The sequence below is a fragment of the Balaenoptera borealis genome (genome assembly GCF_965194805.1).
Source record: "Balaenoptera borealis genome assembly, chromosome: 17".
Classification (NCBI taxonomy): Eukaryota; Metazoa; Chordata; class Mammalia; order Artiodactyla; family Balaenopteridae; genus Balaenoptera; species Balaenoptera borealis.
In genome coordinates, this window is record NC_138876.1 from 55,042,732 (window position 1) to 55,096,733 (window position 54,002).

The 54,002-nt window shown below is 38.6% G+C and overlaps 2 protein-coding genes and 1 long non-coding RNA gene across 13 annotated transcripts; 1 reads left to right on the plus strand and 2 right to left on the minus strand.

Moving 5' to 3' along the window:
* Window positions 1-1,650: 1,650 nt before the first annotated feature.
* RBIS (ribosomal biogenesis factor) lies at window positions 1,651-6,794 on the plus strand. Of its 10 annotated transcripts, none has more exons than XM_082363671.1 (5): window positions 1,651-1,787; window positions 2,409-2,520; window positions 3,966-4,082; window positions 6,260-6,376; window positions 6,665-6,794. In XM_082363671.1, the coding sequence occupies exons 2-5, from the start codon at window positions 2,512-2,514 to the stop codon at window positions 6,734-6,736; spliced, it is 315 nt and encodes a 104-aa protein (XP_082219797.1). In that variant the 5' UTR covers window positions 1,651-1,787; window positions 2,409-2,511; the 3' UTR covers window positions 6,737-6,794. The 10 variants fall into 10 exon arrangements, with proteins under 10 accessions (XP_082219797.1, XP_082219802.1, XP_082219798.1 ...); XM_082363676.1 differs by having other exon boundaries at window positions 2,409-2,487; XM_082363675.1 differs by having other exon boundaries at window positions 1,664-1,787; window positions 2,412-2,520.
* Window positions 6,778-35,603, minus strand: E2F5 (E2F transcription factor 5). 2 transcript variants are annotated; one of them, XM_082363581.1, is made up of 8 exons: window positions 35,086-35,586; window positions 15,557-15,666; window positions 14,503-14,666; window positions 13,156-13,197; window positions 11,837-11,901; window positions 10,483-10,750; window positions 8,565-8,612; window positions 6,778-7,551 (listed from the first exon to the last, which is right to left on the minus strand). In XM_082363581.1, exons 1-8 carry the CDS (start codon window positions 35,317-35,319, stop codon window positions 7,442-7,444), a joined length of 1,041 nt encoding a protein of 346 aa, XP_082219707.1. In that variant the 5' UTR covers window positions 35,320-35,586; the 3' UTR covers window positions 6,778-7,441. The 2 variants fall into 2 exon arrangements, with proteins under 2 accessions (XP_082219707.1, XP_082219708.1); XM_082363582.1 differs by lacking the exons at window positions 6,778-7,551; window positions 8,565-8,612; window positions 10,483-10,750 and adding an exon at window positions 10,757-11,387 and having other exon boundaries at window positions 35,086-35,603.
* Window positions 30,523-35,066, minus strand: LOC309614836. The gene is made up of 2 exons (XR_014236413.1): window positions 34,558-35,066; window positions 30,523-31,730 (listed from the first exon to the last, which is right to left on the minus strand). It is a non-coding gene; the product is annotated as an uncharacterized lncRNA (long non-coding RNA).
* Window positions 35,604-54,002: the final 18,399 nt, after the last annotated feature.

Genomic DNA, 54,002 nt, shown 5'->3' on the forward strand with positions numbered 1-54,002 from the left:
ATTCAAGGAACCATAATTATACTCACCTTATTAGCTTCAGTACTCCTGGATAACTCTGGCCTTGTGAAAGAATCTAATGGTTTTCTGTCGCTTTGATGTTACTTTGGTCTTGCTGCCACACATTATGGGCATTTTATAATGCATTTTTTTTTTTTTTTTTTTTTTTTTTTGCTTTGTTGGGTCTTCATTTCTGTGCGAGGGCTTTCTCTAGTTGCGGCGAGCGGGGGCCACTCTTCATCGCGGTGCGCGGGCCTCTCACTATCACGGCCTCTGTTGTTGCGGAGCACAGGCTCCAGACGCGCAGGCTCAGTAGTTGTGGCTCACGGGCCCAGTTGCTCCGCGGCATGTGGGATCTTCCCAGACCAGGGCTCGAACCCGTGTCCCCTGCATTAGCAGGCAGACTCTCAACCACTGCGCCACCAGGGAAGCCCTATAATGCATTTTAAGGTGCTTTTAAAAGTCACTCTTTAGAAAAAATACAGCGTTTTAATAAAATTACATTGACAAGTAATTATTCCTCATTCCTTAACGTATTCCCTAATTCTTTGTGATAGACATAAACAATAAAATGATTTACTGTAAACGTGGTTCATATTTCTATAAGCAGGCAAGTGGCTGATTTGGCGGGAAGAGGACTTGACCGAGGGCCAGCCCACGTGGATTCTAGTTTGGCTTTGTCAATTACTAGTTGTGTGGATACCGAAAATGGCTTAGACTCTGAGCCTCAGCATTCTCACTTGCAAAAGGGGAATGGTACTTTGGCCTTATTTTGATACTTAGAGCAGAACTCATGTACCGTTACAAAAATGATATAAAAATGCCAGTACTTCTACATTTGTTTAAAAGCTGGCTTTCCCTAAGACCGTAATAAAATAAGGAGGGAACAAGTGAAAACTGTTACCTTAGTGGAAAGATCCTCTTGGAAGAAGTGATTCGATTTTCTAGAAAACTCAACCCAGAACACCTTAACTGGGAAATATACACACACAGACATAAAACTGGAAGGCAAAAATGTTTCTTCTAAGATTTAAGTTCCCTGATTCTTGTTTTACAACTTACTGATATTTTCTTGTGCCTCTGCTGTGCTGTCAGAAATTCTCATTTTGAAGCAAGGAAACTTCAATGAGAAAAGCATTTCAACTTTTGGCTCACTACAAATTTTCCCTTGGGAGATTATAGTTCTAGATCTGTTCCAGACATTAGGTTCTTTGTTCCTCCAACCAAACCTGGGACGCCACTCAGAGGTGCGCAGCGCCACCTCCTGGGAGCGCGGACAGAGCCAGCCAGCAGTAAGCGGCTGAGGGCCGACTACCTGTGTTACGGTCTGTGTGGCTCTGGTGACTCAGACACTTCGGGTGGTTTCTGTACACATACCCCCGCGAGGAACTCGAGACTTTGCCGCGTCTTCGACGCCTCAGTTGAGTAGAGGTTCTTAACCCAGTGAACGGCAAGGGAAGTTAACAGGGAGGGTCCTGTGTTTAGGGAAGGGTGCTCCGCGGCTGACATGGTTCTATGGACAGGACTACGTTAGGTGGGTGGGAACCAGACCGTGGGCGGAACGACGCTCGGTGGGCGGAACGACGCACGGTGGGCGGGGCTTATCTCCGTCAGGACCAAGCTCACGGGGCAGCACTCCGCCCTGTGGGCGGAGTTTCGCTCGGTGGGCGGAACTACGGCCTGAGAGAGGACCCTTGACTGGCTCCTTCAACCCGGAACTTCCTGGATCCTGCGCGTGCAGATGGCGTTACCTGGAGCTTAAACCCCTGCAAGAGGGTATCGGAGGACTGGTGAGAGGTTAATAGAAAAATTTTCCGGCGCGCTGGCGTGAAGTTTCCGAGGGTTGAGACAGGATTGGCCGTCCGCGGGCTGCTGCCGTCTGGCGGCTCCGTTCCGTCGTCGCTCGCTGCCTTAGGCAGTCCTACTCGGCCGCAGGCCTGCTGGCTCAGGCCTGAAACCCCCATGCCTGCTGGGCCTTCAGCCCACGGCAGGGTACCAGTTTTGGGTTGTTCTGTTGTCACCAGTTTCCACGTGGTTGTTAGAGAAAATCCCTATCCCCCTAACCCCCCCCCCCCCGCAACTAGGCTATCAGCTTCTCCACGAACCTTCCTTAAGTCCCCAACTCTATTGGATCTTTCCCTTTTGTGACTCCACCCGTATGCTGTCAATTACAGCACCTATCTTTGTTTCTTGTGTTTGTGTATGTTTCATATGTATGTATATAGGTTCTGTACCACACTTGGTACATAGTAATTGATTAATGAATACTAGATGAATGGTTGGATTTTGGTTACTTATTGGAAGGATTTTAGATTATTTAATTTGGGGGTGGTTTATGTGTATTTTCTGCTTTTATAATAGTCATGTATTTTCTACTGTGTTCATTGTTTTTTTTTTTTTTTTTTTTTTAGAAGGAGTTCTGTTGGGGTTCGGAAACATTGCTGTCTCTGTTGTTCCTGAGGCTAGACATTGAAGGAGGAGAGATACAATGTGAGCAAAGGGAGGAAAGGAAGAATGTGCAAGGTGTCTTCAGAGAGTAATTAGTAGACTAGAGTGGGTATAGAGAAATAGCAGGAGATACCTTTGACAGATTTATGCTAGAGTCAGGTTTCCAGCAATATGTCAGGACAAAGAATATTGCTCCTTGTGGGTTGGAGGAGCCACTGAAGGATTTTAACATTGGGACGGTTCATTTTATACCACCATACAGAATAAACTTGAATGCATGTGGCTTAAGCCAGGGGTTGACAGTCTTTCTGTAAAGGGCCAAATAGTAAATATTTTAGGCTTTGCGAGCCACAGTTGTCGCAGGAAAGCAGCCACAGACAAAACATACATAATCGAATGGACATAGCTGCGTTCTAATAAAACGTCATTTACAAAGACAGGTGCCTGACCTGATTGGGTCCATGGGTATAGTTTGTCCCAACCCAGAGTCTAACCAAATAGTCCTAGGGACTAAAGCAGTAACCCAGTCCTGAAGTAGGCAGTACTAAATCATGTTTTTGTACTGCATTTTTATTTATATACGAGAGGCCACATCACATAATGAGAGCTCAGGATCTAGTCTGCTTGGCTTTGAATCTTGGCATTCTCTGACTACTAATAGTGCGACAATGGGCAGATTAACTTCTCTTTGCGTCAGTTTATTTTTTTAATCTATAAAATGATAAAATAGTACCTCCTACAAAGTGTTGTAATGAGTAAATTAGTTAAAACACATAAAATGTTAGCATAGTGCTGTACATGTAGTAAAAGCTTAATAAATCTTAACTATTAATATTTTTTAAATTGTTCCTCATGTGCATTGTTAAAGACAGGTTTGAGAGATGTTTCTCAAGTAGAATTTATAGGCTTAGTGTGTTTAGCTATAAAACAAAGATAATACCTACAGTTTTTAGACAAGAGCCATTCACATAGAGGTGATGTGGAAGTCATGAAAGTAATTTAACGTGGGGGTTAGGAAGTGTAAGATTAAGTACTGGTTTTGAGGAGGTGCACACAGGAGTGAAAATGGGGCAAGTAAAAAGGAATGAAAGAAGGAAGGAGAAGGGAGTCAGTCCTAGAGTATGAAAGGAACCAGAATGGAATAGCAGTATGTAAACTAGCAGAAGGATGGATGGTGATGGTTAGCATTGTCAGATGCTGCAGAGAGCTGAAAAAAAACAATTGCTGTGTTGAGAATATTAATTAATGAATCTAACTGGCAGAAATTAATGCGGAGCCTCTTATGGGCCAGGTGCTGGAGATGCAGAAAAGAATTAGCTACACACTCTGCACTGAAACAGAAAAATCTAGTAGGACCAAAAGGACATAGAGATAATTTTAATACAAGCAGCAATTTTAAAAATAATCAGGAGTAAGGTGGAATTTCTTAGATTTAATTGGTACCTTTACTTCCAAAACTTAAATTGATGTAGTTTATAAACGTGGGCAACTTAATTGAGCTCCTTTTCTTTCTTTCCTAGACAATGGCCAAGAACAAACTAAGAGGACGGAAGTCCAGGAATGTTTTCCACATAGCCAGCCAAAAAAGCTTTAAGGTTAAAAATAAAGCAAAACCAGTTACCACTAATCTGAAGAAGGTTAGTATCACTTAAGCACTCTGACTTTATTGTTTACAAGCAAAGCTACTGAAAAACTGAATGCTAATATTTAAAACAGGTTCTTAGCCTTTCCTACAAAAGCAAGATGATTTTAAACATTTGTTTTAAAAAAGAAAAAAAGATGAAGAGAAATAACCTCCCTTTCTTGAATCCAAATGTGCAAAAAGAAGAAAGCATTTTAACTGCAAATGTATGAGGCTCCAAGTAACAGTTTTAATAGCTTTCTCAGAGCATAGAAATCATAAAAAACCATGGTATGGAAAAGTTATCTCTAAACTAATATATATTCAAGAAGCTTTCAACAGAGCCAAGACATGGAATGTCAGTCAACACCCATTCTTTTTCTCCTCGGTAATTCTTATTTCTCTGAAGATATCTAGAACTCAGATAAAAGCCTAAAAATAGAAGATAAAATATTTTGTTTCTTAAAATACAAAATTTGAAAAGAAAGGAGTTGCTCTATCTTTATTTCAAAATATTTGGGGAATGGGAAATTTCTTCAAGATTAAGTAGGCTCCTTAAGAAGATTATTCAAGAAAATGTTTTCAAGCTTAAGTAGTAGGTGGAGTCACCTCTAGAGGACTTAGTAATTATCATAATGGTCCATAGAAATGTAACATTTTATCTTTCAGTCTTCATGAACTAGCTGAGTTAAACTTTTTGGTGGAGCAATTTCATGACTTTGGAAATGCTAAAAAGGAAATAAAGCTGGGTGATATGACTGGGGTTTGGGGGTGACAGTTTTAGATAGAATTGTCTTCAGGGTTGACATTGAAGCCAAGACCTGACTGATAGGAGCCAGTGATGCAAACTGCTGGGAAGTGTTGGGAGCAGCATGTTCTAGGCAGAAAGAATAGTGAGTGCAAAGACCCCCAGCTGGGTGAAGGCTTGGTGTATTTGAGGAAAATTATTTTGTTTGGATAGGAAGTCTTAGAAGCTTTATGGATGCTAATGGAAAAGATCTGTGGGTAGGCAGCCTGGTTGGAGAAAGTATCGAACACTTTTATGAGAAAGCAGCCTAACTTAGGGGGAGGTCGTACGATTGCCAGGCACTGTATAAATGGTAAATTGAAGTTGGTGGCCATGAACTTAAAGTGAAGCCAGTCAGCCAGTTATGCTTTTCTACAGCTTCAGTTTGGGGCTCAGAAAAGGCTGATACTTGAGTTTAGCTAGGTCGCCAGGCAAGTCTGATTGAGGGAGAGAAGAGAAGGAGAGTTAAGAGGGTGTGAAGGAGTGACTGATTAGTGGTCATGGAATCTGTGCAGGCTAAAGGAAAAAGTGGGGATATGAAAATGTGAACAATAGTGAACTTGGTAGGAAAAGATTTCAGTGAGATTTAAGAATTATTAATAAAATAAGTGAATAGAAGGATAGGAGGTGGTGCGGTAACAGGTAATGATGCAGCCTAAGGTGATGCATGGGAGTGATGGCAAGGTAGGTCATGGAAAAGACCCCTGGAGATGAGGACCTGAAGAGATTAAGAAGCCATAGGATAGGTTTTTGTTGTAGCGACTAAGCAGCGACGCCAGGCGTGAGAGGGGTCAGTGAGCCATGGTTTGAGATCTTTCACAAAGGAGCAAGTAATCATGGTGTTGGTAGGTGACAGTAATGAGGAGAGGGGTGTCAGAATGTCCTGATGCATAAAATGCAAAAGAGCCAAAAGTTTTGAAGGAGAAAGAGTTGGGGAGCAGCTGTGAAGAACAAGAATACCACCCCCACCTTTAAGATTCAAGCGAGGAAGGCTACAGGGGCCGCTGTCCTCAGGAGACTGCCAGGCACTTCCATCAAGGAAGGATTCAGAGACGTACTGTTAGAAGGACCCTGGAAGCATGCCATCCAGGTTCCTCATTTTACAGATGAGAGACGATAGCACCGTAGCTTAGAAAGATCGTGGTCACATATTTTGGCCTGCTTATACCAGGAAAGTCAAGGTATGAGGTATATCCACACAATTCTTATTTTTAAAAAAACAGAACCTTTTGTCTAAAATGTCCCAATAAGACTGTAAGAATTTTAGTGTAAATTGTCTCCACAAATTGGTAGGATTGATAAGAGTTTATAGATTTGGGGGGTAACAAGATTAAATTAAGGTTGCCTGTATTTTTATCCTTAATGGTTGTGAGATCACGGATTAAGGCTCTCTTTTTTTTTTAAAGATAAACATCATGAACGATGAAAAAGTTAACAGAGTGAATAAAGCTTTTGTAAATATACAAAAGGAACTTGCACACTTCTTAAAAGGCCTTTCCCTTGAACCTCTGCAGAAACAGCTGGTGAGTGGAAATCACTTCCTTTTGTTCTGGCTAATAAACTGAAGGCTAATAAATTAAACTCCAAATTTTCAAAGCCTGTATTGATTGTAATTTTTAGTATTTGGCTCTGTATTATGTATAGCTTATTCAGACTTTAAAACATTGAGTCTAAAATATGGGAATTTATTGTTCTATTTCCAAAAGTACAACTAGAAGAAATTATATTGAATAATAGATTATATGTCAGTAGATTATGTCATTTTTGTTTGCTATTGTTATCTGAATTTTTAAATGTAATTTTCTCTCCAGATTCCTCAGCAGTGTCCTGAAAACGAACCAGTTAATGTTGATGAAGCTACAAGATTAATGGCTCAGTTGTAGTACACTGGTGATGCATCAAATTCCCCAAAAAGACCAATAAATTAAATGCTTTATACAATTTTATTTTTAAAAATCTTGTTAATGTACAGGCATTGGCACATTTTAAAAACAAACTACATAAACAGATCTTTCCTATAACCTAGGAAAGTGGAATGTCAGAAGTCAACAAAATGTGATAAACTTAAAGTGCTAAAACAGAAGGCACTTCACAAAATCTGTTCACTGAAACAGTTAATATATCCTAGTTTACACCCTTCACTTTATAAGTGGCAGTGAATGTCTGGATCAGAGGATACACAGAAATATGGACAGTCTCGTGGCAGTAAAAATGTAAGACAAACAAATGATGAGCCCTTGGCCAACTTTTTTGTTTTTGATGACCTTAAGTCTACTTTAACTTTCCTCTCATATAAGGAAAAAAACAGAAGGATTCAGAATGGGAGGAAAAGTTGAAATTCCAGAATGTAATTACTTGAGGGTAGGGAGTTGGTGGATATGAAATCACTTTTTCCCCTGAAGCAATCAGAATCCTTTGTTCTTATGGTTGAAGTTTTGTGAAGTAAAAAAGAAAGTATTAGGGAAGAACATTTCAGAATCAGTGAACTAAAAAGGTGTTACATTCATAATTTTAAATACTTAGGTTATTAAGACGTCTAAAATGTTACACAGTTAGAGGTAGATAACAGTCCCAAGTTTCCATGGAATCTAATAATTTAGTATCTGGACATCAAACAGATCACAAACTCCTTCATTATCATCTAAATTAAAGTTGTAGTCATCTGCCGGGGTTGGAGAAAGCCGTAAAAGCGGAAACACTGCAAGCAAAAAATAAATTCAGTGTTAGAGATGGTTTCTACATACAGGTAATGATGTCTAACATAAAATACTATCAAAAACATCAAGCCAAATTATGTTTCCCATGTTGTACAGCAATTTTTTAAAAATATGTAATAGGAAATGTAATGATCAAATTAATGACTTGTATTTTGTGTATATTTTGAAAGATTCTTCTTTAAAGACACTTTATGCATTGATTATAAGTGTTAGCTTGAGAAACAGAAGTTAATTTTTATTGGTTGAACTTGTCACTAAAATTTATGATTCAGAAACACTGGTCAAAGTATTTTCTCTGATCTGCTAAATAAGCTACCACTTTGAAAACAGAGAAAGGAACTAGACATAAATTAATAAATACGCTGAAATTCTCTGCTTTTACAGAGGTGTTTGATAAATGTCTAAGTGGTTACTGTGCCATTGGCTAATTTAACAGCTGCCACTTCCTAGGTCTCGGCTATACATATTTGTTAGGAACCAGGACTCTGAATCCAAGAACTTTTAGAAAGGTGAGGCCCAGAGAGTAATTGTTAAAGTAACTACTGTATTATAGCTAGTTGATTTTTAAGAATTATTTTAGATTAGACGATGATGTGGCTAATCTTAGTAATACTGACTTCACATTGGCAGCTTGAAATTGGCCATGGTAGGAGTGTTTACAAAACTATGTTTTCAGATTTCCTGTTGACTCAGATACACTGTTTTACTCTTCTTGGCCAAATTCTTCAGGTGTAAAAAGGGCTAGTATGCCAACAATTTAGAAGTTTATTCAGTAAAGGTGATAAGTATCCCCTTATGAATTCTTTTTCTTCAAAATGCAGGCAAAAAATTCTGAAGGATGCCTATAACTTACTATAAATTTCATGAATCATCATAGTACATTAAGCAGTTAAAAAATATAGGTTCTTCATTTCTTTTAAATAATGTGCCACTCATAAATTCTAGAAAAGCATTATTGATGTATAAGGTTATATTAAATTTTTTAACTACTTACCATCAGAAGACATTAACTCATCAATGATATCTCCACTAATAGATCCCGCTGGAAAGAGAATTGTGATAAAGTTTTTTTACACTTCTCTTTATTAACAGCAAAAAGGCAGTTATATTTAAACAGCATATATTTAAACACAGTATATATTAAGCAGTTATATTTAACATCAGCATCTTGATTAAAAGTACGAAATTAAAGTACTAGAACTTTATGGAAACAGAATTTTCATGACACCTAATCTGTACTTGGCATTACTTTTAAACTTCGGAACTCAAGATTTAGCCCCAAAAACTCATCATTGTTTTCCCAAAACTGACTCCTCAGTTTTTAAAGTCAGTGTTACCATAATTCTCCCAATGACCCAACCTTAAAAGTGCAACATCACTTTACAGTCCTCCTGTTAACTTTATCTTCAGATCTCACACATCAAAGGTTACTTATTTTGCCTAAAGAGTATTTCTCAAATCTTCCTTATTTCTCTTTCCAATCCCATTGTCATCACCCCATTTTAGCCTCAGTGTTCTCTCACAGTTGCATAACTGCAAACATCTTATCTTCTGTCTTCATTGCCTCTAATATCTTCTTCCCAGGGCCAAAAGCCTCTTCTTTCCTAATCACGTTACTTCTGTGTTCACCAGTATACAGTTCTAAACGTGCCACTTCCCTGGTCACAAATCTTCATTGGTTTATAGGTCCAAGTCCTAACTCAGTCTGATATTCAAGGCCCTCTCTAATCTGGCCCCAAATTGTTTTCTTTACTATTTCCAAATACAAAATCATGTACAGAAATGAAATGCTCAAAAGTTTCTTTAATGCTTTGTGAAAGCCAATGTACTAATTGTGTCTGAGCTAAACCATAAGCCTGCCTACTTTATTCTTCCCAATTAGATTATAAGCTTTTGAAAGATGACACTTTCTGTTGTGCATCCCTATGGCCTATGGTGTGGAAATACTTATAGGGGAAGGATATGGGCAACAAGAAGCTGAAAAATATTCTGTGTCCAGTTAGATCTTTTTAGTCTCACTCTTACCTATTGTGAACTCAAAGAGTAGACCACATCCCAAAAGGATAAAGGTAAAAATAAACAAATTGGAATATATACAATATAGTTTTTAAATTATCTGCAATACTACGTCTAGATTGCGTGGCAGTCATTCATTCAGCAACCATGGGTCCTTTATTTGGAACCACTAAGGAGTTGGCAAATACCTAGCCATGTAATAACCAAGGGAAAAGGACTGGATGCTGAGGAAATTTTATAAATTTAAGAAATGTGGCCCCTATTCCTGATGCCCAGTTTTTAGCTATTTATCATTTCACAGATCAAACAACTTAGGAAGGCAAAATTTCCTAAATAATTGGAGTTGAGATCACTTATCAACTCTATAAAACTAAGCTTTCCAAATAAAAAGTATAACAATAGAGAATACAGAGAAACAGGAGACATAAGTCACTATAGTCATCCCTAGTATGATTTTTATTAAACGTAGAACAAATTTCAATTATATATACTAGAGTTACTAAGAGATAAAAGAACCTTACAAAATAAATCTCAGATAAAAAGCTGACATGTAAATAGTAAAAGGGGGGTGGGGGAACAAATTTGGTTTAATTCCAAAAATGGAATCCTAAGGAAAACTGCAAATACATATATTTACACAGTCTATGAAACAAGTAGTAGTAGTATAATTATAGACAGGATCTGTTTTTTAAATTTTCCTCATAATACATATTCCAGTGCTGGGCACACAGAAGACACAAAATTAATACTTGTTGATCAGGTTTACTATTTTGCCTCCTATACTAGATAATAGAATAACATCACAATTGAGAAATTCAGAAAAGCTCTCCAACTTGTTCAACACAGTATTCATATTTTCCCCTCTCTACTTTTTAAAACAAAGGCTCTGAACCCACCTGAAGATAACTCTGTGGCTGGAGTCTGCTGAAGATTCTGGCTTCTTTCGGAGACATGTTGCTCAGGCAGGTTCTGAGTTGCCATGTTGGATTTCTGTGGAGGCACTGGAGTTGAGGGCTGAGAGGAAGGCTGTGTGAGGTCATCAGGTGGGGGAACAGGAAAAACCACGGGCTTAGAGGAGCTGGACTCTTTATTTATAAGCAGCACGTGGATAGGTCCTGAATGACTCTTTAGATTGATCTGGTATTTCTTTTGTCCATTCTGACCCTTTGAAGTTATTGGGCATAAACAAATGAATAAAGGTCAACATTTCTAGGTAAGCTGAAACATTAAAAATAAGACAGGCAAAGCTATAGGGACTAACTAAATACGACAAAATTAAGTCGTTAAGTCAAAACAGAGAGACCAAGAGTAGAATGGGATATTGAGTGCTATAAACCACTTGCCCCTAAAAGTAAGCTTTTCTTAAATACTGGGCATCAAAAACTCCCAGTTGTAGAATTCTGGAAACCATCTATTTGTGTGTAATTATACATGTCAGTGTGCAGCAGCGCTCCAAGCATTCTCCACATGTATGGAACTCCATCCCCTGGCACTGGCCGCCATTGATGTGGTCATCTCAATGTGCGGTCTTAAATGGCAGCTATTTCACAGGTCGAAACTTTTTTTCATTCAGCAAAGCACAAAGACAACTGAGTTTTCCTATAGAGATATAAATGTAAAGTCCCTCCATTTCAAAAAGGTAATTTGTATCCCGAGGCTTCAGAAACCAGTAAACGCCTAAATACAAAGTTCTAGAATAGCTGGGAGAAGAGAGGGAGGTGATAACAGTAATTTTTTCTACCTCTTTTTTGATTGTTATAGTTTTCAAATCAGTTTGTTTCAGGAAATTTGAATCTGAAAACTAAAATCATGAAATTTATATTAGCATAGAGTCAATAAATATCTCTGACTCAATAAGCCAGAAAATGTTTTTTTAAAGACCTAATTTAAAGCAATATATTATTGTTGATATTTAAAGTGAACTTTTTCCTCAGGATTGTTATGTTGGTTATAGATATAGTCAAACTGATATTTTAAGATTATTGACTATATCATTACTCATTCCTTGATGTCTTCTAGCTCAAATAAAATCAAATTTTAAAAAAAGTAAAATGTTAAATGATTCATTCAGTCACTTCCATAATTTTACCAAAGTACTGAAGACATCTAAATTCAGATATCAGTACTTTCAAACAGACAACTTAAAAGCAGTAACTTGAAAGTGTTTGCAATTAGCTCATGTTCAGCTAAAGAAAATATATTTGTCCCTCTTGTAGATCCATTTTAACAAAAGTTATCCTACATACATACCATTTCTGGAATAGGTACCTCCAGCTGTGTACCAGAAGGTGCTTGAATGGCCAAAAGTGTATCACCTGGTCAAAAAAATTAAGAAATAAAGATTTTTACATTTTAGAAAATACTACTGATCCTGTAATACAGTGGCCAAGAGTGTGGGGTGGCCAAGAGTGTGGGCTGTGGAGTCAGAATGCTTGGATTTGAATCCCAAGCTAGGTAACCTTGGGCTTTTGTTCTTAATTCTGTAAAATGGAGGCAATATAACTTACTGCATAGGGTTTTTTTGGAGGATTAAATGAGGCAATATATGTGTTAGACCTTAGAACAGGTTAAATGTGTTAGCTCTATTCTCATAAACAAATTGCTTTCACCCAATCTCATGTCAAGTCTGAGATTCTCGAAAACTTTTAGCCTTAGTTAAGTAACACTGTTTAGTTGAAGTATTTATACTACTTAAATGACTGGAGATACTAGAGATTAGGTATGATATAGTGAAATCTTAAGCTTAAGTGAACTTACTTTTGAAGCCAAATTCTACAGCAGTCTCTGCTGAGTTGAAGATTAAAAATACTTCCCCAAACTTTCTTTGAAAACTTGGGAAATACGGTGGCAAAGTAGAGCAATAAGCCCACATATATTACCAGCGTAGTCTTAGATGAAAGTCAGATTCCACTTGGCAAGGTGTTCGGCAGATTATTTTTTGTATGTGCATGATACAAGACTGTCCTTTTTTAATAGGTCATGCACAATTAAATCTGTATGCAAAATTTCATTTTACTTATATAGATTATGGAAATACAGCCCCCACCCCCCATTTTAGTTACTAATACATTGTCATCTTAAGGGGAAAACACGGAGGCTGGGGATGGAATAGGGTGAGGAATAATTTTCCTGATTATAAAATGGATAAACCTTACTCTGCCCTCATGCTTTCTTTGGGTTCCATTTGTGACCAGCACACTTGCTACATATATTTTCATAAACAGTGCCAATGAGAACCGTGTTCTAGTTCAAGTTTAGTCATTGACTCTGTGATTCTGTGACTTTGAGACTGTTGCTTAATCCCTCTCTGTCTTAGGTGCCTCTCCCACACATAGTTTATACCTACCGATGTGGGCAATGAAGTGAAAGCTGGGAAAAGCAGTTATTGGCATGGGAACAGAAATGAAAGCAGCCTATCAATACATGGCACTGTAGAGTGAGACCCAAAAATGTCCACAAGTCCTGAAAATAATGACTTAGGGTGAGTGCATGGAAAATTTTGAATCACGTTACACTAAATAGGTTGATCAAAGGAAGAATGTAAGAAAAAATTTACTAACAGTACTTACCATTAAAGCAATTACAGATGTCTTCATGAGTTACATAGGAAAATGTACTGTCATAGAGTTAAGGAAACAACATTTATATCAAGGTCTAGACATTTAAATTAAGATAATAAATCTGAAGGCCAAAATAAACAAAATGACCAAATGCATGAAGGGACTGTCACATATGGTCAGATGAAAAAGAACACAAGTCTTTAGTCTGAAAAGGCAAAGACAATCACATAAAGGTCCATAAGAGAAGTGTCCATCCTTTGCTCTAAGAAGAAGCCACTTTTGATTTCTCTGTCATTGAGAACTCTTGGGAGAGAGATGGAAAACACATTCCTCATGGAGACAGGAGCTTCAGGGGGAAGGATATTGATGGGAAAAAGGATGCTCTCAGTGGGAGTGAAGAGCAACTATACAAGCCTCTGCATCGAGAATCTTCTTGGGTCATGGTTTGGGGAATTGGGAGTGGCCACAATCTTGGAAAGCAGTGCAGCAAAGTGCATGATCAACTAGTTCAATGCTTTTTGAATCTTGGGGTTCCACAAGGCACAGTTGAAGACCCCCATTATTATCAAACTGTTAAGGAGTTCTGATCATAGAAAGGAAATAACAAATGAGATCATGGACTTGTTCACCAAAGACAAGACAACACGAAAAATAAATTGTATACATTAGTCAAAAGTTCATAAGAGGTGGTACAAGATAAATGTAGTTAAAATGTTCCATATGACTACAGGTAAGTTCACAAATCAAGAGAGTCACGGATATCTAAGAGAACACAATGACTGTAAGAAACACATGGAGTATATCACTAATGATTTTTCCCCCCAATACAACAGATACACCAGCCTTGGAACCCCACCCTCCAGTAAATACTGTCTTTGGGTTAATATTAGGCGGAATGTATCCTGGACTGATTGCAGGCCTGTAATATTTCATTTTCAAACCAAAATTAATTTTTCAAAACTTTGAGAGTTGCTGAATTTTTACTACTTCAGAACACTGAATGATTTAAGTACAGAACAATGATTTAAGTATGTCTATGCACTTAACAATGACTTCCAAATTCGCAGACCCCCTAAGCACACTTTAGCTAGATGTTACATCCTATCAGTGGGTAGACTGAATGTAGGTGAATTTGTTTTTCTCAATGCAACACAGTAATGGTGCTAACTGATGCACTGTAAACTTAAAAAGGTAAAAATTTTTAAATATTAGTATAAATCATTAGAAGGATTATAAAATTAAAATGTTATATTCACTTGCAAAACTGAACTCTAAAAACACTAGAATAAAGTAACTCATCTTCAGACTGAAAGAATATATAGATATTATGTATACGTATAGCTTATTTAAAAGGATATCTATTATTAATGGAGTCGTCCATCACATTTTTGATGCTTTGCTGTAGCCACAACTTCTGCTGATCAAGTTCTCTTTCCTTCAGTTCTAGATCTTCAATTTCGGCTTTAAGATATCTTAATCTATCTATGACTTCTTTAGTATTACAGCCAGCACCTACACCTCTTAAAAACATATGAGAATTAATATCCCCAGTATCAGACCCAGGTAAACATCACTTAATTTTTGTAGTAGTAAAACTCACTGAATATATTCAAGACAAAAATCTTTACACGCTTCTAAAAATCAAGCATTAAAATCCTTAGAAAATTTAAGCACCATATACCTCTGAACATGTTTGCTTAGACAATTTATTGCCAAGAACAACCAAAATACAAAAATTCTCAACATGTTCTAGTGTGCTTTTTGTCTTCTAGAAGGTCAGGCTGGTGACTGAGGCACCAGAGGATGTCAAAGTCAAATCGTCACACTGGAAGTCTCACTATATAGACTGAGATGCTGGTAAAACACATTACAACCTCTTAATATATTTTGGTGGGATTTTGGCTAAGATAAACCAAAAGATTAAGGCTAAAGGGGACAAATTTGTGGAACAGAAAGTGTTTATCACACTCAAACATACAACAGTTAACAAATGACAACATGCATTTCAACTAACCATTATTTACAAAGTACATATTCCTGTGTATAAGACACAGTTCCTGTTTTCAAGGAGTTTATACTAGGTGGGCAGATAAATACTTAGGCAGAGAGGAATTAATAATACAAAGCAGTATGCAGTGTGTACCAAATGAGTAGCTTGAGGGAGAAAGTAAGATTTTAATTTTAAGAGTGTAAATTAAACAGTGGAGTGAGCAAGGGACATCCCAACATAGAATTGACACATACAGAAGCCCAAAGAGGTGTGTCCAGGGACACAGGTGGGCCTGGTGTGACTAGAGTAGATGGCTGAAATAGAGGCCTTCAGAGAGGCAAATGGTAGAAAGGTCAGATCTTACAGAGCACTGAGAAGAAAAACAAAGGTTTTAGAACAGAGCACTGGTTTGTAACTTACTTCCATTGTATACTATTTTTTGACTTTTTTTCAATTAGGTCAATTCCTTCCAAGACATTGGTGATATCATAAATTCTTCTCTTTTGCCTCACTGCCAAAGTATCTGCAGCCTGTTTAAAAAAAAAAAAAAAAGGAAAGAACAATGAAATAAAGTACATTTTGTATTTTAAGGCCAAAAAGGCTTTGGTTATTAACGTCACAGCATGAGAGCCCAATCCTAAATCTGACCCAGTCAGTTGCTTGAGTATGTGCAAATCAACCCTCAAACACTGAAAATACCAAAGAAATTATTCCACTTAAAAGCCAGCAGATGTTGGAATGGAAAAAAAAAATGAAGAGGTCATGACACGAAGCCCACAAAAATTAAAGAACACAATAAAAATACTTTATATCACCTTATGGGCTAATCCTGAAAAGGCACTGCTAATTGTCACTTCCTATCTTACTTCTCCGTTCATAAGCAGTCTTGTCTAAAGACAGCCTTAATTACTTTTTAAAACTTTGAAAAATTATACGTCAGCAGCTTTTAAATAATGAAGTCAAGATACTTGGGGGAAAATTCTGAATTATACACACATTGTAATACCTTGAAATACACAATCTGCATTTTTTAAACTCACAGTGAAAAGAGAGGAATGAATCATGCCATCCCAACACAAAGCATAAAATCTACAAGAAATCAAAATCTATAGCACAAGGTTGTGGTACTAGCAAACACAAAAGCTTGGTAGTTTCACTCACATTAGGTAAGACCAACAAAAATAATTAATGCTATCATGTCATGAATGAATTGAGGAATGCTGGACAGTTCCTCTAACTAGTTCTCACTCACATGTCTGACATTTGTTCCCCAATAGTACAAACAGAACCTCTAAGACGAGGTTACCTTATAGCTTCTTTTTTCAGAATGGATTAGACAACAGACTATCTTGAATGTGGAGTCACATTTTAAGATTCATGGTAGTAATGAAAAAACACATTTCTGTCCTTACTGACAATATTCAGTATATATGTACAAGATTTCGTTTCATATAGTTAGTTACCAACTACCCCAGGGCATCACTACCTTCTTGATTCTGTAAAAAAGCACCTCCTACAAAAACCCAGGACAGCATTTTGTTTCCTTCCACAGGGGGCATGTGCAACCACCAGCAACTGTTCACTTCACAGGCATGCGGAACCTGTAAGTGAAATGTCGGTTCTATCAATCTAGTTGTTGTGTTACCCAAAATACCAGGTTACTGTTGTCCAATCACACAGGTCTTCGGGAAGGGGATTCATGCCTCAAACAGTGGACCTGGAGGGTAAGTAGGAAGTGGAAGAGAGAAGGAAGAACCAGAGCGTGAGGCTGTTTGAATCCCCAAATCTGACTAGAGTTTGGCTCCATCTCTTCTAGAAAACGAGGAAATGAAAAAGAGGACTAGGCACTGTTTCATCGATATCCTCTTCCTTGTACTTAGCAATTTCCTCTCTGTTTCACCTACCATCGTAGAGTTTCTGTCCTTGAGTGTGAGGCTGTCTTTCTGAAGAGCAGTCATCTACTGCAAAGCTAACTGTAAAATCTTAAGTTGTGAATTCATGTCTCACTTCCCTCTTGAGAAGTAGCCCGCAGCACTCCAAGCCAGCTCCGTAGCTACGGACTCACACACAAAAGCCGTCACAACCACAGCAATAGCTCACCAGGTAGGGTATTAAAATATGTTTGTATGAACCAGATCGCAGAGCTATTCCAGGTCACTGGGCAAAGAGCCATGAGATCTCACTTTTAGCTCAAAATTTGTAAAAAAGTATCTCATTTATAATTTATTATTGCTTAACAATTATAAAATTAAATACTTTATTTCCAAAACTAAGCATTATTTCTTAAATATCTTCCTATTTAAATATATAAACATATACATGACCAACATTAAAAAGGATCTCCAGGAAGCTTTTATTTTAGCAGCTGCATAATCCTTCTGAAGTCAGGTTCTGGAGCTAGGCACACCACGATCCAACCTCAGCCCTGCCACTTCCTGTCTTCAGTTGGCTTCAAACTCATTAAACCTCACTTCCTTTTTGGAAAATGGGATGACAACACATGCTGAATTGTGGGGATTAAACTGGATCATCTTAGCACAGTGTCTACTGCATAATTTAAATATTGGTAAGTAACTGCCTCATCATCAAATACAGGTTGAAACAAGATTGTGGGTAAGTTAGAGTTTGCATGTATACAAACCTATCATATTTTATGTAGTGTTTTTAAAAGTTGCGTGTGAATTCTTAAAGTTTTATTAAGTAATCCAAGACCTTTGTACTTAATAAAATCATACAATGAATCACCACCACCTTCATTCATCCATTCAGCACCCACGGGGTGCCAGGCTCGTCTGGGTCTTAAGGATACAGTGGTGACAGAACGAAGTCCCTGACCTCAAAAGAGGGAGAGGAGTTAATAATGTACAAATAATTATGTTAGGAGGAATGCATGTAGGAAGGTGCTATATTTAATAGGATTTTCAGAGAAGAGCTCCCTGATAAGGTGACATTTGAACTGAATGAAGTGACCCCTGGGAATATCTGGCAGTAAGTGCAAAGGCTCTGAAGTGGGAGATGCTTAGGTCCTTCAAGGAAAGGCGGGCAGGCCAGTGTGGCCAGAAAAGTGATTGAGAGGGAGAATGGGAAGGGGGTGTGTAACGAGAGGAGGAAGAAAGGGGAGGGGGAAGAGAGAGACACAGAGACGGGGAGACAAAGATGATAACGTGGAAGAGGTAGCAAGGGGCCAGATCGCTGGGGTCTTGCAGGCCACTGTAAAGACTTCAGCTTTTACCCCCAGTAAAACAGAAAGTCACTGGAAGGCTCTGAGCACACAGTGATTTGGCTCCACATTTTAAAAGGTTCTCTCGGGCTGCTCTGGGTGAAAGAAAAGAAGCCATTGAGAAAGCAATGGCAATAATCCATTCAAGAGATGGCCATGGCTTGGGTGAGGGGGTAGCTGTGGAGGTTGTGAGAAATGGTGAGATTCAGGATCTATTTTTTTTTATAGCTTTTTAAAACTGTTTTTATTTTTTTACAGCTTTATTGGATTATAATTGCTTTACAACGTTGTGTTAGTTTCTGCTGTACAACAAAGTGAATCAGCTATATGTAGACACATATCCCCCCACTCTTGAGCCTCCCTCCCACCCTCCCCATCCCACCCCTCTAGGTCGTCTCAAAGCACCGAGCTAATCTCCCTGTGCTATACAGCAGCTTCCCACTAGCTATCTGTTTTACACATGATAGTGTACATATGTCAATGCTACTCTCTCAATTCGTCCCAGCCTCCCCTTCCCCCACTGTGTCCACAAGTCGGTTCTCTACGTCAGTGTCTCTGTTCCTGCCCTGCCACTAGGTTCATCAGTACCATTTTTCTAGATTCCATATATATGCGTTAATATACGGTAATTAGGATCTATTTTGAAGGTACAGTAAGCAGGCGATCCTGAGAAAGGAATCAAGAGTAACTCTCCAGTTTTTGATGTGAGCAACTGGAGATGAGGAAGGTTGCAAGAGGAATAGGTTTGGGGCACTGAAAATCAGGAACTCGGCTTTGGACAAGTTGACTTCCAGGGGGGAGAGATCAAGAAGGCCACTGGACATTGGGAGTGTGTGGGTTAGGGGAGAAGTCCAAGCTAGAGATACAAATTCAGAAGCCATCAGTAAAGAAGACATTTTAGGACACCGGATAGAACCTACTGGATTCACCTAGGAGGTGAGCATAGAAGGAGAAGATGTCTAAGGGCCAACCCTGGGGTTCGCCAGTGTTTAAGATCCGAGAAATGAGGGGCAACCTGCCACTGAAGTAAGAGAAGTAGGAAGAGTGGGGTCTTGGAAGCCAAGGGAAGAGTGTAAGAAAGAGTGACCATGTTAAGTATCGCTGGCAGGGAGACCTGATTCACTGAGACCTGATCCATGGATTAGACTTTGGAAAGATCACGAGTGACCTTGGTCGGCGCCGTTTTGACAGAGTGGTGGAGTAGAAAGCCTTCATGGAGAGATTCCAGGACAGAGTGGAAGGAAAGCTGGAGTGGACAGCTCTTTTGAAGATTTCTGCTGCAAAGAGGAACAGAAATGGGGCAGTAGCTATAGGGAATTGTGGGGTTTCCCCAGGAAGTTTTTTTTTCCCTTCATTTCTCTTTTCTTTTAAAGATGGAGCAATTTCAACATGCGAGTATGCTGATAGGAATGAGCCAGTAAAGGGGGAAGAGGGATAATTCATGATGCAGGAGAGAGAAGGGGCAACCACTAAAGAAACAGCAGTAACTAGGCAAGGGGGGATGTGAATCAGACTAGCTGAGGATCAGCCTTACATAATAAGAGGGCATATTAATAACTGAAGCTCATCAGAGTGCCCAAGTGCAGCTGTGGGTACGATAGTAGATAAGGTAAGGGGAGAAGTTAGACACTTCCTTCTGGTTGCTTTTTTTTTCTCATCAGTGGAGGTGGGAGTGGAGGAGTGAAGGGGAAGGGGGTGGTTAGTGGTTGAGAAAGGAGAAGTGTGAAATCCTCATCTAGGAAAGCCAGAGAATAAGTCATGTAGAAGGAATGCTGGACCCCACTATGGTCCTGTTCAAGTTAGCGGCCCTGAATTTAAAGTGAGAGCCATCAGAATCACTGTGCATTTTCCTGAGGCCCTGCAGAAAGGCTGGGGTGTTGTCAAGGGACAGGCAGAGAACAAAATGGGTGCATCCTCATCCCATGCTGGCACTGTGTCTGTTGAATGCACATGAGTATGCATCAAATTTACTTTAAAAGTTTACATTTACTATTCTAGGACCTGACCTATATAGCCATAGGGAAGCATCTATTAGATGCTCATTTTTTCAGGAAAAACAAACATAACCCTCTGAAAGACATAGATCTCCCCTCCAAATATTAAATTCTTTTCTAAAAATATGTTACCAATGGTGAACAAACTGATATCCACAGGTGGAACAAAATTAAAGCTTGTGATGATTTTAAGAGGTGGACAAGTCAAATAAAACCTAAGAGCTCAGAGAGATCACATATAAGTGCTAAAAAGGGCTTTAAGAATTTTCTGGCCCCACCCCTTCACTTGAACAAATGAGTCCACTAAGACCAGTGTTAATTCTGGGAGGGAGAGAGATTATGCGGTAGCTTTATTTGGGTTAGGATTAGTTGCGGCTCATTTGCTCAAGGATGTTCTTCCGATGCAGATGCAGCCCGATGCTTCATTTAAAAGGGCTGACATAAACACAGTAACTCTGGAAACATCCTGTCTTTCAGGTTCTCCATCTGTAAAGCAGGTACTTTACTCTCTTCCAGGACAACAACTGTTGACACACGTGCACTCAATGTCTTAGCTACTGTGCTACAGAGACTAACATTACAGCGAGGAGGGCCACATCCAAAAATCAAAACTGTGCAATACAAACACTACAAGGGACTTTCCTGGTGGTCCAGTGGTTAACACTCTGCGCTTCCACTGCAGGGGGCACAGGTTTGATCCCTGGTCGGGGAACTAAGATCCCGCATGCTGCACGGCACGGTCAAAAAAAAAAAAAAAACCACTACAAAACATCAGTTATATACACATGCATACAGACGTGCCCAAGTGATGGGATCCTGAATATAAGGTGGAAGGGCCCCAGGTAATACACCAAGATTGCCTATGAAATATTTTAATGAGAATTTTAAAAAAACTGTGCTCGATGGTATGTTGCTTTATCTCATGGTAAGATTACTAGCTAATTTCAAACACTGTTAAAGATAATTGAGATGTAGAATGTTTGATTTCAACCCACAGTTAAGAAGAACCATTTATAAGCCAGTAATTGGGTAATTGTGTAATAGGATCTTTCACAGATGTTATCTAACTTAATGCTCACAACTGCTTTGTAAAGTAGGTATCATTCTCCCTGTTTTATAGGAAACAGACTCAGAAGGCTAATGAATAATCAGGTGGAATCTGGCATTAATTATATATTCATGAAATAAATTTGTGGCAAAACATTTTCAAATGGGCTTCTATTATTTTAAAAGACTGGTGGACAGTCATAAGTTCCCAAGCTATACAAATGCACTGAGTAGCAATTCGAGTACCACTAGTCTGCAGGTGGTTCCATCTAGAGTGTATAAAATGGTCTGAAAAGGCAGAAAGATCTTCATTTCCACTTATTTATTTATTCAAAAATAATAACCAGTAACAAAAAAACTGTAAACATATCTAAGTCTTTGGGACCATGGCTAACACCTGGCAGAATGAGGATGAAAAAATGAAACAGTCCTGTAAAGTAGAGACAAAGTGTTATAAGAGACTGAAAAAAGAGATTACTGCAGGTGGCGGCAAAAAAGGAAAGAGTTCCTGGAGGAGGCTGCTGTGTGCTTTCAATGCATCTGTAGAGAATGTTACATCAGTAAGGAAATTAAATACCCAAAAAATAAATAACTTACTTTAAGGCTACAAAGGGCTTCCTCCAGAAGCAGCGCTAAGCACGCAAGTGTTTTAATGAGCAAACCTCCCCCGAAGAAATCTCTCCTAAAAAAATCTGCAGTGCTTTCACTACCTCTAACTACTACTCTGTATGGTATTTTTAAGTGCATAAGCTTTAAATTTGTTCTAATTCTTAATTTTTTTTAATAAACTCTGCATAAGCTTTTGAAAACAAACTTCATTTGTACTGCCTTACTCAAGTCACCAAAGATCTCTCAAAAGAAAAAAGAAGATACTTGATAAAATATCTATTTAAGTAGGAAAAGCCTGCTGAAACTCAGCTCTAGAGACTGCTTGCCTAAGTCCCCAACTGCATGCTTTGTAATTCTCATATGTGTTAAGTTTCTAAAACAGGAGCAAAATTAAGCATGCATCTGCTATTCTACCACTGGGATTTGTATCTGCACATTTTCTATCATCCTGATGGTTAGAAGTTAGGAACCAAAGAAGTGGCATAGAAGTTAGGAACACGGGCTAGCCTGTAAGATAACAGTTAAGATATTGTTGTTGTGAAGATTAAATGAGTATATTTGAAACACTTAGGAGAGTGCCTCATACATCACGAGTATTACATTCATGTTAGCCATTATCACTATTATAGATCCAATTTCTCACCTATAGTAAGAAAACATTGTCCTTTGAAAAGTGTATCATGGAATGTAACAGACCACATTTACTTACTTATCTGGTGTAACTCTCTAACTGTAACACTTCAGAACACAGTCAAGCACAATGAAGTAGGAAAAAGGGCTTCTGCAGAAGCAAAAATATATATAAAAAGGTATGTTTTATTACGCAAATAGTTCACCCCATTTGGATCCTATTTACTCCTTCTTTTCTATGATTCCTAACAGTGGGGCTATTTAATTTCAACGTCCACAAGAGAACTGGAAGTACCATCTGGGACACTGGCAAGGTACCTAAGCAGCAATCAAGAGATGTGGCAGAAATTATAGAAAGGATAAAAAACTCACTAAGCAGACAAAGCTGAGGTCACTGGACATGGCAGTAATCCAACATACTTAGAAAAGCTTTGAGGTTATCACCTCCAAAGGATACAAAAAATAATATTCATCATGACTATCCCAAGTTACCAAAAAAGTAAAATCAAGCACAAAGACATGTGTAATGCAATTTGGAAATTTTTCAAACCAAAATGGTTAAATGTTCTTTTATAAGAAATAATGTTATTAATAGACATAAACCCTTAGGTAATCAGAAAACTCAGCTATGGACAAAATCTCATTATCTAAAGGATAAACAATGGTTTCAGAATACCTGGACTTGTCATTATCAAGAAGAATATACTAGTCAGATGTGGATTTTAAAATAAATCCAAAAATCTCAAAGGGATTACAGTGAATGTGACCAATGACTGAGTTAAACTCAATTTTCATGTCAGCTTCCTTCATAACTGTGACCAGCAGCCTATTCTGAAAACTGATTAACCCCCCCCCAAATAACTGGGGCATCTCTGTCTCAAACACACATACACACACCCACACAGACACGCATATGTATATACATCAAAATGTCACAAATTTCCTTCACCAAGAACTTCTAAACGTCAAATCTATAGAAGAAATAAAAATGAAAAGATAAAGATTTGACTATCTCAATAATTAAAACTCACATAAAAGAAAGCATGAAGACCACGAATTAAAACATGGACAAAAGATACATTTCATACCAAAAATTTGTTAATATTCTTGAAAAAGTTTTCAAACTTTTAATGAGTTAGCAAAAGAATAATAAAGAAATGCAAACTGAAACAGTGAGAATATACGTCTACACAGAGAATTGTACCTGAATATTCATAAAAGCCCAAAATTGGGAGCAGCATGTGAATGGATAAGCAAAGTGTGCTATATCCACAAAACGAAATACCAGTCAGGGACAGAAAGGAATGAACTATTGGTACAGGTAACAATGGGCGTGAATCTCCAAAACATCATGCTGAGTGAAAGAAGCTAAACCCAGAGCACATACTGTATGAGTGCATCACCATGAAGCTCTAGCAAAGGTCGTTTTAATCCATGTAAAAGAAAACAGAACAATGGTTGCTTGGCAGGGTGGGGAGGTTGGAGTTTGGCTGGGAGAAGGCAAAAGGGAGCTAGCTGTTTTGGGTGATGGAAATGTTACACATCTGGTTGTGGTGGTGGTTACAGGTACAAGCATTTGTCAAAACTCACTGAACTGTACACTTAAAATGGGAGCATTTAATGGGTGGAAATTATACCTTTACAAAGTTGACTTAAAAAACAGAGATACTATTATTCATCATCTTTCAAATTTGTAGAATATGAAAACATCAGAATACCCAATATTGATTCATTCTATCTATCCATCACTTGTCTAACAAACACCTGGAAACAGCACTTACAATGTGCCGAGCACTGTTTAAGTGTTTTAAAAGTAAAAACTCACTTTAGCCATTCCTATAATGATAATCACATGAGACAGATACTATTATTGTCACCATTTTTGCAAAAGAGGAAAGTGAAGCTCAGTAACTTGCCCAAGGCCACTGAAATGGTATGGTAAAGTCAGGAAGTGAACCCAGGGTGTATACTTTTAGCCATTGCAAAATGCTATTTCTGATGTGGTGAGGTGGCTGGTCATGATTATATGCTGCTAGTGGAGTATAAGTACTATCTTTTTGTAAAGCAATTTGGCAACATCCATCAAAGGTTTTACATTTTTATTATCCTTTGATGTAGTAATTCTTTAGAATAGATTATCAGAAGCAGAAATAATTCAAAAATGTCTAAATGCCAAAAATGTTTCCTGGACCTCTGGTGCTAAATCCAGTGGACACTACAAAGTCTTGTATCCTCTGCAGCACTTGACTCTGGTTCTCTCCTTCCTAAAGCACTGTTCTCTGGCCTTGCTGTCACCACAACCCATAGGTTTTTCCTCCTCAGTCTCGGGCTGTTTCTTCTCAAGTCTCGTTTTTCTGTTGCTCCTTAACTACGAGTGTTTGCCCAAGTTCCATTCTTAGTCCTCTTTCCACTCTAAACCTTCTCCCTTACATACCTCATAAACCAATCATTTCCAGATCAAACTGGTAGCCCTGGTCTTCTTCTTGGGCTCCAGATTCATAATTCCCACAGGTTGCCAAATATCTACTCAAGGATGACCTATAGGCATTTCATACATGCCCAGAACTGGACTTCCCTTTCCTCCAAATTCCTTTCCTCTTTTCATAATTTCTAAGTGAAAACCACCACCATCCACTCAGCTGACCACGCCATGACCTGGCAGTCATCCATGATTCCTTTTCCTATAGACTCAGCATCCAAGTTCTGTCACTTCTACAATGAAACATCTCATCTCCCCACTTCTTTATATTTCCACTGCTCTACCTTAGTTCAAGCCTGTAATCTTGCCTAAATTACAACCATATTCTCTAAATTCAACAGTCATCTGATTTATAGCTTTGCAAATGTACCATTTCTTTCTCTGGCCTCGTGGCTCTGGCACTTGCTGTCTTGCTGGGAATGCCTTTTCACCTAATTCAAATCTGATCACATCCATTCTATTTGTTGAAAGCTTACAACAGACTGGCTGGATCAGTACTGGTAACACACAAGACACAGCCCCTCGCCTCACAGAGCACTTGGTCTAGAAGGGAACACAGGCAAATAAATAAATGAAGAAACAATCCCATCTTGTGATGAGGGGTATTAAGGAAAAGAACAGGTAACGGAGAAACAGAATAAATGGGAATCAACTTCAGCCACTTTAGATTAAGGGGAAGAGTCAGGAGATGCACCTGCATCAGTTTCCTATGGCTGCTGTCAAAATTACCACAAATTTAGTGACTTAAAACAACACAAATTTAATATCTTATAGTTCGGTAAATCAGAAGTCCAAAACAAGTCTCACTGAGCTTGGATCAAGTTAAGGCTGTGTTCCTTCTGGATGCTCCAGCTTCTAGAGTCTGCAGCATTCCTTGGCTAGTGGCTCCTTTCCTCCAGCAATGGTTGGGCCAAGTCCTTCCATACTGCCATCTCTCTGGCTCTCTCTCTTCTGCTTCCCTCTTCCACTTTTAAAGACCCTTATAATTACCAATGGGCTCGGATTCATAATTCAGAAAAATCTCCCCATCTTAACATCAGCTGATTAGCAACTTTAACCTTAATTCCCCTTAACTGAACAGATTTATAGGTCCCCGGAATTAGGCCATGGGTATCTTTCGGGAGTCATATTCTACCTACCAAGCATCTAAGACAAGGAAACATTTAAACTGAGACCAGAGGGTTTAGAGAAATGGCCAGTCAAATAAGGGAGTGTGTGTGTGTGTGTGTGTGTGTGTGTGTGTGTGTGTGTGTGTGTAAATGTGCTCCAGGCAGAAGGCCTGTGCAGCAGCCATAAGGTGGAGAGCAGAGGGTGTGTGAAGCATTAGAAGAACTGGAGCCATGGAAGGGGCGAGTGTGCTAGAAGAAGGGAAGGACTCCCAGAAGAGACAGGGGTCCTGTAGGCACTGGATGTTGTTCTAAGTAGAGGAGCAACATGAACTTAAATTTTACATATATCAATGTCACCTGACTTTTTGAGTCCCTTAGTCCCAGCTCCACTCTCACTGCTCCCTGGAGCCGTCAATGGCTCCCACATCACCAGTCCCCAGGGCTCAGCAGGGGCTTCCATACCCCCTTACGGTGTTAAAGTGTCCAACTCCCATTTCCCTCACTTTTCCCCATAACCATAAGCTGTAAGCTACTAAAGGAAGGGGCTAGGGCACACATTGGTTAACTTATATTTATTGAATGAGATAGAACAAAACCTAAAAACAACTAATATATTACCAACCTAAAAGAATGGTGAATTCTGGATAATATGATAGATCTAAGTTGAGGCCCTCACAATTTATGTTTATAATTTGGGAAAATATAAGTTTGACCTCAGCTATGAAAAGGTGTAACAAATTGGGGAAATACTGAAAATTGAAAATAGTGGCTCTCTTGGGGTGGTGGCATACTGGGTAATTTTTATTGTGGACTATATTAATTTTTTCCAAGTTTTCTATTTGTATGCTATTTCAACAGATATATTTTAAGTTTAAAAAGGTAAATCAGAAAAAATACCCTCCCTTGTACAAACATATTAAGTTTAAGATATAAAGGGAGACCCATGGACTAATAATTGGGGAAAGTTAGCCTTAAATGGCAAAATCTAAAAGAAATGTATTTATAAGAAATATTTACCATGCCAATACTTACCATACTAAAGAAATGGCATAACATAATACACACATCCAGACAAATGTATGTGTGATTCACACTGAGAGGCACTATTTAAACACTGACTTTTATGATTCATCCTTAGATTATGATCTCATTCTTAAAAATATCACTGATATTTATATATCAGTAATTTATATCACTGATAATAAAAATATCAGTTTATACCATTGAGTGCACTTGATATTAAGGTAGACATTCTCTGGAAATTAGTACTTTCACTCCTGATTTCTTTCTCTTCCCCTTTGCCTGGATACCTCAATTTAAAATTTTTGAGTCCTTTTCTTTCTTGGTGCTTTCCTTGTACAGAATGGATGCCTGAATTTTTTTCATCTAAACAACTTTATTAAAAAGAAAAAGGAATCGGATACATTCACATACTGGAGAAACTAGCAGGTTTCAATTATTACTCATTTGATGTTTCCTGTATATTACGCTTTAATGCTTTTACCTTTTCATCCTTTTTTACGGATTTGTTAAGCTTTCTGTGTTATGTTTTCCCTTTGTAAGATAGCAATTCAAAGTGTATTTCTAGTCTATTAATATACCTTTAAAATTTTAATAACATATTTATAAAAAGAAAATGATGCATAAAATCAGCCAAAGCTCAACTAAAATACTTGGGCACTCTGCTAATGAAATCTCTCAGTTACCTGAGGGTCTCAACTAGACACTCCTTACTCTTATCCTTGTGACAATCTTCCTAAAATGTCTACAGTCCTGCCTACACATACTCTCCATTCAAGGAAAGACTCTTTCCCAGTGATGGAGGCCCTCGCATCATTTGAGCATCATCTCATTCACTGCTCAGTCCCCTGGAACACAAATGATGAAGATTAGCTACAGCTGCACTGATCTTGCTCTTTTTAAAAATTAAATCCAAAATTTAAAAATTTTATAATTTTCCTATTCCCCTGTAAGTAAAACAGAATTTTACTGTAAAAGTGGATTTTAATTTATTCCATTATAGAAATGACTCTCAAAGCTTACTCATTTCCACTAGAAATTAGGTCCCTTAATTAGTAATGTAAGATTTGAATGCCGTAAATATGCTGCCATTCAGACAGGAGCAGAGACTATTCCAGAGCAATTAAATGGGGCATTTCTTCCATCCCTAGCCTCCAACATTTTCCCAAGAGTAGCTCTCATCAATCTTAGTGAACTCCTAAAGGGTCAACTGTTTGACATTAATTCCTTCTACTACCAGAACAGTTCTTTTTGATTCGTGAATAATATGATTGAAAAAGATGAAGCAGTAGAGCTCATTCCATGGTTCTCAGATGTCAGTAGGTATCAAAACCACCTGGGGTATGTATTTAAAATGCAGATTCTTAGGCTCCTCCCCTGGCCCTACAGAGACTGATTTCCCAGGTCTGACATTAGAATCTTTTTTTTTTTTTTTTTAAAGATCCAGAAGATGCTGACATATTTGACCATTGGTCTACACATTGAGAAAGCTGGTGGAATCCCTTTCAGGCCACCACCTTTCTTTAAGTGTGAGGGTAGAGAGACTGTACAGCTTAGCACAAAAATAAAATCTGCCTGGGGCTTCTCGGTTCACAACTACTGCCACCACTTACGGTGGCTCATCCCTTCTTCTTCCTTCCACTTTAATGATAAGATATACAGGATGTGGAACATACCCAAGACACACTGCTGATAAGTGGCAGAATCAAGACCAAGAACTCACTAGTACTGTCCATTTATCCCATTTATCCCGTCCAGAACTGGAAAATGAGATGGCTGGCTTTTTTTTTTTTTACTTTCTTGTTCTCTAGAAAAGTTGTTCTTCACATTAGACCAAAACTTCAGAGGTAGGTACTTTGCTTAGCATGGCATCAATTCTGACATCAGACTATCTGGGCTCTTATCTCCTTTACCGTGGATATTGGCTGTAACCAGATAACCTCATTAAGCCCCAATTTCCTAATCAGCAAAATGGAGATATAATATCTCCCTTATAGTTTTGTTACAAGGATTAAATGCGCTAATACAAGTAAAGCATCTGGCATAATGCCAGTCACTTAGTATTAGCTACTAGTAATCATTTTTATTAGTGTTGTAGAGCTTTAGTCTCCTAAGAATTTTCTTTTGCCATTTGGTCATGCATCTTGTATTTAACAGATGTTTAATAATTAGACCCTGGAATAGATGTATCCAGAGAAGCTTTATATATGCATCTTTAATATATTTTATTTTTTAGAGTAGCTTGAGGTTCACAGCAAAACTGAGTAAAAAATAGAGATTTTTCCATAAATCTCCTGCCCCCACACATGCACAGCCTCCCCCACTATCAACATCCCTCACCAGAGTGATACATTCATTACAACTGATGAACCTACACTGACACATCATAATCACCCAAAGTCCATAGCTTACATTAGGGTTCACTGTTAGTGTTGTACGTTCTGTGGATTTTAATAAATGTATAATGACATGTATCCACCATTGTAGTATTGTACAGAGTAGTTTCACTGCCCTAAAAATCCTGTGTTCCACTTGTTCATCTTACTCCCCTAACCCCTGATCTTTTCCTGTCTCCATTGTTTTGTGATTTCCAGAATGTTATATAGTAGGAGTTATATAGGATGTAGCCTTTTCAGACTGGCTTCTCTCACTTAGTAATATGCATTTAAGGTTCCTCCATGTCTTTTCATGGTAATGACTCATTTATTTCAGCACTGAGTACTATTCCATTGTCTGGATGTACCACAGTTTATTCATTCATTCACGTACGGAGGGACATCTTGGTTGCTTCCAAGTTTTGGCAATTATGAATCAAGCTGCTATAAATATCCATGTGCAGGTTTTTGTCTGAACATAAGTTTTCAACTCCTTTGGGTAAATACCAAGTAGTGTGACAGCTGGATCATACGGTAAAAGTATGTTCAGTTTTTTAAGAAACTTCTGTAACATTTTGCATTCCCACCAATAGTGAACGACAGTTCCTGTTGCTCCACATTCTTGCCAACATTTGGTGTTGTTAGTGTTTTGGATTTTTGCCATTCTATTAGGTATGTAGTGGTACTGCAGTATTGTTTTACCTATTTTTTTAAATTGCAGTAAAATACACATAATATAAAATTGGCATCGTAACCATTTTTTAAGTGTACAATTCAGTAGTTTTAAGTACCTTCACATTGTTGTGCAACCAATCTCCAGAACTCTTCTACTCTTGCAAAACTGAAACTATACACACAGTATTAGTTTGCTAGGGCTGCATAATAAAAATACCACAGACTGGGTGGTTCAAACAACAGAAATTTATTCTGTCACAGTTTTGGAGGCCTGAAGTCCAAGATCAAGGTGTTGGCGAGTTTGATTTCTTCTGAAGCCTCTCTCCTTGGCTTGCAGATGGTCTCCCTCGCTGTGTCCTCACATGGGCTCCCCTCTGTGCACAGGAATCCCTGGTGTCTGTGGGTCCAAATTTCCTCTTCTTACAAGGACACCAGTCAGATTGGCTTAGTGCTTACCCTAGTGGCCTCATTTTAACTTAATCATCTCTTTGAAGGCCCTATCTCCAAATACAATCACACTCTGACTACTGGGGGTTACGACTTCAACATATGGATTTTGAGGGAACGCAATTCAGCCCCAAACACCCAAGAAGCAACAACTTCCCATTCCCTCCTCCCCCAGCAACCACTCCTCTACCTTCTGTCTCTATGAACTCGACTACTCCAGTTACTTCATAAAGTGGAATCATACAGCATTGTCTTTTTGTGACTAGCTTAATGTATTCAAGGTTCATCTATGTATGTATCAGAAATTCCTTCTTGGGGCTTCCTTGGTGGCGCAGTGGTTGAGAATCTGCCTGCCAATGCAGGGGACACGGGTTCGAGCCCTGGTCTGGGAGGACCCCACATGCCGTGGAGCAGCTAAGCCCATGAGCCACAACTACTGAGCCTGCGCGTCTGGAGCCTGTGCCCCGCAACAAGAGAGGCCGCGACAGTAAAAGGCCCGCGCACCGCGATGAAGAGTGGCCCCCGCTTGCCGCAACTAGAGAAAGCCCTCGCACAGAAACGAAGACCCAACACAACCAAAAATAAATAAATAAATAAATAATTTTTTTAAAAAAAGAAATTCCTTCTTTTTTCAGGCTGCATAATCTTCCATTATATGTATATACCACATTTTGCTTATCTACTCATTTGTTGATGGACCCTTGGGTTGTGTCCACATTTTAGCTATTGTGAATAATGCTGCTATGAACATAGGTATACAAATATCTGTTCAAGACCCTGTTTTCAATTCTTTGGAGTATATACTCAGAAGTGAAATTGTGCTGAGAATTTTTAAGCATGCACTAAAGTTCTGGCTCTCCTACCCATACCTCTCTCCTTAGGATAATCCTTGCTTTATTCTGTGACATCACAAACTAAGACCTTAGATTATTTATTTCTTCCACGGTGTGTATTAATCAGCTAATCATAAATGAGTATGAGTCAGGGACCTGTGAGATAAGAAACACCATAAGTATTTTATCATATTAATCCAGGTATCGTTCAGGCAATTGATAACTTGAACAATTACAATAAATGAGATAAGCAATCTTGAGCATACTTTAAAAAGTTGAAGATGGCATCAAAATGGCAAATACAGAAACTCAGTTATAAATTAATAGGACTTTTCAAAACAACATATATAGACAGTCATGACTATCTTAACTTACTTAAATTTTTAGTTCTATAAAAATAGAACCCTAGTTTAATTTGTGAAGTAATATGAATTTGTCATCAATATCCTCATTTTCAATGCAGAAGCTCAATACCTTCTCTTCTATCATGAGTAGAGGTATAAAAATAATCATGCATTTTTCTTTACAAGAAGGATGCCATGCCCTTACACAGATGAAAAATTTAAGAAATTAATTTTTTTTAGGAATACTGAAAGTCGGTATAGCACAGAGAATAAGAAAATATTGTTTAGTTTCAAGTCATAGCTGTGACTTTCTACTGTGTGACATTGGCGCAGTTACTTAACCTATCAGTTTTCTCATCTGTGAAATGGGGATGATAAGTCCAAATTTCAACTGTTAGGATGATAAAATTAGTTAATATATGTTAAATGCCTGGCACATACTAAGCTCTCAATAAATGTCAGCTACTAACAGCATAAATTGGCAAACCACATAACTGGAAAGGACCATGACATAACTTGTCATCTCACTAGAATAAAGAGAGAGTAACTACCCCACTCCCACTATTGTAAATGAGGTTATATCGTGGTGGTATAAGAGAAAGATATTGAATAAAAATCTCTCAAACCAGCTCCAAGGTGTTTCCATTCCCTCCTAACTGTTAAATTATACTAGAACAGCTTTATTAGAATTTGTTTGTTTTGTTAAGCTATGTCCTCAATTAGTTAAATTACTAAGAAGAAGTGCATCACTAAGATACAGCATTATGTTCTTATTCTTCAGTAGTATATGCTACAAGTTAGAAAAGAAATAGCATCTAAGTGGTTTGGATATTTATGGATAGCTAAGATATTTGGATGTGATGGTTGATATTTTTTATATTCATGATATTCACAAAAATGATGTTTCATTAATTGCTTCTTAAAAAATATCAAGTATATAATGCAAAAGTGCCAATAACTTATCTTGAAATACACCACCCCCAAGTAAGAATATAAGAAAAATATGTGATTTTATAATTTCAAATTAGAGAAACTTTATAATTGTCAGTGTTAATTCATCTTCAACATGTCAGAAAAAGTCTTTATGATCTTTTACTATGGTGTACAATAAGAAACATCACTGGAAAGATTTCAGTGTAAGATTTTTATAATATAAGATTTTACACATATATACAAGTAAACATATGTAAATAAATGAAATATATATATCCATATATATGTGAAAAAGAATGATACTCAAACTGTTCTCTACAACTAAAAAGTCGTTAATATAATGAGACCTAATGTCACTGCAGAAACCCTTGAACTTTTAAGAAAGTTCCAGGATGGATGAAACAATGTTGTTATGACATATTAAACTCCATTTCCTACTCATTGCCTCTGTGACTTCTGGACAGCAAAATGTGGCCACAGATGAAGCAGGAAGAAGCCAAAGAATTCAGGGGAAAGCAAGGGCAAAGTTCCACCATATTCCAAGGCAAGTTGCAGAAGCCCTCACAGTCAGACCTCAGAGTTCAGTTTCATCCGGAAAATCCCAAACTTTCCTGATTCCTTACTGAAGTCACAGGCTACAACTGAACTTCTATATTTTGAATAGTAGTTTGCAAGCTATGCTTTGTAACATCCCTGACTTTCACTGATGACCTCATGACTTCCTGTGAAATTCTTTAAACAGAATCCAATTTAGTTCACAACAATTTAAATACTATATATGCCATAAAGCACTTTCAGGGAGGGAGGTATGGAGGAAAGAGCTGGTGGGGAAAAAAAGAGAACAAGAATTTCCAAGGGTGTGGGAAAATTCTAGGAGTAACACTTCAAAAAGAAGAGAGTAGAAACTACTTCCGAAAATGCAAAATATGTGCATCGTGCCTCATTTGTATAAACTAGAACAATTCAGATAATTCAACAATCACATACTGAATACGTACTACACCCAGGGAAAGGAGACGGCATTCAAAGACATACCTCACCTCCTGCACTACACTGAGAGGAGGGCCCCTAGCAGAGGCCATCAAGTTGGCCTTTGTGAGTTCAGGTCAGGAAGAACTAGAAGATGCTCTCCTGCTCAGATGCTGCTTCTGTTACTCTAGGCACAGCCCTGATGATTGCAGTCACACTCTCAAGCTAGGAAAGGTGGCCCTCCCCTAGGTGCTGGGACCAATCTTCTGCAGTGATTACTGACTCGTTAGTAATTTTTGTTTGTTTTTAATGCTTTACTTCTTACTTAAACTGCCTGTGCTGGCTGAATTTTAATTCAAATGTGATCACAGCGCTGTTCCTCAGCGCTGTGGAATCCTTCCAAGTCCTGCTTGGAACGGTTAAGTCATTTTGTTTAACAGAACAGCTTTTGATGCATGTTGCTGTTTGAAAATTCAAAACTGTAGTAAAAGACAAGCACACGGTCTCGTGAAATAGGAAAGAGTTTACTGAGCGCTTCCATCTTTTGGGGTGAAAATTATAAAACACCCCCTTTTCGTGTGATGGCAAATCTCGCTTTTAGAAATTTATATCAGATACCAAATTAAGTCACAAGTCAAATATCCCTCTTAATCATCAGAATGATGAAAAGAAGTGCACAAGGAACAGGTTTCTTAAATTACTATCATTGTTTTAACGGGGAGGGCTGAGGAGTTCACCTTTTTGTGTGTGTGTCATCCAGAAGAGGTGGCAAAATCGGGTTTTGCTTGCTTGCTCGTTTTAAACAACCGAAACACGGACTCAGCAAGAATTGCCTATTAAAACCATCAATTCCCGACAGCAAAATCAATCCCAAGGGTGCCTCGCGGCAAAGCGCCCGGGTACCCCCTGCGCCTCTGCCACAGGTGGACGCGGAGCAACAAGGACACTCGGTCGCCCTCGGGTCCCTACGCCCAGAGCCTCAAGCCACGCGGGCGCGCCCGAGCTCCTGGGCTCTTTGTCGAGAGCCCGGCACAGCGCCGGGCCCCATTGGTTAACGCGGTCGGTCCGGGCCATCCTGGTCCCGCGTCCCTCCCCCATCCCGGCGTCCAAGGCCTGGGCGCCGGCCACGTGGCCCCTGCTCGCGGGTTTCCCGGTCCCCGGGAGGCGCGTCCACGGCGCGCCGCCCAACCCACGCGACAAGGGGGTGGTCTTCTCCCTGGACCGCGGGCTCGGAAGTCCGTCCCCTCCCCGCCTCCCGCACTCACCGCTTTGAGATCCAGGACGCCGTCCTTGGCCTCCTGAAGTAGCGACACGAACTTGGTGGTGAGCAGTCCCAGGCTCTTCTCGTGCCTGCTGCTGCCGCCCCCGCCGCCCCCGAGAGGCGGCGGCGGCGGCGGCGGCGGGGGCTGCGCCTGGGACTGCGGCGGCTGCGGCCGCTGGCCCTGCCCCTGGCCCTGCGGCGCCGGCTGCCCGGAGCCCGCGGGCTCGGCCGCCGCCATCGCGTCCCCGCGCCGCGGTGGTGCGGGCCCCGCGCTCGGCCACCTGCCGGGTCGGCTCCGCGGCGGCCGCTGCCGTCTCCGCCCGCCGAGGGCGGGACGAAGGGTCGCGGGCTCCTGCAAACAACAGGTGCGCGGCGCCCACCCGCCTGGGGGCCGCTCTGCGCGCCGGGCCTCCGCCCCCTCCCCGGGCCTGGCGACGCGAGAAGGAAGCCCACGATCGAGGGGAGGGGGAGTGGAAGCGAGAAGAAGGGGCGGCTAGGGGTGGGGACCCGAGTTTAAATGGCAGGAAGTGACGCCGCGGCCCGCCGTTGCTTGGAAACGCATTTTTCTGTAGGAAGGAGGGGCGAGCGGGGAGGAGGGCAGCGTCGGTGACTGGGTTTCACACTTGCCTCCCTGCTGTTGGCGAGCCGCCGCCGGGAGCGGCGACCTCCCGCAGCAACGCCGGGAGGAAAAAAGGGCTTCAGGGCAGTAAAAAACCCTGCCGGGTGGCCATCAATTTCTGAGCCGCTGGGTCCGTGGAGCCACACGAGATTAGCCTTCCTTCACTTACCTTCATTGGGCGGTTTCTGCTGTCTGCTCTTTTCGAGCTTTAGGAAAGCTCGAAAAACATTTGCAAATATTTCAGTGACTCGGACCAAGTGCAGGGTTATATTCCATAGATTATCTTTTTGGATTAGAAATACAGGAAAAACACAATCATGGAGTCATAGGTAGAGATACTGGGGTGTGGAGGGAGAGGTCCTTAATTGCTCAGACTCGCCGCTGGACTCCAGATCTCCTGCATTTAGAACAGTGTTCTTAATACCTTACTGGAACCAAATTATATTGTGTTATTTAGAATATTAGGCACCCACACGTTCTTGTGTTTCGTGATACCCCAAACTATTGATGGGAAATGAGATAACACACAGATCTGAGTAAAAGTTTTTCCTCATTTGATTACAAACTCTCGAGAGTCAGAACTAAATTTTAAATGAGTTGGTGTCACACACAACACTTTGAATATAGTAGATGCTCAATAAATATTAGGTGAATGAAAATTCCATATGATGGTAATTAATCAAGAAAGTTTCATGCAAGAAATATTTTAAATTTAAAATAACAAACTAGCAAAAAAGGGTCACTGGAATGAAGTGAAATACTCAGCAGCATTAGCTAGTAAAACTGGACACACCATTTATAACAAAATATTTATGCTTCCAATTCATAGGTACAGAACTTCATTAATAACCAGATAACCTTTATTTTAATCAAAGAACTATATAAGCAAAACTTGGAATTAAAAATCTTTAGTAAAACATGAAAAATTCAATTAATAAAACCACTCAATTTAAGTTATCTCAAAATGGGTTCTGCTATGTGATTGGCATTAACAAAATCATTATTCTACAAATTAAATTAATTTGCAAATTAGTTTTAACTTATTAATAAATCAATAGAATTAATAAATACAATAGTGTTTCTTGAGGTTTTAGTTTTAATTTGAAGTGGTAACATTCTGCTATAGATGCAGGGACAGGAATTGATAAAAATATAGTTGTTATTTTTAAAAACTTTTTATATGTGTCTTAGCTTGGTCTGCCATAACAAAAATACCATAGACAAGATGACTTAAACAACAGAAATTTATTTTCTCACAGTTCTGGAGTCTGGAAGTTTGGGTGCCCGCATGGTCAGGTTCTGGTGAGGACTGTCTTCCTGGCTTGCAGACAGCTACCTTCTCTCTGTGTCCTCACATAGCAGAGAGAGAGAGAGCAAACAAGTTCTCTGATGTCTTTTCTTATAAGGGCACTAATCCCATCATGAGGGCCCCACTCTGTGACCTCGTCTAAACCTATACCTCTCGAAGGCTCCCTCTCCAAATGTGGTTAGGCTTTAACATATGAATTTGGGGAGACACAATTCATTCCATAGCATGTAGTATTAAATCATAATAACTATTTTGGTAATTTTTTAATTGTTCTTTTTAATTTCAGTTTTTAAAGTTTTTCTACAAAGCAGTTATATTATTAATGATGCTAATAGGTCATTTGAAATTTATTTTGCAATATTTTTGTGTTTTTCACAATGAATTTTTCATTTGTTTAAACTCACTAGGATTCAACTAAAACACATTCGCAAGTTAGCAGCTATTTCAATTAGCCTTCAAAATCTTATGTCTGTCAGAGAAACTACAAATTACTTACACCAGTGGCTTCCAAACTTTAAGGAGAAAAGTCATCTATGGTGTTTGTTAAAAATGAGATTCTTTTTTCCAAATTACAGAGATTAAATCAGCATTTGATATGAGAATTTGACCTGGGAATCTGCATTTCTTCACAGATAGTTTCAGGTAATTCTCATGCACACAGTCACCCCTTTCAGAAACCCTGAATAACACAATGAAAAATAATAAAATATATCATTTTTCCTAAAACTGCTAAAGATCAGAGCCTGATAATGCAAAATTCTTTTTAATATTTTGAAAGTTTTTGGAATTTCTGCTAATGAATTATTTAAAAGACGTGATTTTTAAAAATCAGAATATCAATAATCTTTAAGAAACTGATATTGGTCACTGTTTGAAGTATATTACTCTGAATTTGATTTCTGTATCCTTTTGGCTATAAAGGAGACAACTCTAAATGGCTATCAATTGCTACACTAGTTCTTTGCACCAATTCTGACAAAAGCCTAATAATTCTTTCCATCAAAAGTTAGGAGCCATAGCATATTATCAAGAAGTAGGTAACAAACAGGTCCTACCGTGGCCGCTGCTGAGGCTGGCGGGCAGGGCGCCGGCTGCCACTGACCGGAGAGAGAAGCTGCCTGCCGACGTCAGCCTGGGTCGCAGCCGCCGCCTTAATTAAAAAAAAAAAAAAAGAAGTAGGTAAGATTTTTGTGCACTAGAATAATCCAGTTAAACTAAACCGTATTGCATTGACCTATGTAGTACTAAATGCATGACAGTAATCCTTTGTTAAATTCAGACTAATTACACCAGATTAACTGGGCAGATATTATGATCTATTATAATATTGTTTATATGCTCCTGATTATATTCTCATTATTTTTATGCATTTTGGAAGTGCAGCTGCTTAACCAATTCAGGAGTAGGAGGGAGGACTTCAGTGTTTTGAATTCGACAGAATAACTTATTAGCCCATAGCTCACTGGACTAAGAGTGTCACATTTGTGGAATTTCACATATGTTATTTTCATAGAAGTCCAGGATCAGTTTAGAATATGTGCAGTTGTGTCATAATATAGTAGTTAAATATTCAAGAAAATTCAACCAAATTTTATTTTGTTCACTGATGGTGGCGTACTGATTTTCAAATGCCTGAGCCTATCAGTTGGAAGTGATCGGTTGGAACTTCCAACTCTCAGGTCTCCTTTGAGCTAAGAAACTTCCATCAAAAGGCTGCTTACATCAGCTTTATTACTCCCTTGTTTAATCTGTTCTAAGTTAATGAAGATAAAATTTGGCTTTCTGTTTTTCCTTCCAAATCTTATAACACACAAACATCTATCTTATTATGCATTTTCAAGATTAAAAAAAAATTAAGTAAACATATATGTTTCAAGGATTATTAATCCTCACATTATGACAAACAACATTATTCTTTACCTACCTATAACCTGCATGGTATAGTAATATGATAGATAACCCAAAGACCTTGACTTCAGAAGTGTGTACCGTGTAAGTAGAAATGGGAAATGCAGATTATATTCAAACACCTATAGAAATATAATTCACACACATTAAAGAGATTTTAAATTTTATTTAGTAACTTATACTCTACCTTATTTCCCTATCAAGGCAGCTTATGGAAAGAGGGAAGCTTACATTCAAAAGGCAGCTTACTTTCAAAAATATGGCATGATATTAAAAGAAACAAAGAAATAGTTGCTTCTAAATCTTCTTGAAGAGTCATATTGAAAATTCGAATTCTCATCTTCATTAAGTTAAAACTTACGATGTGATATTGGGGTTTGAACTTCAACCACACATATTCAAATGTAAGAACAAGAGATCCAAGTTTGTTTTAACAAAAATAAACTCAACTAATATACACCAGAAGCTTCTATTTACTAACACCTGAACAGTCCTCTGACTGCTCTTGTAGATAAAAAAGGAAGGTAAATATGGTCAAACATTTACAGAAACTGTATGTCACTTAGACTTTCCTGAAAAATAAGTTGCTCAGCAACTCTCCCACTGGCAACACTGTTGATAACACTATTTTTTTGAAATTTCAGTAAGGTAAAAGTGTTTATCACTAAACTACCAGAGCATAAGATGACTGCCCGTGCAAATAAGAAGCCATCACATAAAGACCTCCTGTTCACAATACATTGCCCCAATTAAGACACAAACTTAAAAATCATACACTCTGATACAAACCCTTTGGTAACTAAGACGCTGTGTCAATCTAGTGTTGAAAATTTTTGAATTTATCACCGAGAGAGTAATTCTAAGTCAAAAGTGGTTTTATCAAAAGAATTTCTCACCAGTGAATGGTCCCCACATCATTCAATTCCTTGTGCAGTGTCACATCTATTCCCTAGAATGAAAAAATACAGCACTCTAAATAAATAAATTCCTCAAGATAATGATTATAGGTACCCTAGAATTATCTAATGTTAACAAATGTACCATCCTATCTTGCTCTACTGTAACTGACTATTTTATTTATAAAAATACCTATTTATTTAATTATATGTGTGCCATTTATAAAAGTTAAGGAATTTATTCAGCAAAAGTTAAATTCAGACTCTCAGTGGATATCTCCCAACTAAGTCATGTCAGCCATACACATTACAAAATGAAATAATACACGCTTTTAGAATCTCTGAAAAAAAATGCTTTGTAAACTGGAAAAAAAAATTACCTTTGGGATCTTTCCTCAGTCAGTAGATCATCCAACAATTTATCTCTCTTTTGTAATTGTGTGATATACATATTACTAGTGTTAACAGAATGACTGTAGCTGATACATGGTAAATCGTTTGTTATTTTAATACTTTCATGATTAATTTAATGTGGATTAGGCAAAAATTAAAAATAAACATGACCAGAACATTAAACTAGTGATTTCATTTATGTTAGTTAAGTTGTGGCTAAAAGAGATATTTAATTTTTAAAAGTAAGTCCATTTTTGGAAAACTGATAAGAAACTAACAGTTTGGGTAGTGTGAACCCAAAAATCATGAAGGTGAAGTTAACGATGTTATGCCAATTTTTATATGGTCAGTTTATTCAATGATTATAATCAGTTGAACTTTGGTAAACACTTACTTATCTTTTAACTGACAGGAAGAAAACCATTTAGAAAACTAAAACTACTCTTGTAGTTTTTAGCCAATTATGCATCGCAAAGAATTTCCTCTCAAAGTTCAGAATTGTTATTCGGGTTTTATCAGTAAAGAGACCAAGTACACAGATTTCATAAGATCAATAATGTTTACAAAATAGTAGGTGATACCTGCCAGCATTGTTAACACTAAGAGTAGGAAGGGCATTCCAGGATTTGAAAGTATAAACTAGTGTTCTCTTCACCACTGTCCAGAAGAAAATATCTGCCAGTCAAGAAGCCCCTCCCCACAAAGGTTTAAGGATAATGGAAAGAAGTGGTATAGACCGATCTTCAAAGTCTCCCACTGTGTCCTTACTCTCAGTGGACCACATCCTAAGAAAACAGACTCTAAAATCAAGACAGGTACATTACCAACAAATATAGCAGTATGTATATGGAAGTGAAAAACTGGCTAACAAAAATAAGATAATCCATTGAAAGTTGTGGCAGCTATGAGAACAGCCTACAGCAAGGTGGGAGGTGGTTGGGAAGCATATAACCATGAAGTGGGTCAAGAGTAATTATCTACTGTGGGCAGTACTGCCAGACAGTAGTCAAAATCCTAGAAAGATATTGAAAATTCTTATGATATTGAACTAGACCCCAAATTCTCAAGATTATAAGAACAACCATTTCCTTAGGTTTAAGTAAAAGGTGTTCCAAGAATTTGATAAAATGGAAAATAAAAATCCAACCTCAATTATAAATCACATGCTTACTTAGATCCATGTGTATATAAGCAGACTACAGCTTATATACTTCTTGAAGGAAGTATAAGGAAAAATTCAATTTACTTACAGATGTAACAACTATACTTCTAAATTCCCTTCCAAAACCTAGTAGGAGTCATGGTGGAAAACTGTACAGCAGCCCCTGGAAATTAGTGTTTTGATTTGGTGAGACTCAGGTTAAGACCCACAGACTGATCACCCTATATAATTCCCTCTAAGTATGTATATCAAACCAAAGAGAGTGGCCACATGAGAAGGATGCTTACCCTTTCTTTAAAGCCTGAACATATCCTCAGCTAGATCCTGAGGTAGCACTGAGGGTGGGGATTGGTTCTAGCTTTTGTTTCATAAGTTCTAATAAATAGATGTTTGTTTCTTTTGCTTTGTAGGTGGCTATCTGTAGGCCTGATTCAATAGACCTTTCAAAAAGTGATAATGGGGTAAGAGATTTGGTAGGGAGCTCTAGAAAAGACAAGGTTTGAGCTATCTGATGGGAAGCAATTGGGACAGACTGTTGACTTAGACCCAAGCTGTGCCACTAATGTTGGGAATAAGAGCATGACTGAGCTGTAATGAAAGAACTCAATCAGAATCTAGGCACCCTACAACAGCTGTCTTAAATTTATGTACTCCAGAGGAGACACTTGGACAAAAGCAGTGGTTACATTCACTTAATATAATTGAGTCAATTATATTAATAAAATGTGTTTAGCTGGTCATATCTCCCTTGATCACTGTGATTCAAGCCATGTGTATTAGGTGTGAGCAGCAATACCATCTCTCCAGAGGAAGTAAAAAAATAGAAGAGAAAACTGGGGACCACCTTTGGTATTTCCACTCTATCTCCTTTCAATCCTCCAGTATGGCCAGCTGATAAATCATAAATCAGATGGAATATCAAGATTTCTTGATAAAAGTCTACCAATTGAATTAAGCAATCACAACTTTGGCAATGTTGCTCTCCCACCCCTATAAAATCTGGATTCACCTACTATTTGTCACAGATTTATTTACTGGGACTTGCAATGATGAGATCAACCTAAGGACATTACTATCATCAACCACATTGATGATATTTAAATGTTAGTAGGATTTAATGAAGCAAGATATCAACTTCTTATTCACTAATATCTCAACAAAAAAGGAGAAGGGATAAATTGTTATCCCTCCAAAAAACTTAGGGTCTTGCCATGTAAGTGAACATACTGGAATTCCAATGGATGAGAGAAGGTAGAATATCTTTTCTAATTATCCTCCAGAATATTAAACTGAAACCTCTATACCTGACATCCCAACCTTGACGGAGTCAGCAGTCTTGAGATAGCATATCTTGGCTTTGGAAATTTGATGTGCTGTATGTACTAGTCAAGCTGGAAGTCTAGTAAATTTCAGTTGAGGTACTTTTAAATCAAGATTTTGGATCCAGGGATAAGCTTCAGCTGTAATCAACCCTTCTTAGGTCCCCCCATGACCCAGAAAGTCAAATAATTTTTTAAACCTCTAACATCTTTTCAATCATCTTTATGCAAAAGGCACACACACACACACACACACACACACACACACACACACACACACACACACACACACACACACACAGCATGGGTCAATACAGAGCCCAATTCTGTATCACACAACGGCCTGAACTACCTGTTATGAATTGAGGGCTCTCAGCTCTTCCTTCTCACAGATAAGTAAGCCTAGTACTCTAGCAGCTAGTAGAAATGGTAAAATCAAGATTAGATAAATGATAATAACTAGACAAGCTTGATGGAGCATGTGCTACCTTAGTGCACACTAAGGATTCCAGAATCTTCCTGAAGTGTCCCTTTATATTATATCATCTATTTTAACAAATTGGGATCAACCACATGCTGAGCTCATCATCAGGCAAAAAACTTGATGATTTATGAATGGGGCTGACTGGTATTTAGCTGAACAATATCTATGGATCACAGTTGACTTGTATCCTCACTTTTACCTACCCACACAATATTAAGGAACTACTCTTTCCTCCAGGAGGTTGAAGTAGACAAAAGTCTCCTTGATAATTAGCTTGACAGTGACTACTGTGGGCAGGGGACTTTTAAAGGGAAAGAAGTGCACATGGCCATCTACCACCAACAGTATGGTCAGAGGTGAAATATCAAGTATCTAATGGTTCAGAGAAGAAATCCAGGCTGGTGTGGCCATCAAAGCCATTCTTTAACATTGACACACACATCATAGGGGGTACAGATTAGTAGAGACTTACTATAAGTGAGTTAATAAATATTATTTATAATTAATGGCCACCAGAAATTATCAACTTATTGCTCGCCATATTGAATGAGTTGAGAACTATTCCTTCCTTCTCTCTTTTCTGAAAGAGTATGGCTATGGACTGATTTTATTTCTTTTTAAAATATTTTATAGAATTCACTGACAAAGCTGTCTGAACCTGAGCTTTTCTTTGTAGGAATTCAGTTTACTTATTATAGGTTTATGCAGATAGTCTATTTTTTCTTGAGTCAGTTTTGGTAATTTGTACCTTTTCAAAAATGTGTTCAACTAAGTCATCTAATTTGTCAGCATAAAGTTGTTAATCATATTTCTTATAATCCTTTGTAGCATCTAATGAGTCAGTAATGCTGCCCCTTCTTCATTCTTGATTTTAGAAATTTTTATTCTCTCTTCTTTATTGCCCAGAGTTGTTAAAAGTGCATCATTTTTTGAAAATATTTTCAAAGAACCAACTTTCATTTTGATTGCTAGTTTCTCTATTACTTTTTTTGTTTCTTTTCTATTTCATTGATTTCTGCTCTGAGATTTAATATTTTTATCCTTGGGGTTAAGTGGATCTTCTTTTTCTGGTTTCTTTTCTTTCTTTTTTCTTTTTGGCTGCGTTGGGTCTTTGTTGCTGCATGCAGGCTTTCTCTAGCTGTGGCGAGCGGGGGCTACTCTTCGTTGCAGTGCGTGGGCTTCTCATTGTGATGGCTTGTTGCAGAGCACGTGCTCTATGCACAGGGGCTTCAGTAGTTGTGGTGTGCGGGCTCTAGGGCATGCAGGCTTCAGTAGCTGTGGCGCGCGGGCTCAGAAGTTGTGGCGCATGGGCTTATTTGCTCCTCAGCATGTGGGAATCGTCCCAGACCAGGGATCAAACCCATGTCCCCTGCATTGGCAGGTGGATTCTTAACCACTGTGCCACGAGGGAAGTCCCTTTCTGATTTCTTAAAAAGGAAACTTAAATTACTGATTTGAAACCTTTCCTTCTTTCTAACATAAGCATTTCAATCTATAAATTTCTCTCTAAACATCGTTTTGCTGCATCCCATAATTTTTCCATGTTCTATTTTCATTTTCATTCAATTCAAAATATTTTCTACATTTTGTGATATTTTTATTGAGATATACTTGATTTACAATATTATATAAGTTTCAGGTGTACAACGTAGTAATTAACAATTTTTAAAAAGGTATTATATTCCATTTATAGTTATTATAAAATATTGGCTATATTCCCTATGTTGTATAATATATTCTTATAGTTTATTTTATATATAGTAGTTTGTATCTCTAATCCTCTACTCTATCTTACCTATCCCTCTTTCCTCTCCCCACTGGTTACCACTAGTTTATTTTCTATAACTGTGAGTCTGTTTCTATTATGTTATATTCCCTAGTTTGTTTTACTTTTAGATCCCACATATAAGTGATACCATAGCAATATTTGGCTTCCTCTGTCTAACTTATTTCACTAAGCCTAATACCCACCAGCTCCGTTCATGTTATTAAAAATGGCAAAATTTCATTCTCTTTTATGGCTGAGTAGTATTCCATAGTAAATATATTCCACATTGTCTTTATCCATTCATCTAGTGATGGACACTTAAGTTGCTCCCATATTTTGGCTACTGTAAATAATGCTGCTATCAACATTGGAGTGCATGTATCTTTTAAATTAGTGTTTTCATTTTCTTTGGATATTTACCCAGTAGTGGAATTGCTGGATCATATGGTAGTTTTATTTTTAGTTTTTTTTTAAATATGTATTTATTTTTTATTTATTTATTTTGGCCACGCTAGGTCTTAGTTGTGGCACGTGAGCTCTTAGTTGTGGCATGTGGACTTCTTAGTTGCAGCATGTGGACTCTTAGTTGCAGGATGCATGTGGGATCTAGTTCCCCAACCAGGGACTGAACTTGGGCCCCCTGCATCGAGAGCGCAGAGTCTTACTCACTGGCCCACCAGGGAAGTCCCTATCTTTAGTTTTTTGAGAAACCTCCATACTGATTTCCACAGTGGCTGCACCAATTTACATTCCCATCAACAGTGTACGTGGCTTCCCTTTTCTCTACATCCTTGCCAACATTTATTATTTGTGATCTTTTTGATGATAGCTATTCTGACAGGTGTGAGGTGATATCTCATTGTAGTTTTGATTTGCATTTCTCTGATGATTATTGATATTGAGCATCTTTTCATGTACCTGTTGGCCATTTGTATGTCTTCTTTGGAAAAATGTCTATTCAAATCCTTTGCCCATTTTCTAATCAATGGTTTGGTTGTTTGTTTGTTTGATATCCAGTTGTAGGAGCTGTTTATATATTTTGGATATTAACCACTTATTGGTCATATCACCTACAAATATTTTCTCCCATTCAGTAGGTTGTCTTTTCATTTTGTCGATGGTTTCCTTTGCTGTGCAAAACCTTTTACATTTAACTAGGCTCTATTCATTAAATTTTGCTTTTGTTTACTTTACCTTAGGAAACAGATCAAAACAAAAATATTGCTATGATATATGTCAAAGAGTGTTCTGCCTATGTTCTCCTCTAGGAGTTTTATGGTATCTGGTCTTACATTTAGGTCTTTAATCCATTTTGAGTTCATTTTTGTATGAGAAAATGTTCTAATTTCATTCTTTTACATGTAGCTGTTAAGTTTTCCCAGCACCACTGACTGAAGATATTGTCTTTTCTCCATTGTATGTTCTTGACTCCATTGTTGTAGATTAATCGACCATAAGCGTGTGAGTTTATTTCTGGGTTCTCTAATCTGTTCCATTGATCTATGTGTCTATTTTTTTGGGCCAGGACCATACTGTTTTGATTATTGTAGCTTTGTAGTATAGTCTGAAGTCAGGGAGCATGGTTCCTCCAGCTCTGTTCTTATTTCTTAAGATTGTTTTGTCTATTCAGGGTCTTTCGTGTTTTCATACAAAATTTTAGATTATTTGTTCTAGTTCTGTGAAAAATGCCCTTGGTACTTTGATAGGCATTGCATTGAATCAGTAGATTGCCTTGGGAAGTATGGTCATTTTAACAATATTAATTCTTCCAATCCTTGAACATGGTTTATCTTTCCATCTGTTTTTGTTGTTTTCAGTTTCTTTCATTAGTGTCTTATAATTTTCTGAGTACAGTTCTTTTTACCTTTTTAGGTAAGTTATTTGTAAGTATTTTATTCTTTTTGAAGCAATGGTAAATATTGCTTCCTTAATTTATCTTACTGATAGCTTGCGGTTAGTGTATAGAAATGGAACCAGGGGCTTCCCTGGTGGCGCAGTGGTTAGGAGTCTGCCTGCCAATGCAGGGGACACGGGTTCAAGCCCTGGTCTGGGAGGATCCCACATGCCACAGAGCAACTGGGCCCGTGAGCCACAGTTACTGACCCTGCACGTCTGGAGCCTGTGCTCCACAACAAGAGAGACCATGATAGTGAGAGGCCTGCGCACTGCAATGAAGAGTGGCCCCCACTTGCCACAACTAGAGAAAGCCCTCGCACAGAGGCGAAGACCCAACACAGCCATAAATAAAAATAAATAAATGAATTTAAATAGCACTTGGCAAACAAAGAGAGGGAAGAAAAATATAGTTAAAAAAAAGAAGAAATGGAACCAATTTCTGTGTATTAATTTTGTGTCCTCCAACTTTAACAAATTCATTGCTGAGCTCTAATAGTTTTTTGGAGGCATCTTAAGGAATTCTATAGCATCATGTCTGCAAAAAGTGACAGTTTTATTTCTTCCTTTCCAATTTGGATTCCCTTTATTTCTTTTTCTTGTCTGACTTCTGTGGCTAGGACTTCAATACTATGTTGAATAAAAGTGGTGAAAGTGGGCATCCTTGTCTTGTTCCTGACCTTAGAGGAAATGCTTTCAGTTTTTCACTGTTGAGTATGATGTTAGCTGTGAGCTTATCATATATAGCCTTGATAATTAATCATGTTCCTTCTATGCCCAATTTCTGGAGAGTTTTTATTATAAACAATGTTGAATTTTATCAAAAGCTTTTTCTGCATCTTTTAAATCATCATATGGTTTTTATTCTGCAGTTTGTTGTGGTTTATCCCATTGATTGATTTTTGGATATTGATCATCCTTGCATCCCTGGGATAAATCCCACTTGATCATGGTGTATGATCCTTTCAAAATATTGTTGGGTTTACTTTGCTAATATTTTCTTGAGTATTTTTGCATCTATGTTCATCAGGGATATTGGGCTGTAATTTTCTTCTTTGTGATATCTTTGTCTGGTTTTGGTATCAGGGTGGCACTGGTCTCATAGAATGAGTTTGGAAGCATTTGTCCCTCTGTAATTTTTTGGAATAGTTTGAGAAGGATAGGTGTTAGCTCTTCTCTAAATGTTTGGTAGAAGTCACCTGTGAAGCCATCTGGTCTTGGACTTCTGTTTGTTGGGAGTTTTAAAATTCCTGATTCAATTTCATTATTGGTAATTGGTCTGTTCCTATTTTCTAATTCTTCTTGGTTCAGTCTTGGGAGATTGTACACTTCTAAGAATTTGTCCATTTCCTCTAGTTGTCCATTTTGTTGGCATATTGTTGTTAATAATAGTCTCTTATGATCCTTTGTATTTCTGTGGTGTTGGTTGTAACTTCTCCTTTTTCATTTCTGATTTTATTGATTTAGGCCCTCTCCCTTTTTTTCTTGATGGCTAAAAGTTTATCAATTTTGTTTATCTTTTCAAAGAACCAGCTTTTAGTTTCATTAATCTTCTCTATTTTTTTTTAGTCTCTGTTTCATTTAGTTCTGTTCTAATCTTTATGCATTCTTTCCTTCTACTAACTTTGGATTTTGTTTGTTCTTCTATTTCTAGATCCTTTAAGTGTAAGGTTAGGTTGTTTATTTGAGATTTTTCTTGTTTCCTTGGGTAAGCTTGTATAACTATAAACTTCTCTCTTAGATCTCCTCTTACAGCAACACATAGATTTTGGATCATTGTGTTTTCATTTTCATCTGTCTTCAGACATTTTTTTGATTTCCTCTTTGATGCCTTCAGTGATCTATTGGTTGTTTGATAGCATAGTGTTTAGCCTCCACATGTTTGTGTTTTTTGCAGTTTTTTTTTTTCTTGTAGTTAATTCCTAGTCTCATGGCATTTTGGTTGGAAAATGTGCTTGATATGGTTTCAATTTTCTTAAATTTACCAAGGCTTGTTTTGTGGTCTAGCATGTGGTCCATCCTGGAGAATGTTCTATGTGCCTTTGAAAAGAATGTGTATTCTGCTGCTTTTAGATGGAATGTTCCATTACATCTATTAAGTTCATCTGATCTAATGTGTCCTCTATCCCAGTGTTTCCTTATTGATTTTCTCTCTGGGTGATCTGTCCATTGATGTAAGCAGAGTTTTAAGTCCCCTACTATTATTGTGTTACTGTAAATTTCTCCCTTTATGTTAGTTAATATTTGCCTTATGTATTTAGGTTCTCCTATGTTGGGTGCATATGTATTTACAGTTGTTATATCTTCTTCTTGGATTGATCCCTTCATCATTAAGTAATGTTCTTCTTTGTTTCTTATAACAGTCTGTTTTAAAGTCCATTTTCTCTGATATTTGTATTGCTACTCCAGCTTTCTTTTGATTCCCATTTGTGTGGAATAATTTCTTCCATGCCCTCACTTTCAGTCTGTGTGTCTTTAGATCTGAAGTGAGTCTCTGGTAAGCAACATATATATGGGTCTCGTTTTTGTATTCATTCAACCACTCTATGTCTTTTGATTGGAGCATTTAGTCCATTTACTTTTAAAGTGATTATTTATGTGTATGTTCTTATTGCCATTTTGTGAATTGTTGTGGGATTATTTTTGTGGGGTTTTTGTTGTTGTTCCTTTCGTCTTCTTTTGTTCTATTCTCTTGTGATTTGGTGTCTATCTTGAGTGTTATACTTGGATTTCTTTCTTTTTTGTGTGTCTGTTTATCTATTATAGATATTTTTGTTTGTGGTTACCATGAGGTTTACATATAGCAATCTATATATACATGATTAATTTAAGTTGCTGATCTCTTAATTTCAAATGTATTTTGACAACCCTGCAATTGTACGTTCCTCCCCTCATGATTACTATTTTTGATATCATATATTGCATCTAACTGTTTTGTGTATCCCTTAACTGCTTATTGTGAATATAGATGATTTTAGTAGTTATGTCTTTCAACCTTCCTACTAGCTTTGTATGTGGATGATTCCCTACCTTTACTGTATATTTGTCTTCTGATGAGCTTTTTCCTTGTATAATTTTTATGTTTCTAGTTGTGGCCTTTTCTTTTTCACTTAGAGACGTCCTTTATCATTTCTTGTAAAGCTGGTTTTGTGGTGCTGAACTCTTTGAGTTTTTGCTTGTCTTTAAAACATTTGATCTCTCCATCAAATCTGTACCAGAGCCTTGCTGAGCAGGATATTGTTGGTTGTAGATTTTTCCCTTTCATCACTTTAAATATATCATGCTACTCCTATGTGGCCTGCAGAGTTTCTGCTGAAAAGTCAGCTGATTGCCTTATGGGAGTTCCCTTGTATATAACTTGCTGCTTTTCCCTTGCTGCTTTTAATATTCTCTCTTTATCTTTAATTTTTCCATTTTAATTACAATGTGTTGTGGTGTTGTTCCTCTTTGGGTTAATATTGTTTGGGACTCTCCATGCTTCCTGGACTTTGATGTCTATTTCCTTTCCTAGGTTAGGACATTTTTTAGCTATTATGTCTTCAATATGTTCTCAGTCCCTTTCTCTCTCTCTTCTCCTTCTGGAACCCCAATAATGCAAATGTTAGTAGACTTGATGTTGTCCCAAATGTCTCGTAAACTGTCTTCATTTCTTCTCATTTTTTCTGTTTGGCATCAGTGATTTCCATTACCTTGTCTTCCAGCTTGCTGATCCTTTCCTCTGTATAATTTAGTCTACTGTTGATTTCTTCTAGTGTATTTTTCATTTCAGTTATTGTAGTCTTCATCTTTGTTTGGTTGTTATTTGTATTTTCTAACACTTTGTTGTTAAATACTTCTAACTTCTCAATCTGTGCATCCACTCTTCTACTGAGTACTTTGATCATCTTTACAATTGTTACCCTGAACTCTTTCCCAAGTAGATTGCCTATCTTTATTTCACTTATTTCTTTTTCTGGGGTTTTATCTTGTTCCTTCTTTTGGAACGTGTTCCTCTGTCACTTTATTTTGCCTAACTTGCTGTTTTTATTTCTATGTATTTGGTAGGTTGGTTACATTTTCCAGCCTTGCAGCAGTAGCCTTTTGTAGGAGATGTAGCTATGCATCCCAGCAGTGCACTCCCCTCTTGTCAAAAGAGCTATATGCTCTAGGTGTTCCCCCTATGTGGGCTGCTTGGGTCCTTCTGTTGTGGTGGGCTGACTACTGTGGGAAGTCTGGTAGGCTTGGTTGGTCCCTGGTCCAGTTGGTTGCCAGGCTCTGCCTTGTTTGGAGGCTGCTGACCATTCGTTGTTGAGGTTATGTCATGAGGTAGCTGGTGGTGGAACCCCAGACAGCTAGTACTCGCTCACTGGTGGGCTGTCAGGTTCCAGGAGATCCCAGGGTTGGTTCCTGCCCAGTGGTGGGTGAAGCCATGTCCTGGAGCTAGTGATGACCTACCCATAGGCAGAGTGATGTCCTGAGTTCTGCCTTCAGGGCCCAGGGTGTCCCAGAGCTGTTATTGGATGGGACTGGTTCCTGACACCCCTGGCTGTGGGGTCTGGGATGTTCTGAAGCTTGTGTTGGCCTGCTGGTGGACAGGGCCAGGGCCCAGCCAGTCCCAGGGCTGGGGCTGGACTGTTGGTGGGTGGGCTGGGTCCACAGGCTGTGGGGCTGCAGTTGTCCTGGGGCTGGTGTCTGCCCTCTGGTCTGTGAGACTGATCCCAAGGCTAGAGCTGGCTCATTGGTGAGCAAGGCCAGGGATTCTGAGGTTGGTGCCTGCCCACTGGTACGTGGATCTGGGTACTAGAGTCTCTGGTTGCAGGGCCCTGGGGTCCCAGGTCTAGGCCTGCACACTGGTGTGTGGGGACAAGTTCCTTGGCCCTCTGGTGGCAGGGTCATGTCCAGGGGAGGCTGTGGGCTCATTGAGTCTTAAGGCAGCTTCTATGCTGGTGTGTGTGTGTGCAGGGGGCTTTGTCCCTGCCTACTGAGTTGTCCCAGTGTTGGTGACTATAGGCTGGTGCATGGGGGCAGGCCTGGGTCCTGAGGCTTATGAGCTAGAGGGAAGATTCTAAGTTGGCGCTTGCTAGCACCAGTGTCCACATGGTAGAATGAGCTCCCTCAAATGGCTGTCCCAGTGTATATGTCTCTAGGGTGAGCTCAGTTGCCTCCTGCCTTTCCAGTAAACTCTCTAAGATCAGCAGGTTAGGTGTCACCCAGGCTCCTTTCAAACCACTGCTTCTGCACTGGGTCCCAGAGTGTGTGAGATTTTGTGCATGCCCTTTAAGAGTGCAGTCTTTTTATGTTTCTCAACCTTGGAGAAGTGGCCCTCTGTAGGAGATGTCCTATGCATCCCAGCAGTGTACTCCCCTCTCGTCACCCAATGGCTAGGGACCAGCTGGTCCCAGGATAATGTCTGGCCTGCATTTGTGGACTCTGTCTGCAGCCTGCAGGACTTTAGTTTTCTTGCTTCTGGTGCCTGCCCCCTGCTGGTTGAGGCTGGTCTAGAGACTTGTGCTGGAGTTGGTCTTGGTCCTCTGGTGGGCAGGGCCATGTCTAGGGGCGTGTCTAGAGGTGTCTGTGGGCTCAGGAAGTCTTTAGGAGCCTGTCTGCTGATGGGTGGGGCTGTGTCCCCACTCAGTTTGTTGTTTGGCCTGAGGCATTCCATCACTAGAGCCTACAGGTTGTTGGGTGGGGCCAGGTCTTGGTGCTAAGGACCCAAGCAAGATGTCTCCCTCCAGTGAGAGTTCATATAGATGAACACACCCCCATATCTCTGTCATCAGTGTCTATGTCCCCATGGTGGGCCACAGCTGCCACCCACCTCTCCAGGAGATGCTTCAAGACCAGCAGGTAGGTCTGGCCCAGGCACCTATCAAATTACTGTTTTTGCCCTTGGTCCTGGTATGCATGAGATTTTGTGTGTGCCCTTTAGGAGTGAAGTCTCTATTTCCCCCAATCCAGTGGAGCTCCTGCAATTAAGCCCCACTGGCCTTCAAAACTGAATGCTCTGGGAACTCCTCTTCACAGTGTTGGAACCCCAGGCTGGGGTTCAGAACTCTCACTGCTGTGGGAGAACCTCCGTAATATAATTATTCTCCAGTTTGTGGATCACCCACCCTGGGGGGATGAGATTTGATTATATCATGAGTCTGCCCCTCCTACCAGTCTCACTGTGGTTCCTTCTTTATGTCTTTAGCTGTAGAGGATATTTTCTGGTAGTTTTCCGTCTTTTTAAATGATGGTTATTCTGCAGATTTTTATTATTTTTGTGTGCTCCTGAGAGGAGGTGAGCTTAGGGTCCTTTTACTCTGCCACCTTGGCTGCTGTCCCTCTGTACCTTTCTAGTAAGCTTTTAAATGAGGAAGTGTGAGTTTTCCAACTTTTTCAAGATTGTTTTGATAGTCTAGGTCCCTTGAATTTCTGTATGAATTTTAGAGACCATGTTGTCAATTTATGCAAATAAGCTAGCTGAGATTTTGGTAGGGATTGCATTTAATCTGTAGATGAATTTGGGGAGAATTACCACCTTAAGTCTTCCAATCCATGAATATTGTCTTCTTTTTTTCCTTTCAACCATGTTTTGTAGTTTTCAGCGTATGCGATTTGCACTTTTGTTAAATTTATACCTAAGAATTTTATTCTTTTTGATTCTAGTGCCTGTGGAGTTGTTCTTTTTATTTTAAACCACTGTATTAAGGTATGATTGACATGTAAAAGCTGTACATAATCTGTACAATTTGATGAGTGGGGATAAGTATAAACTCATGAAACTATCACCATCATTAAGGTCATAAACATATTCAACAACTTGCAAAGTTTCCTCCCACCCTTATTATTATTATTTTCTTGTGCTCATTCCTGATTTTAGTAATTTGAGCCCTTTTTTCCTTAATTAATTTAGCTCAAGCTTTGTCAATTTTGTTGATTTTTCAAAGTCAAAATTTTAGGTGCATTGATTGTATTGTTTTTCTATTTTCATTAATTTCTGCTCTAATTTTTATTTCCTTCAATCTGTCTGCTTTGGCTTTAGTTTGCTCCACTTTTCCCAGTATTTATAGGTGGAAGGTTAGGATATTAATTTCAGGTTTTTCTTCTTTTTTAATGTAGTTGCTTGCAGATAAAAATTTCCTTCTGACAACTACTTTAGTTACATCTCATAAATTTTGTTACATTCTTTTCATTTCCATTCACCTC

What these genes read in the sequence shown, in the direction of transcription:
- RBIS (XM_082363671.1), top strand. An exon ending in TTACCACTAATCTGAAGAAG is followed by an intron (nt 4,083 to 6,259) that starts GTTAGTATCACT and finishes TTTTTTTTAAAG; the next exon opens with ATAAACATCATGAACGATGA. An exon ending in AACCTCTGCAGAAACAGCTG is followed by an intron (nt 6,377 to 6,664) that starts GTGAGTGGAAAT and finishes TTTTCTCTCCAG; the next exon opens with ATTCCTCAGCAGTGTCCTGA.
- E2F5 (XM_082363581.1), bottom strand. Translation starts at nt 35,319, where the DNA reads ATGGCGGCGGCCGAGCCCGCGGGCTCCGGGCAGCCGGCGCCGCAGGGC. An exon ending in AGCCACAGAGTTATCTTCAG is followed by an intron (nt 8,613 to 10,482) that starts GTGGGTTCAGAG and finishes TTCTCTTTCCAG; the next exon opens with CGGGATCTATTAGTGGAGAT. An exon ending in TGAGTTAATGTCTTCTGATG is followed by an intron (nt 7,552 to 8,564) that starts GTAAGTAGTTAA and finishes TTTTGCTTGCAG; the next exon opens with TGTTTCCGCTTTTACGGCTT.